Source organism: Nicotiana tomentosiformis, chromosome 6 (assembly GCF_000390325.3).
Source record: "Nicotiana tomentosiformis chromosome 6, ASM39032v3, whole genome shotgun sequence".
Classification (NCBI taxonomy): Eukaryota; Viridiplantae; Streptophyta; class Magnoliopsida; order Solanales; family Solanaceae; genus Nicotiana; species Nicotiana tomentosiformis.
In genome coordinates, this window is record NC_090817.1 from 136,316,343 (window position 1) to 136,388,431 (window position 72,089).

The window sequence follows — 72,089 nt, forward strand, 5'->3', positions numbered from 1 at the left end:
CTACGCAAATCACCTAGAAATCATGCCTATAGGTTTAACCACTTGTAATATGTAATTTCAACAATCAGCTCGCAATACCAGATTCCCTAAAATGTATAGTTGTTTAGAAATCACGTCTATAAAGTGTCACGACCCAAAATTTCTCATCGACGGGACTGTGATGGCGCCTAACATTTCACTTGCTAGGCAAGCCAACGTTAGAGAATCATTAAACCAATTCCTTATTTCCATTCAGTAAATAACAATAATTAACTAAGATGAAATATAATAAGTGCGGGATATTATAAAACTGTATTAATTACTATCACCTGGATCTGGAGTCACAATTCACGAGTATTCTAGAATTTACTACAAGTAATAGTCTGAAAGAAATACAACTGTCTGAATGAAAGAAAGCAGTAGGACATAAAAGATAGACGAGGACTTCAAGGTCTGTGAACGCCGACAGATCTACCTTGAATCTCTGGACAACAAACCAATAGAAAAATCTCGATCAACCTGAGTTGGTACCAAAATATGCACAGAAAGTGCAGAGTGCGGCATCAGTACAACCGACCCCATGTACTGGTAACTGTCGAGCCTAACCTCGGCAAAGTAGTGACGAGGCTAGGACAAGACACTCACATATAACCTGAACAATATAATCATGCTAGTGGCAACAACAGTAAATAAAGAAATAACGCAGAAATAATGGGACGGGGACATACAGTGGGGGAATACAATATAAAGAGTGAGAATAATGAAAAGACAGAATTAAACCGTAAATCCTTAAACGAATTGAGCAAATAAAACAGCAAAGGGAAAACTGCACGGCATCACCATTCGTGCTTTTACTCTCAACCTCACCAAATAAATAAATAGAATGGCATGGCATCACCCTTTGTGCTTTTACTCTCAACCTCACCAAATAAATAAATAGAACGGTACGGCATCACCCTTCATGCTTTTTCTCTCAACCTCACCAAATAAATAAATAGAACGGCACGACATCACCCTTCGTGTATTAAACCTCTCATAATATACACGGCATCACCCTTCATGCTTTACACTTTTTCTCACAATATAAATAATGCGTGCACGGCATCACCCTTCGTGCTTTACACTCCTCCTCACATATCACCGAATCAATAACAACGGATAGATAGGAGTATCACAAAGAAACCAGTATTTTACCCATAATCAATAGCACAATGTAACCTCAACCTTGAATCAATATTCGAAAATTACCAAATCTCAGTGAAACTAGATATAAGTCACCCAACATTTCAAATAACCCGCTAAGCATGGATAGTAGAATTTAAGGCTACAAAATAGACAAGAATAGAATTTCACTCGCATGCTATGACTCGACAACGATGCATAGATGCTCGTTACCTCACCTATACATCGTATTTAACAACCAAACACGTAGCAAATAAACACATAATACCTATTTCCTCAAGCCAAAGTTAGACACGACACTTACCTCGATTCGCAGGCCACTCACTGCTCAAGTACCGCTTTTCCCTTAGAATTCACCTCCAACTCACTCGTATCTAGTCACAAATAGTTTAATACCATCAATTATCGCTAAAGGAATCAACTTTAATGAATAATTACAGATTTCCAAAATTTTCTATAAAAAAATCAAAAATCGACCCCGGGCCTGCTTGGTCCAAACTCGAGGTTCGGACCAAACTCCGTTCACCCATTCACCCCCGAGCCCGAATATGCCATTAGTTCCAGAATCTGACCCCAAATCGAGGTCGAAATTCCCAAATTTACAAAACCCTCAATTCTCCTAAAATCCCTAATTTCTACCCTTAAAGAACAAGATTTAGGCTTAGAAATCTAGTGGGTATTGATGGAAATTGAAAGGAATGAGTTTAAGAATACGAACCTATGATTTGGTGTTAAAGTTCCACATCAAAAATCGCCCAAGGTTGAGTTCAAGTGAAGAAAATGCAAAATTTTGAGCAAATCCCGTCTTTGAAGTCTGTTTTAAAACACTGGACAAGCCTTCATCGCGATCGCGATGCACATCGGCCTAAGGCCTTTGCGTTAGCGAGTCCTTCTACGCGTTTGCATAAGGCAGCTCCCCCCAAGCCTTCACGTTCACGATACACTGGACGCGTTCGCGTAGAAGAACATGACTCCCCTCCCCCAGGTGCCTTAAACTATCGCGTTCGCGAAAGGTACCACCCCCAATGCTTCGCGTTCGTGAAGAAAAAAATTTCGACACTACCTACGCGAACACGAAAAAGGGCACACCAGAACAGCTGCTGCAGCAAAAATCTCGAATTTTCTAAGTGCAAATCACCCCGTAGCCTATCCGAAACTCACCCGAGCCCTCGGGGCTCCAAACCAAACATGCGCACAAGTTTAACAACATTATACGGACTTGCTCGTGAGATCAAATTGCAAAAATAACACCTAAAACTACGGATTTAGCATCAAAATCAACAAAATTCTCAAGAACACTTAAAGTTACTATTTTCTCAACCGAAGGTCCGAATCACGTCATTTAAACTCCGTTTCTCACCAAATTTCACAAACATAGTTCAGATATTTGATGGACTTGTATCGGGCTCCGTAACCAAAATACAGGCCCGATACCATCAAAATCAAGCATTAAGCATATACTTTAAAACCATTAATTTTCTGAAATTAAACTTTAGTCAAAAATTCATTTCTCAAGCTATGGACCTTGAAATTCGATTCCGGGCATATGCCCAAGTTTCATAATTTGATACGGACCCATCGGGACCGTCAAAACAAGGATCCGGGCCCGTTTACCAAAAAATTGACCGAAGTCAAATAAAATTAACTTTTAAGGTATAAATTCTTGTTTTCATCAATTTTCAACATGAAGCTTTCCAAAAACATGCCCGAACTGCGCACACAAATCGAGAAGGATAAATATAAGATTTTAAGGCTTAAGAGAGCAAATTTGAGGTCTAAAACATAAAATGACCTTTTGGGTCATCACATAAAAGTAGCATCTTGCATCTGAAACTGCCTGCATGTTCGAATCCCAAGGTCACATAGAAACCATGTCTATAGGGCCTAATGGCTTTAATTTGCCTTAATCCTAAAATTGTCTAACGTTTAATGTGAAAATTTATTTGCGTACATTTGTTGTCTAAGTGTGGAGGCTAACTTGAGTCTAACTTATTTTGTATATCGCCTAGTTTTATCATTTCTGAGCAGCCTAAGCTAAGTCTAGAAACCATCTAAAATAGAGGTCCAAACGCCTCCTGGGCCATAGGCATGGGACGGGTAGTGCACGCATAGGGCACGGTTTAGAATCAACTAGTATGCTTTAGGTAAAAACTTAAAGATAGTAATCGGGTAGCAGGAGATGATAGTTTGTGTCCGCTGAATAATACGAGTAACACCCCATCTCGAGGGAGTTACGATGTATTATTTATGTTGCACGGGGTGATCCTTTAGGCTAAAAAACTTAGTACCCCCCATCTTGTCTTAAACCAATTATCTGTGTTTACTCAAGGACTTTCTAATAATGATTTTTTTTCAAACTTCTTATTTTTCTCTCTGACTATTTGACTAATTCATATAATTCAAGTTCAGTTGGGACCCATAGTTGTGGACCTCGAAGAGTACCTAACACCTTCTCTTCGAGGTAATTTGAGCCCTTACCCGATCTTTGGTGACGCAAACTGGTTAAACCAGAGTTATTTGCAAATAGGTGGCCTAATGCACCTCAAACCCGTTAGGTGGCAACTCTCATTTTTAACATCTTCATTTAAAAGAGTTGTCACGTGTCGAAATTCAATTTCGCAAGAAAGAGGGGCGCGACAGCATGGCGACTCTGCTGGGGATATTTTTAGGCTCTTACCATAGAGAACTTGGTCTATATGAGTTAGTCTTCTTTGATGAATGTGTTTCCTTGTTCTTTATCATTACATGAACATCCCGCTTCCATTTTCCCTTTTTATGGCTATATGCACACTCTTTCCCCTATTTCCCTCTATTTTGAATTTGTATCAATATGCAAATCCTTGCTTAATTTGGTTATAATGTGCGTTTTCCTTTATTTTCTAGTCATGTTGACTTGCTCCGAATCATTTTTAAATTTGCTACATCATGTCTCTCCCTACCCCCTTGCTTGCTTTATTACAATTCTTTCATATTGAGCGAACTAACTTCTTCCTTGTTTTTGTTTCTTTTTATGTCTTAAAATTTCATTTAATACTGCATTTACCGTCTTCATCATGCAAAATACTTGACAATGTGTTATTTTATCTTTACATAAGGCATGCTCCACATCATATTCCACTCGTGCGTAATTAAAACCTAGCGGCGCTTGATGAGTGTCAGCGCTCTTCCTAAATCACCCTTTTTAAATTTGGAAAGGCTTATTTACGGTAAAACTAGTCGATCCGCGGTGCAATCGACGGTTCTGTGCCTTCCCCTCTCAAGTTGTCCATTTGAGGGTACCGGTCTAGACTCTTCTAGAAACCCCCACTCTAATATTAACTGTGCATGCATCATGTCTAAACCTAGTATGGGTTAGAACGATGTCCCTGTAATAACTCTCTAAGGCAAGCCTTGTCCAAAGCTCGCCAAGATTTCCTTAAATACCAATGGGTACAATCATGATATGTGCATTATTTGGAGAAAATGTGCCGATATGCTAATCAATAATGTGTAAATAGTCGAATCCGGAGGGGGAAAGGGCTAACTTTATTTGTTTTGCAGAAATGAGGCACGAAGTCCCCAGGTTCGACATGGTTCGACGTATCCCACATTTGTTGCTAGATTAGTGGGAAAATCTCTCGCCAAGTGACAAAAACCATGTGAAAAGAGTTCTCGAAAATTTAACTTCTTTGTTAGATATTCAGCCGAACAATGTGTTAATTGAGGCTGCCACCATGTTCTGGGATGAGAAGAGGGTTGTCTTCTGTTTTAGTGATATAGAAATGGCTCCCCTTCTAGAGTAAATAAGAGGCTTCACTGGGATCCCATGGGATAGCCTTGGCTTGTTGGTACCGGAAAACCGTAGTTCTCGAGGTTTCCTAAAAATGATGGGTTTCAGAAAAAATGATGAGTTAGTCTGTCTGAAGAAATCTTACATACCATTTGACTTCCTTTACGAGCGTTATTGTCACGGCAAGTCATATCATCTTTACCATGATGAATTTGCCATAACTTCTTTGGGTTGGACTCAACGCTGGGTTTTTGTATTCATTGTCTGTTTTCTGGGGATGCTTATATTCTCGATAGAAGGAGAAAGGATCCACACTCGCCTAGCTATGGTCACTAAGATCCTAATGGAGGGAATTGAGGGGAAAACTTACACTATTGTCCCAATGATCGTAGCTGAGATGTACCAAGCCTTACACCGTTGCAAAAAGGGATATAGGAATTTCGAGGTTTGCAATTTGTTGCTGCAAATATGGTTGTTGGAACACCTTCAGAGAGGACAATACCGTCAAGAATTTCCGCGATGACCATGGAATTACCACATAACTTATCACCATCCGAAGAGAATAACTTTTATCCCAGACAGATTTGCACAACCGGGAAACGCTATGAGCTGGGTACATTTCTTTAGCAATTTGGCTGATGACAAGGTACATTGGATGTTCGAGTGGTTCCCTAGGAGTGAATTCATCATCAAGTCGAGAGATGTTCCTCATCTAGTGCTAATCGGATTAAGGGGAATCTATCCTTATGCTCCTATCAGAGTCATGAGGCAAGCTGGGAGAAAACATGTTATACCACGAGTTTCCAAAATGGTTCATTACAAAGCAGACTTCCAAGGGAATGCCATTCCATTCAAGTTTGAGGCACAACACATGTGGCATCAGAAGATTATTGTGGAGAAAGATACCATCGAGCCAGACAGGTATCATGCCGGCCATGTGTACTTCTACCCATCATGGTTGGTCGATGACATAGCAGGAGAGGTCAATCCAGGGGTTGATTTGAGAAATAGGGTCATAGACGACGCTGCTAAAGCACAAGTCAAATACAGGAGGTTACGCAAAAGTTTCTTTGAATCTGAGGCCAGACATTTGGAACAACATAAAGTGGACATGGAAGCAATTAATTAATGGAGGGGAATCATTACTAAATCAATAGAAATGTTGGAGTATTTGGAGCAGGGTTTGATGGAACTTGAGGGAAAGATGAGGAAAAGGGTCTCGGATTGTCAGAACACAGAGCGCAATGAGAGAGTACATCTAGCAAGGCCGTATCTACTGTTGGACATGCGCGACCTGGGGAATCTGATTGACGGGGCTAAGAAGGCCAAGCTTGGAGAAGGTCCCTCTGGGACCAAGTAGATTAGGAATGATGTTTTCTAGATTCGTTTTGGAATTTGATTGTAATAAGGCAAATGCCACTAGTGACTCTTTATAATTATTGTCGTTTTAGTAGAGATTTGGTCTATTTATCATATTAATGAAATAACGCAGTTATCGGCATTGAGTTTTCTCCAAAGCTATATGTCGCTAGGCCTACCTCGAGCACGATGAGGTCCCCAAATCAGGACGCGAATTCATAATTCCGCAATACGTGTTTAAATATCGTAAATATCCTTTTAATACTCCTTACTGACTTGTTTACCTTTTGTTTTTCTTCATTTCTTTGTTTATTCCCATCCCCTGGTTGGTTCGTGCATACTGGCATCATCAGCATATCATACCAGATCAAGAGGTCCTCCACCTCCTCCTCCTCCAAGTGATACCAAGAACAAAGGAAAAGCTAAGATGGACGATATGAGTGATATCAGGAAAGACAACGCTGAGCACGCCGAGAATGTCGAAACTTCAGATGGTCGTTGTACTCCGGCGCAAAATGACTTAGTTTTATGGTTAGAGCAAAAGATACTGGAGATACAAGGGGAACTTGAGCAGGTCCGTAACTTGGCAAACCTTTCCCTTACCCTGAATGTTCCCGACATCAACCAACAAAATGCCCAAAACCCAACACCTCCTCAAAACACACAAAACCAGCACCCGCAAAATCCTCCCGCACCTCATCAATATGCCACGCCTCCCCAAAATCCTAATCCTCCACCAGTACCAACTCCTCCACAGCATCATCATCATCTGACCCAGTACCCACAAACTACCTCCTACCACACTCCTCAAAATGCACCACAACCTACTCTTGTTCCCCAAAACTCAACCAATGATCACCACTAAACCCAAATCCCTAGAGTCCACCAAAGTAACCCCATATATGTGGAAACCTTACCCCAAATTTCACAATAAACCCCGTACACACCGAAATCCGCCGAGAAGGACCTACTCATCAAGAACATAGCGGAAGAACTTAAGAAGCTTACAAGTCGAGTCCAAGGTGTTGAAGGTGGTAAAGGCATCGAAGGTTTGAACTATGAGGATTTATGTATTCAACCGGACGTAGAACTGCCAGAGGATTACAAACCTCCTAAGTTCAAAATATTCGACGGGACAGGTGATCCAAAGGTACATCAGTCAAAATCCAAAGAAGTGGATTAATTGGGTAAGCATGGCATCAGATTTTATGGATCGGTTCAGATTCAACACAGAGAATGCACCATATGTCTTCTATATCCATAATCTTAAGAAGAAGCCGACAAAAACTTTCCGCGAGTATGCTACTCGGTGGAGATCAGAGGCTGCAAAAGTAAGGCTAGCATTGGAAGAAGAAAAATTAATGAACAAATTCTTTGTCCGGACCTAGGATCCGCAATATTATTAGAGGTTGATGGTTATTGAAAATCATAAATTCTTCGACATCATCAAATTGGGAGAAAGAATAGAAGAGGGAATCAAAAGCGGGATAGTAACAAATTTTGAGGCACTCCAGGCTACGAACAAAGCCTTGCAGTCGGGGGGTATATCTAAAAAGAAGGAAGTAGGGACTGTGATGGTAGCCCAAGGTCCGAAGTCTCCTCTCACATACCAAACACCTTCACCCACATATCAGCCTTCACCTCCTAGATATCAACAACCCGCTACCGCCTACCACACTTACAACACTCAGCCAGCATATTACCACTCACCACCAGCCCGCCAAAACTACCAAAAACCCAAGCCAAATTTCGACCGTAGGCCGCCCAGACAATACACTCCTATTGCCGAACCTATTGACCAGTTGTATGAGAGATTGAAAGCTGCCGGTTATGTCACTCTCATTCCTTTTGTCGCCATGGAAAATTCCTCTCAATGGGTCAATCCGAATAAGACATGTGCCTACCCTTCGGGCATGAAGGGTCACACTATTGATGAATGCCGTACTCTGAAGGATAAGATCCAGACGCTGATTGATACCAAAGTTATACAGGCAAAGGATACTGCACCTAACATCCGCAACAATCCCCTCCCGGATCACAGGGGCGAAAGGGTAAATGTGATAGAAACTGATGAAGAATAGGACCCAGAGGGGTCAATTGGGCTCATTCGAGAAGAGGATGACCTCAAAATGCCTCGAGTCACTCTCACACCTATTGTGGTACAGATACAGTCACCGATTGAAGTTGAGGTAGCCGCACCGACTCCGTTTGAGGTTGAAGTAACAACGCCCTCAGCCACGCCAACTCTGTTCGAAGTAGAAGTGACCACACCATTCACCGTAATGGTAGCACCCACACCATCCTTTAATTCCAATGTTGTGCCCTGGGACTATACTGCAGAAGCGAGAAGAAAAGGAAAGGGGAAAATGGAAGAAGCTGGTGCAGCACAAGGTATGACCAGAACTGGTAGGGTTTACACGCCCGAGCATTTAGGGGGAACAAGTAAAGAAGCTGCTTCCAGGTAGCTTATCATTGAAATCGGCCCGGATGATCTTTGGAGAAAGGTGCAAGCAAGGGAGTATTTTGTGGTTGATCATTAGAACAAAACCCCTGCTCAGATATCCATTCTATCACTACTGCAGAATTCTGAGGCACATAGGAATGCGTTGATGAAAGTGTTAAATGAGACTTATGTAACCAACAACATTACCAGTGGAGAGATGGCCAACATGGTAGGACAAGTATTGGAAAGCCATAATATCACTTTCCACGAAGATGAATTGCCACCAGAAGGGTTGAGCCATAACAGGGCGTTGCATATCACAGTACAGTGCGAAGACAAATTCATTGCCAGGGTCTTGATAGATGGGGGTTCAAGTCTCAACATCTGCCCGTTGACGACTTTGAAGAGGTTAGGTAAAGGTTTGCATGAGATACGAGCAGGAACTATGAACGTAAAAGCGTTCGATGGGTCTCAAATGGCCACAATCGGAGAAACCAACCTCTGCTTACAAATGGGTCCAACTTGGTTTGATGTTGAATATCAAGTGCTCGACATATCCGCCTCATACAATCTGCTATTAGGATGACCTTGGATACACGCCACTGGCACTTTAGCGTCTACTCTGTATCAGGCTGTGAAGTTTGAATGGAATCATCAGGAGGTGATCATTCATGGAGACGGGAGTAACCCTATTTACACCAACCAGACTGTTCCGGTTGTGGAGAATAGGAGGAAGTTAGGGGGAGATACTTACCATCGCATTGAGCATGTTAACGCGATCGAGAAGGACAAATGGTGGAGTAGCAAAATAGAAAGCATATTGGCATGGATAGGGTATGAACCCGGCAAGGGTCTCGGCAAGAATCTCCAAGGGATCACCAAATTAATACAGTTAAAACATCACGGCACGACCTTTGAACTGGGATATCAATACACCTGGCACGAGTATCAGAATTGGTCACCACCATGGCGTGGTCCTTATTACCCTCTCGAGCAGATGATACCACATTTTAGCCAATCCTTCCATCAGGCTGATATGATGTGGGGATCCGAAGAAGATGAAGAGCTAGATGGTTTAAGGAATCTATTCTTGGAAGATGAAGACATGGATTGCAGTGTAATAGTTGATGAGGGGGAGGAAGAAGGCCTCGTCATCCAGATTGTAGAGAAGGGAGCTGTTCTCAGGAACTGGACTGCCACACCATCAAGGGCCCGCCGAGTTTCGGGGTAGCCTGGCTGCTAGTGTCATTTATTTTGAAAAACAATTCTTATGAGCATTTTAAAAACATTTTCAATATTTTGTTTTGAAATATTTGTTTGAATCATTAAAAATCGCTTTTGTTTGACATCTTGATAATTATCAATGGTTTGCTATTCTATTATTTATTACTATTCTCTACATTTTTCTCTCTACAACATTACTATTTCTTATCGTGATGAACCAACAACTGTGACATGTAATGAGACAACGCAACATTAGGATAATGACTTGAAAGAAATAGAAGAAGAGGATATAATACTTGAGGAAATTGTTAGACAAGTTGAAGATTTTGAAAACAAGCCTAAGTCCAACCTAGACGAAACTGAGATAGTCAACTTGGGAAATTCCAAAACAGTCAAAGAAACTTGCATAAGCATTCACCTGTCACCATCAGAAAAAGAAGAATATACCCGTTTCCTGAAAGAATATGAAGACATTTTTGCATGGTCTTAATATGATATGACTGGTTTGAGCACGTCCATAGTGGATCATAAATTACCCACCAACCCAATGTGTGCTCCAGTAAAGCAGAAGCTCAGAAAGTTCAAGCCAGATATGAGTCTAAAAATCAAAGAAGAAGTCACCAAGCAGATCAAAGCTAAGGTTCTCAAAGTGGTTGAATATCCAACTTGGTTGGCTAACATCGTGCCAGTTCCGAAGAAGGATGGGAAAGTCAGAGTATGCGTTGATTATCGGGACCTAAATAGAGCAAGTCCCAAAGATGATTTCCCGTTACCCAACATACACATACTGGTCGACAACTGCGCCAAGCATGAACTCCAATCCTTTATGGATTGCTTCGCGGGATATCATCAGATCTGGATGGATGAAAAGGATACCGAAAAGACAGCTTTTATTATACCGTGGGGGGTGTACTACTATAAAATGATGTCGTTTGGTCTAAAGAATGCTGGGGCCACTTATATGAGGGCCATGACAACTATTTTCTATGACATAATACACAAGGAGATAGAGGTATATGTGGATGACGTCATCATCAAATCCAAGAAGAGTACACATCACATAGCAGACTTGAGGAAATTCTTTGATCGGCTTCGGAGGTACAATTTGAAATTGAATCCCGCAAAATGTGCCTTCGGGGTCCCCACAGGAAAGTTGTTAGGATTCATCGTCAGCCGCCGAGGAATTGAGCTAGACCCATCAAAGGTCAAGGCTATCCAGGATTTTCCACCTCCAAAGAACAAGAAAGACGTGATAAGCTTCTTGGGACGTCTTAATTACATCAGCCACTTCATAGCACAATCAACCGTGATCTGTGAGCCGATTTTCAAAATAGAAAAGAAGGATGCCGTAACCAGTTGGACTGAAGACTGTTAGAAAGCTTTTGACAGAATCAAAGAATATTTGTCAACACCGCCAGTCCTGGTCCCGCCAGAACATGGTAGACCACTGCTACTCTATCTCTCCGTATTAGATAGGGCTTTCAGTTGTGTCTTGGGACAACACGATGAGACGAAAAGGAAAGAACATGCCATATACTATCTGAGTAAGAAGTTCACACCCTACGAAGCATGGTATTCTTTGCTGGAACGCACCTGCTGTGCTTTGACCTGGATAGCCCAGAAACTAAGGCACTACTTCTGTGCCTATACCACATATCTCATATCAAGAATGGATCCTCTGAAGTACATCTTCCAGAAACCCATGCCTACAGGGAAGCTAGAAAAATGGCAGATATGGTTGAGTGAATTCGACATCATCTATGTGACTCAGAAGGCAGTTAAAGGACACGCATTAGCGGATCATCTTGCGAAAAATCCTGTAGGAGGAGAATACGAACCACTAAAAACGTATTTTCCTGATGAAGAAGTATCATTCATAGGAGAAGATATCGCCGAAGCCTACGACGGATGGAGAATGTTTTTCGATGGAGCCGCAAACTTCAAAGGAATGGGTATTGGAGTCGTTTTGGTGTCAGAAACAGGTCAACATTATCCAGTATCCACGAAACTCAGATTTCCATGCACCAATAATATGGCAGAATATGAGGCTTGCATATTGGGGCTCAATTTGGCCGTTGACATGAATATCCAGGAATTACTGGTAATTGGTGATTCAGATCTTCTGGTACATCAGGTGCAGGGAGAATCGGCTACAAAGAATACCAAGATATTACCATATCTATATCATATGCAAGAGATGATGAAGAGGTTCATGAAGATAGAGTTTAGACATGTCCCGAGAATCCAGAATGAGTTTGCAGATGCATTGGCCATTTTGTCCTCCATGATACAACACCCGGATAAGAATTTCATCGACCCCATTCCGGTAACGATTCATAATCAGCCAGCTTACTGCGCTCATGTTGAAGAAGAAGCAGACGGGAATCCATGGTTCCATGATATCAAGGAGTACTTGGCAAAAGGATAGTACCCGGAGTATGCAAATCATACTAAAAAATGCACGCTCCGAAGATTGTCCAACCATTTCTTCCAAAGTGGGGGAATTCTGTACAGAAGGACTCCACACCTAGGGTTATTACGGTGTGTTGATGCCAAAGAAGCTTCCAAACTGCTCGAAGAGATACACTCTAGAACTTGCGGACCACACATGAATGGTTTCATTTTATCCAAGAAGATACTGAGGGTAGGTTATTTTTGGATGACTATGGAAACAGACTACATCAGGTATGCCCAGAAATGTCATCAGTGCCAAATACAAGCAGATATGATACGGGTGCCGCCAAATGAACTCAATGCAATGAGTGCACCTTGGCATGTTGCTGCTTAGGGAATGAACGTCATTGGACCAATCGAGCCCGTTGCTTCAAACGGGTACATGTTCATTTTAGTGGCCATAGACTACTTCACAAAATGGGTCGAAGTTACATCCTACAAAGCTGTAATCAAGAAAGCCATCGCAGATTTTGTCTGAGATCGTATTGTTTGCCGATTCGGGGTTCCAGAGTCCATCATCACCGATAACGCCGCCAATCTCAACAGTGACCTAATGAAAGCTATGTGCGAGACCTTCAAAATCAAGCACAAGAATTCCACAACATACAGGCCTCAAATGAATGGAGCCGTGGAGGCCGCAAACAAGAATATCAAGAAAATACTGAGGAAGATGGTAGACAACTACAAGCAATGGCATGAGAAGTTACCATTTGCCTTACTGGGGTACCGTACCACAGTCCGCACATCAACCGGGGCAACTCCCTATTTGCTGGTCTACGGTACCGAAGCTGTCATTCCTGTCGAGGTTGAAATTCCTTCTTTAAGAATTATACAAGAAGCTGAACTCAGTGATGCAAAATGGATAAGAAGCCTCTATGAACAATTAGCTCTCATTGATGGGAAAAGAATGAATACAGTGTGTCATGGTCAACTCTATCAGAATAGGATGTCCAGAGCTTTCAACAAAAGGGTCAAACCTAGACAGTTTGCACCGGGGCAGCTGGTACTGAAGCAGATCTTCCCGCATCAAGATGAAGCCAAAGGAAAATTTTTGCCCAATTGGCAAGGGCCCTACATGGTTCACAAAGTACTAATAGGAAGAGCACTCAAACTCGCAGAAATGGACGGAGAGGCTTGGCCAAAGCCTATCAATTCATACGCAGTCAAAAGATATTATGTTTAGAATGTTCGCATTTCTTCATCTGATGTAATTGAACTACTCTCGACCTGATTCCCATTTAAGAGGGGATACGTAGGCAGCCCTGTGGGTTCGGTCACAATTCAATAAAATTTTCATTTTTCCCACAACCAGAAACTGGGGCAAAATTTTGAGGAGGACCTTCAAAATTCCAGAGCAAGTCCAGCCAACGTCATCATATGAAAAACAGTCAAAGAATCGCCTAAGTAAACTAAGGATCCTCAAAATTCTAAGGAGGTTGCAATGTCTCTAAAGTGTCACAGTTATTGGTTCATCTAATTTATCCGATATTGCATACTAATGTATTTTAAATAACTACATTCATCATATGCACGCACATTTTCGAAAACTTTATTTTTATGAAACAGCCAGATGCTACCCGTGTTAACTCAAGCAGGACTTCGATACAGAGCAAAGCAAAGCAGGCAGGTAGAGGCACGAACCAACCTTCCCCCGTAAAACTCACGATTGTCCTTTGGATGCAGGAACAAGAAATATTCTCAAATTCGGGCACACCTCAGAATCACTATCTTCATAACGACAAAGCTGCCAAGCGCAAACACATTTCCAACTAAGAAATACTCTGCTACTACTTATTATCTGTTCATTGCATGAGACTAAGCATTGTCTCCATCTTGCATGAGGCTAAACCTTGCCTCCTTAATTGCATAAGGCTAAGCACTGCCTTCCCCTACATAAGACTAAGCATTGTCTCCACCTTTGCATGAGGTTAAGCCATGTCTCCTCAATTGCATAAGGCTAAGCACTGCCTTCCCCTGCATGAGACTAAGCATTGTCTCTATTTTGCATGAGGCTAAGCCCTGCCTCCTCAATTGCATAAGGCTAAGCATTGCCTTCCCCTTTATGAGACTAAGCATTGTCTCCACCTTTGCATGAGGCTAAGCCCTGCCTCCTCAATTGCATAAGGCTAAGCATTGCCTTCCCCTGCATGAGACTAAGCATTGTCTCCCACTTGCATGAGGCTAAGCCCTGCCTCCTCAATTGCATAAGGCTAAGCATTGCCTTCCCCTGCACGAGACTAAGCATTGTCTCCCACTTGCATGAGGCTAAGCCCTGCTTCCTCTTGCATGAGACTAAACATTGTCTCCCATCTTGCATAAGGCTAAGCCCTGCTTCCTCCTTGCATGAGACTAAGCATTGTCTCCCATTTCGCATGAGGCTAAGCATTGCCTCCCTAATTGCATAAGGCTAAGCTCTGCCTTTCCTTGCATAACACCAAATGCTATGCTACTTGAAATCTAGCATTATTTTCTATTTTTCTCGGGGCTAAGCTCTGCCCTGATCTTACACAAGACTAAGCTCTGTCTTGTTTCGCTTCACATATGACCAAACATCATGTATTTGCATCTCATGGGCTGAAATATCGCCATTCTGTCCAAAGGCGTCATAGTCCGAAGGCATCATCCTCATAGCCGGAAGACACCATGCCATGGCCTGAGGATCTCTCAATATTGCACATAATTATTCAAAGGCGTCATAGTTCAGAGGCACCATTTTTATGGCCCGAGAATATCATTTCATGGCCTGCGAATCCCTTATCACACAATTCATGGCCCAGGACATCATGGTCTAAGGACATCATCCCTATCGTCCAAAGACAGCTTTCATGGTCCAAAGGGAATTTGCATCATATTTAAATTAGCGCAATATACACATGCATACATTGTATTTAAGTTTTGCAGGTAATCCAAGAGGTAACCGTTCTCCCAATGGGAGCAATCTTCGCTCCAGTTTTCGTTCAATATTCACACCCTGTAACTACCTCAAATACAGTCAACCACCATCCGTTACCCATTTCCACTTGATGACCGTTCAAATACCCATAACCGTTCCAAGGTACAAACATTCACAATACCGATATCGTTTTATCTAGAAGAACCTGTCCATTCCTATAACAACTCCATCGCCTTAGTCCACCACTGGATCCAAAACTACACATAGCCTGATTCCCGTAAAACCAGGGATATGTAGGCAACTCAGAAACCAGAGTTCGGTCTATATTTTTCAAATCACCCCATTCGGTCAAAATCGGTCATCATTTCTTTACCCGACAATTCTTTCATCATTCCCGGGTAAAGAGGGGCAGCTGTCGATACCCAATTTTTCCCTCATATTTTTAAATATATATATATATATATATATATATATATAGAAAAATAGTATATATGCATCATCATTTAGCTTATATATATATATATATATATATATATATATATACACACACACTTTCAAAATAGTACATATGCATCATCATTTAGCTTATAGGCATATACAAGCATTTTTTTCATATTTTTTAAAGGCTTTAAATCGATTTATTTCTATATTTTATTATATAAATATCCAGTAATTATCCTTCGAGATATTTTTATGATGATTTAATCATCTAAACTTATCATTTATACCAACATGTATGTTTTAAATATTTTACTGTATTTTTTTAATTATTACATTTGCATTTTAGGGCTAATTGCACATTGTTTGCAATAATAGACCATATTCATGTATAATTACATTATTTATGCAAAAAATGACTTTTTATATTTTATAATGTTAAGTAATTATTTTTAATCATTTTTAGTGTACAAATAATATTTGGTTATTTGTTAATTACTTTTATAAATTATTTTTTTATTAAATATTGGGTATTTAAAAACTAGCCTAAATCCTACCTATTTTTCGGACCAAGCAATGGCCCCAAACCTAATACCCTAGCCCAAATAACCCCCATCCCAAATCAAATTAACCCAATCCCACAACCCGGTCACGACCCGTCCAAACCTAACCCGACCCAACTCTATCGTGGTCATTGATCTCTGAGATCAACGGCCCACATCAACTTCCCCCTTTTTATTACCCCAAACCCCCCAACCCTAATCCCCATTCTCCCCCGTCCGCCACCCTAATATCTCTCACCTCCCTTCTACCTCCTAAGAACCCTAGCCGTAGCTCCTAAATCCTTTCCTAATCCCACCTATTATAGGATTCCATGGCTACTACTTACCATATATGGCCTCCTCCTGGTACTGGCCATCCTCCTATACTGCTTGCCTAAGCATGTCAAGCATATCTCATCAATATCGAACCAAAATCGGTTCAAATCCTTGATCTTCCTGCTATTCTGTCTATGTTCATCCTTTGTTCTATTGTGAGTACGAATATTTGTACATTTTTATTTTTTCCTAAAAAAAAATTAGGGTTTACAGATCTCTTCAAATCGAACCAAAATTGGTTCGATTCTCTGATTTTGAGTATTATTTGTGTCTATATTCGTCGTATGCTACCGTTTCTGTGTATATTCCATTGATATTTATTTTTCCTAAAAAACGTAGGGTTTACCGGCTTATTCTCCTAAATTGATTTATGTGTCCTTCTTTCCTTTTATGGTCTGATTGTTTGTATTTCCTTACTTATGTGCTGATTTTTACCACTATATAAACCCATTCCCTTTCCCCTTTTTTGGACAGACGAAAAGTCACTAAAAAACTCTCACTAAAAATTGAGGTTTCTATTCTGTATTTGTTTACTATTCTGTTCTATTTGTCTCTTGGCCGGCTGAAAGCCAAGGCCACCGGATTTCTACTTTTCTGACCATTTCTTGGGTGTGAGCACTGCCCTGGGTTCTTGAAACCCTTTCGAACTTGACACATTTGAGACTCTGGGTCCTTACTGATGTTCTTTTCTTGTTTATTGAACAATCACTGGTTAGTTTCTAAACCCTCGCAATGTTTATTCTCTTATGTTAGCATGTTCTTTGAAACTGCATGACTTAATGTATTCCCTTGACTCTCTTTATGTGTGATTCTGCCTATAATTGATAGCCTGATAATGTCTTTGCACCTAACTTAGTTAATTTAGACAGAATGAAGCATGTTTAGTTTGGTGTTGTTGATAATTTGAATGTTCTTCCTTAATTATATGGTTTAATCTATGTTCTCTGCCTAATTCTGAACTTCTAGTGATTAATTAATGTTATTAGCATGCCTTAACTTGTTTAAGACCTTTACTCTAAGTGTAGTATGCTCCTATGAGTATGGTTGCCACTTTATGTGTTCTTTCCATGTCCAATTTTGTACCTCTAACAGCTTATTATCCTTTAAACTAATCCTCCTTGACTGATATCCTCTATGATATCTAATCTTGTATGTATTATACTGTGTAATCCTGAGTTTGGTATAATCTGATCCTTTAAGTTCTATACTCGTTGCATTACTTGGTTTTACTAGTCTAATGCCCTTGCATGTTGACTTTGCAATCCCAGGCTCTTTTTTTCTTATCATATGACACCCTGCCCAATGTGTTAGTTTGCTTCTTGAGTTCATTATGTGATTATCTTATAGTGTTTGCAAATGCTATTTTTCATTGATTGTTTCTTGTTATGAGTCTAATTTTGGGCCGGCTAAAAGCCAAGGCCCCCTCCCTAAATCTTCTCTATCAATCTCCCTAGTGTGAGTACTGCTCGGGGTCCATTTTGAGACCCTTGTGAACTCTGATACACTAGGGTCTAAGGTTCTTTGGGCCACTTTGTCCTAATTGTTCAACTCTGCCCCTCCATTTTCACCTATTGAATAAACCAATTGGTTTGTGTAAATGGCTGTTGATCAGCTATGGCTACTGGGTTTTGGCTATTTTGTGTAAATGAAGATTGTTTTTCTGGGTTTGATTGGCTATGACTTCTGGGCTGTGGTGAAGCCGGTTGGATATGTAATTGAAGGCCTGGCTAGGCTAGGTATACATTGGGCCTGCCTTAGGCCCACTATAGCTATTCTGTAATTCTGTAATTTATTTCACTCATTGGGCTTGTAATAATATTATAATAATAATTTCGGTATTAGTAAAATTGGGAAAAGGGGTTTATTTTAATATCTGCTTGAAACGGGTAAAAATCCTGCCTGTAGGTGTTTACTTTGCTCGAGCATGTTCTGCTATTGTGTGTGTTAGATAACCTGCCTATAGGTATTTAATTCATTTAACATATTTTGTTTCTACATGCTAGATGTCATGCCTATAGAAAATAAAATGACAAATGTCTCAATGTGCATTACAGCATATTCATTAGGTGCTACGACCGTAGGGTTCTATTAATTTACGTTCTACCAAATCTGCATTTTAGAAATCATGCCTATAGGGTTTAATTGGTTAATGTGTTGTTGTTATAATTGCTCATTTAGGAAACATGCCTATAGGAGCTAAAATTAGTTTCAATCGCTAATCGTAGAAATCTTGCTTTAAGTGCGAAAATTAAACTTTCAACACTGTTTCATTGCTTAACTCTGCCGCTATTAGAAAGCATGCCTATAGGATCAAACTAGGTAATTTTGAGTATTTTCAATAGTTATCACAGCCAACTACTACGCAAATCACCTAAAAATCATGTCTATAGGTTTAACCACTTGTAATATGTAATTTCAACAATCAGCTCGCAATACCAGATTCCCTAAAATATATAGTTGTTCAGAAATCACGTCTATAAAGGTAGCATCTTGCATCTGAAACTGCCTGCATGTTCGAATCCCAAGGTCATATAGAAACCATGTCTATAGGGCCTAATGGCTTTAATTTGCCTCAATCTTGAAATTATCTAACGTTTAATGTGAAAATTTGTTCGCGTGCATTTGTTGTCTAAGTGTGGAGGCTAACTTGAGCCCTTAATTGCTTTTACATGAAGTTCAACTTATTTTGTATGTCGCCTAGTTTTATCATTTCTGAGCAGCCTAAGCTAAGTCTAGAAACCATCCAAAATAGAGGTCCAAATGCCTCCTGGGTCATAGGCATAGGACGGGTAGTGCATGCATAGGGCACGGTTTAGAATCAACTAGTGCGCTTTAGGTAAAAACTTAAAGATAGTAATTGAGTTGCAGGAGATGATAGTCTGTGCCCGCTGAATAATACGAGTAACACCCCATCTCGAGGGAGTTATGAAGTATTATTTATGTTACACGGGGTGATCCTTTAGGCTAAAAAACTTAGGACCCCCATCTTGTCTTTAAACCAATTATCTGTGTTTACTCAAGGACTTTCTAATAATGATTTTTTTTTCAAACTCCTTATTTTTCTCTCTGACTATTTGACTAATTCATCTAATTCAAGTTCAGCCGGGACCCACAGTTGTGGACCTCGAAGAGTGTCTAACACCTTCTCTTCGAGGTAATTTGAGCCCTTACCCGATCTTTGGTGACGCAAACTGGTTAAACTAGAGTTATTTGCAAATAGGTGCCCTAATGCACCTCAAACCCTTTAGGTGGTGACTCTCTCTTTTAACACCTTCCTTTAAAAGAGTTGTCACGTGTCGAAATACGATTTCGCGAGAAAGAGGGGCGCGACAAACTTGTGTCTTGCTACCTTGATTTTCTAAAGGCAAACATTCTATTTCAACTAACTAAGACCTTGCTCCTAGGTTAACATACTTTTTCAGTATGCCTTGGTTCACTTGCTACTTTCTCCTTTCTGTGATAATCAATATATGTATACCTCCATTATGTTCAAGTATTGATATGACCTTAGGTTAGACTTAACTTAATTTAGGCCCTTAAATGTCAACTAGTGCAATCTAGGTATGTTTGCAAACTTGTTTTCCTTTTCCTATGATGTTTGTCTATGTGATGCTTTGCTACTAAACTTTGCTGAATTTTGCTGGTCTACCTGACCAGTTATGCTGTATGATCACTCTGGGAATTTCTGTCCATTCTCTTTACTTGTTGCTTTGGTATTCTGAATTCCTATTCTTAGCCGGCTGAAAGCCAAGGCTACCCAGGTTCTCTGTTAGCCTCCCTAGTGCGAGCACTGCTCAGGGTCCAATTGAGGCCCTTGTGAACTCTAACGCACTAGGGGCTTGCCCCTAGTCACTCTTCTTAACCTCCAAACTATCCCTAATGCTCTATTTCCCTATCATGTACTGTATTCTATGTTGGTTGCTCCAAGTGATGCAATACTTGGTGTTATAGCTCATTGAAAGGGGTTTGAACTCCCCTATGGACATGTGATCATGTGGTTCTTTGTTAAAGGGCTAAGTCTTCTATACCAGAAGTTTTGAAGGCCCAGTAAGGCTAGGTATTTAGTTATTCTATTTGGGCATGCTATAGGCCTATCTATTGCCATGTAATATTACTACTTTATTATTAATTTGGGCATGTAATAATAATCTTTGTATAAACGATTGGGGTGTTAGTAAAAGAGGATAGGGTAGATTCTAATATTAACATATGATGGGTAGAAAACATGTCTATAAGATTGAATGATACTTTGCCTTATGTTATTCATTTTCTATGTACACTGTAGAAAGCATGCCATTAGGGAAACACACACATTTGCACTACTTATTTATTAGTAAAGCCTGAACTCAAATGTCTCAATATCTTTGTAGCTATATGTTGATTAGAGAACCTGCCCGTAAGAAATATTGTTGAATTTTCTGTTAATTCGCATTACTAGAGATCATGCATATAAGACTCTAATCATATCATTTGTTATGGTATTGCATATTTCACCTAGAGAAATATGCCTATAAGGTCTAACAATAAAATCAGACTCCTCAATTGTTAATCGTTAGAAATCCTGTCTATAGGACGCCACTGCTCTCCTTAATAACTGGTAATGACGCCTTTAAACAATATTCATCACTCACTTAGGCCATTATCAAGTGTACGAGTAATTATGAATTTTCACTCCCTCTGTCACATAACTCACCAAGGCACAACAATTATAGGGCTAGTAATTGAGGAATTTGCCTTCTCAATAACCAGTGTGTAATAACCTATGCAATCCTGTCTATGAATCTCGCTAGTTCCTGAATCTGCTTGCGTGCCTTGATGCCTGTCACCTAGAAATTATGTCTATAGGGAGTTAAGTTCTTAATTCTGAACTGCTTAACATACGATTTGTCTTGCATGCATTTGTTGCTTAAGTGTGGAGGCAAACTTGAGCCTTGACTGCCTATATGTGAAGTCCAATGTGTTTTGTATGTCGCCTAGTTTTGACATTTCCGAGCAGCCTAAGTGAGGTCTAGAACCATCCAAAGTAAAGGTCTAATACCTCCTGGACCATAGGTATGAGACGGGTAGTGCACGCATAGGGTACGACCTATAATTGAATTAGAACGCTTTTAGGTAACAACTTTAACATAGTAATCAGGTAGTAGGAGATGATAGTCTAATATGAGTAACACCCCATCTTGAGGGAGTTACGAAGTATTATTTATGTTGCACGGGGTGATCCTTTAGGCTAAAAAACTTAGGAACCCCCCCTCCCCCTGTCTCTTTATATGTTGTTATTGGATCTAAATAGTTGTATCCCCATGTTCGCACTAAGATATGTATTAATCATGAGGTAATAAAGTTCTGTGACTTCTGAACTCCCTTTGTTTATTTGATCACATAGCTTAATCATTTAATAATCCACATAGTCTTAAGTTCGGCCGGGACCCACAGTTATGGACCTCGAAGAGTACCTAACACCTCCTCTTTGAGGTAATTTGAGCCCTTACCCGATCTTTAGTAGTGTTGACTAGTCAAACAGAGTTATTTGCATAATAGGTGCCCTAACACACCTTAAACCGTTAGGTGACGATTCTCCTCTTTTAATACCTCCTTAAAAGAGTTGTCACATGTCGAAACCCGATTTCGTGAGAAAAAAATATGGCGCGACACTAGGTAGAGATAAGGTTACACACATAATACTCATCATAGATCCTACTTATGAAAATATAATGGGTTGTCAATACACTAGATCGTTGTTGTTGTTGTGTAAAAGGGAAAAAACAAAAGGACCAAAAAGAAGCGCGTATAGATTGCAATAACAGTAGGTATATAATCAGAAACCAAAAGTGGGGGACTAACTACAGCCACTTATGAGATGCTGCTGCTCTTTTCTTCCATCCCGTTGAGTTGGGGGATTTTCTGTCCTTCTCAAGTTTCTCTCAACTGCAGTTTCGGAGCCCCTTTTAATCACTCAAAGTTACAAACTTCTCTGAGATTCTCAGCTTTTAAAACCAGAGCAACCTTTGACGAAAAGGACCAAAATTCTCAAGCTTCCATTCTTATTCAAGAAGAGGAAAACAAACAACCCAACCAGGTACCTTTCTCATTTTCTTTTATACTTTTAATTTAAGATTTTAAGCCAGTGGGTGCCGAGTATTCCTTTACTAAAAGGATTTGAACTCAGTAATATATGTTTGTTCTGAAAAAATTACTCCCTCTGTAACAATTATTTGAAACTAAAGGTTGCTACATTCAGAAACAATTTACTATAAAACTTTTTTTTTCCTGATAAGTTTTATAGTGACACAAATGTTATGATATATATAAGACCGTTTAAGACCATTTCAAAACGAGTATACAGTATCTGTTACTTTTTTTTAGCTTAATTAATATGCTAAAGCTCCTTTTTTAAGAACAACCTTTTGCTGATTAGTATATTCTAATTTATTAACTGAGTTTCTATGGGCAATTTGGATAATAAATCTTACTGGGCACTTACTTTTGGTTTTCCTACTGGTTGTATGAATTAAAATTTTATTTAGGAAGTTGAAGAGAGCGTAAGAGTACTGAAAAAAGCAGCCAAAACAAGAAAGGTTGCAGCAAAGGAGATAATGGCTGCTTTCTCTGTGATTGAGAAAGCAAAAATCGATTCTTCAAAGTTTCTTGAAACTCTTGGTGGAACCAAATCTCCTGGGAGGACGTGGATGCTCATTTTTACTGCTGAGGTTTGTAAATGCATTTTGTTTCCTTTTCTTTTTGTGTTTCTTTATGTTACCTATATATATTGTCCAAAATATTTCATTGTAATGTCGAAGCCTTATTATTATTGCAGAAAGGTTTAGAACGAGGTAGATATTTCCCAATTACAGCCGTTCAGAGATTTGATGCAGCTGTAAGCTTTACTTCTTCTCTTCTGTTATCTGTCTTTTAATGTTTTCTTAATGTTGAAGGTAAAACAAGAGAATATTACATCTGAAAATGTTCAAATGACGATTTAGTGTAAGGATTCATATGACCTTTTGAAGAAGAGCTAAATTCTACTCTTAAGGGGGTGATATAACGTTGTTGCTTTTTCTTTTTCTTCCTGTTCTTGTGTCATGTAATGGTCGGTATAGATCAGAATTACACTTTCATTTATGAAAGCTTCCAAATAAAGAGATTCTTATCTTTGTATAACTTAAGCATTTACTATGGAAGAGATGATTAGATCAAATGACTTATCACATGGTTGAGAGCGGGGGTGCTACAGCGATCAACTTCAATAATAGATACTTTTGTTTCTTATCATGTAAACTGTTAGATGAGATAAAATCAAATAATTTAATCTCATAAACCTATTTTGTTAACCAATTTTCCCATTTCTGATTTGTATATCCGGTGTACAATTTGTTATACTAGGGATTTTCTACAAAAGAAAATGATAGAGAACACTTCCATGCTCAATAACTGAGACTACAAAGAGAAGGAAAAAAGAAGAAGATAAAGGAGAACAATTGCATACCCAATGCTATTCATAATATTTAATGGTGCTGTATAAGCAACCTTAATTCTCTCTTTAAAATGTCTGTTTTCTTTAGTTGTTTAGATGAAGAACTCCAATTTCAATAGAGTATATATGCTTTCTTCTTTCAATCACAAGAGGAATAACATGTTTGAACAAAATTTTAGGCAAAGAGGATCGAAAATGGTGTTTTCTTGGGGCCTCTTGGATTCTTGGCATTTGAAGGGAGGTTTTCATGGAAGAATAGGATACTTGCTTTCGTATTTGAGCAGCTTCGGATAAAAGTTGGACCATTGAATCCCTTTGATATCAGTATTAAGGGAAAGGATGAAAGAGAGCCGAGCAATAAGGATAAGGATCCATTTTTCATCTGGTTTTACATTGACGAGGAAATAGCTGTTGCTCGAGGACGGAGTGGAGGGACAGCTTTCTGGGTTCGTTGTCGACGTGTTGGCTATTCCTAAAAGCTTTTGTATGTATGTATGTATGTATAGTTTGACTTTCTCAATGCACATGACATTGGATCGAAATACTATGCTGATGAAATTGTGAAGTATAAGCTATATGTAAAGGAATTAGGAGAGAAATTTGTCAATGTTTATAGAAAGCCTTCTTCTCCTTCACCGTTTCAGTTTTTTCCACTTATGTTTAGTAGATCTTATTCTGAGAATGAAGAAGTCTCTGGAAACTAGATTACAAGGGTATAGAATTAGCTTTTTATTTGCAGATATTCTTGGCTTGTAGATATAATACTGTAACTGTAGCAGAATCAAATGATTCAGAGGTGTTATTGATGATGTTTTTACTATCGAGATTGTTGGTGGCCTCGATTTCATCTTGGTTCACATATCATCTGCTCTTGATATGGCAAATAGGAGAGACTCTTTACATAAATGTCAGTGTAACATCAATATAAAACCATCAGAATAAAGCTCAATTTACCTTAAAACATGAGAGAGAAAAGTGGTAACAATAGCTTCATCTCTCCTACTTCCTCCATTTCACTGAGCCAAAGAGATTTCCAACCCATCACTAAATCCAGGTAGCCTATCTGCTCCCCGTCAAAAAATTTCGTCCCTCGAATCTGCTCCTCGATAAATGCAAACAATTCCTGTACTGACTCTATAGTTTTTTATTTTGCCTCTCCTTCAGCTTGCGTTGCTTGCCATGATCCTATGACGACTTGAACGTGAAAAATAACAATCAGATTGTCTATGATATTTTATCAGATGCATTAACTTGAATAGAATCATTTATTAACCATTTTGCTGTAGTTCAATTGCATTTTTTTGTTTCCTATATACCCGGTGTCCGGTACACGCATTGTGGCCCCGATTAATCCATATTTTCGCCACGTAAGGTCCATTAAAGGGGAAGCGCTACCTGCTAGAATTCTTTCCATTTACTGGACTCGAACCCGAGACTTCTGGTTAAGGGTGGAGGAATTCTATCCATCCCTCCACAACCCTGTGGTTCAACTGCATCCTTCAGAACAAATTGCCCGAAATGGTTCCATCTACATGATGCAGTTGGCTGAGGAGCTTGTTTACTTTGCTAATTTATGAATAGGTTTTAACTTTGTCCTCTGTTAGAAATTTGGTTCATCCATGCTCGCGCCTTTACAATTCATCTGATAAAATAATCTGTCCGGACGATGTTCATGTCTGGAACAAGACTGCCAGCATAACAACATGTCAATGTTTAGTTATTTATCCTGAACATTCTTCTATTATATTGTTTCTTTTTTTATTTTTAAAATAAAAGTCAACGTATCTTGGCTTGAACCTGCAATGCAAGTGCAGTGAAACAAATCCAATTTCAATGAAGTATAGACCGATGATGTCTGATACTGTGTTTTGGGAGTTTATGGCATTTAACTAACAAAATTCCTAATAGCTTATTAGACAAAAAAGTTAATAATAAACTCAAAGGATGGAAACTGAATTCCTAAAAATTGCTGGTAGGACCACACTTGTAAAATCTAGTTTAGCTTCCATTTCCAATCATGTTATGCAAAACCTAGTACTTTATTCGAGATATTTTTTTCTCACCGAATGTAGTATGATTGGCCGCAAAAAAAATATTTCTATGAATAAGCAAAAACTATGCTCTAATATCAGTTGTTGGAAAAAATAGCACACATAAATAATATTTATGGTATGTAGTAAAAGTAATAACGAGCACCAGGACACGGTAATCAACAAAAATTGAAAAAGTAATAATAACACTAAGATATAAACTTGGAAACTCTTCTAAATAAGAAAAAAACATACGGGTCGTGAGGAGCAAAATAATCCATTATAGTAAGGAATTTTATACATGATAGTCCGGAGTAAAATACTTAAGAGACCACTACACACTCAAGAAAAAGAACCTCTTTTGATTTTTTCACCCCACGGTACTGCCGCTCTCACCCTCTATTTTTGCTCATAAACTATTTTTTTAACACTGTCTGTGATACTTCTCACTTCTCACTGCTTCTGCTGTCTGTTTCAATGTGTTTTCAACAAGAAGAAACTCGTGTGCTTATAGAAAATGATCAGGTACCATTGAGAAAATAGCAAAAATTTCTCCTCCACTCGTCCACTCAGAGTGCATATTGTCTTTTTCCAGAAAATGACATCTTTCAATATTGTGTACAGTGTATATGAATACAGAGTAAGCTACTTATCCCGTATTTGAAGATATAAAGCTAGAGGAAGTAATTACAAGAACCAAAGATATGGAATTTACACCTGGAAAACTGAAGCTTGTTGCAGCGTTGTTTGTCATGGTTTTCTGCTCTGCAGGATTTCATATTGTCTCAAGAATTGCTCTCAATATTGGTGTCAGCAAACTTGTTTTTATACTTTACAGAAACATCACTGCTTTACTTCTTTTAGGACCTTTTGCTTATTTTTTAGAAAAGTGAGTAATGATACTTAATTTCCAGCTACAACTATGAACGTGTTGTTATTTTCCTTTCTTGATTTGGTTGAGATGTATAACTTTAAGTTCTTGTGTTCTCGTTTATACAGGAAGGATAGACCACCCCTCACATTTTCCCTGTTGGTTCAGTTTTTCCTCCTCGGTTTAATAGGGTAAGCAAGTAGAGTATAATTTCTCTTTTACTGACAAATTTTCTTAAGGAAATTTTAAATATTAGTACTAGCTTTTATTACTTTCCATTCGCTCTAATGACAAAGTTTTGTTTCCTGGTTCACAGAGTCACAGCAAACCAATCACTTTATATCTTAGGGTTGTATTATACATCACCTACCTATGCATCAGCTATACAAAACTCAGTTCCTGCAATTACTTTTGTCATGGCTTCTGTTTTAAGGTATAAGATCATAGCTGTTTATGAAATAGCACGTACACTGTACTATCTAATTAGATGGTTGTATTGGTTCATTTTTTACTATTTCATACTAATTAATTCATCAGTATACGTAAAGTATATGCCTGTATATGTACCTCAGGTTAGAAGAAGTGCATATTAAGAGGAGGGATGGCATGGCAAAAATTATGGGAACCATAGCAAGTGTTGGAGGTGCCACAATAATCGCTCTATACAAAGGCCCTCCCCTTCTAAGAGGAAGCGGCTTTTCTTCGGATGTAACTTTTACTTCTCCAGAGAAAATGCTGAATAGGACATGGGGTTGTGTTTACATTATTGCTCAGTGCTTATCATATGCTAGTTGGATGGTGCTTCAGGTAGCTCTCAAGATCTTGCATTGTTGTAAAAGAAATAGGAATTAGCAGTTAACACATAGTTTTTGTAGACATAACTCTACTTGAATGGTGCGACCAACTCATCTAAAAACTTGAACTGTCAGAGAAGGTCCACTTTCGTTTACTACTTAATTATATCAGAGTTAATACCTCTATGTATATACACACACCATCAATTAGCGTCTCATGAGACGTGGTAAAATATGCAGGTTCCTATGATGAAAAGTTACCCCGCGAAACTGTCACTTATCTCATTTACATGCTTCTTTGGAGTAATCCAGCTCCTAGTTGTAACTGCTTTTACAGAAAGGGATCCAAGAAACTGGCGAATTCAGTCTGGTGAGGAGGTTTTGACGATTCTTTATGTTGTAAGACCCCTAAAACTAAAATCATCCTCTATCCTTTTAGTTTTTGCACCAATGACCTAATTAGTATGTTGAGTCAAACATTGCATTACAGGGTATCATAAATTCTGGAGTTGTATATTCTCTCGTGACTTGGTGCATTCAGAAAGGAGGGCCAGTGTTGACCGCCACGTTCCAGCCTCTGCAAACAGTAGTAGTTGCTGTCATGGCCTTTGTATTTCTTGGTGATCAGTTGTATTCAGGCGGGTAAGTCCATAAATGGGAAAAGAATAATCGCCATATGTTATGATTCTTGATAAATTTCAGCAGGCATTCGTGTTTTGGATTAAAAGTGAATTATTGACAATTAATCGTATGCAGGCTATTTGGGGGGATTCTGGTTGCGGCAGGGCTTTACCTAGTCTTATGGGGTAAAACTGAAGAGGAGAAAATTGTGAACCAAGATAAAGAAGGAGCAACATTGAGAAAACATCTTGTTGATCAAGAAAACACAGAGGAATGCCCTATTACAGTTCAGGTCTAATAACAATTCATCTACTAAATTAATATGTTAGGACAGTTCGTCTGTACGGCTGGTTTGGGACAAGGCTGCCAGCTTAACAACATGTATATTCAGATACATTCTTCATTTCATTTCTTTTCTTTTTTAGTTTGAAAACAAAAGTCAATGTATTTTGGCATGAACCTTGCAAGTGTAGTACTTAGTATGAAAATTTGTAAGACAAGACTAATTCCTACAACTATATGCTTAACTAGTACTCAGTATACTAGTAATATATTTCCTTTTCATAAAATAAAGTAGGGAGTAGCTACTGGAAGTGCAGCTTTTGATTTCAACCTATGCCTCTGAATTCTGATCAGAAGGTATCCGTAATTGCTATATATGAGTCAACAATCCTTCTCAGTCTATCGGAAACAACCTCTCTACTTTCACAAGACAGGAATAAGGTCTGCGTACACTACCCTCCCCAGACCCCACTTGTGAGACTACACTGAATTTGTTATTGTTGTTGTTGTTTGACTTAGGAATCCTTCTCGGTGTTCCTCCTTATTTTGTAACTTCTGATTGACATGTCAACCTTAGTCCTTATGGCAGAGTGTCGACTGAAAATTAAACTATATCCTCAACTTTTTTGTGTGCAGAAAAGATAGTCTATATCTCTAAATTGGGTATGTTTAACATTCAGAAGCTTTCTTAGTCTCATTGTTTATGTTGCTTACAATAAAGGTGATCAAAGTCCCTTGCAATTTTTTCCCCTTCTGTTTTACCCCATAAGACTAGGTAAAGCCCTGCCGCAATCAGAATCCCCCCAAATACCCTGCATACAATTAATCATGAGTGCCCCTTGAAATTGATCAAGAATCATAACATATGTTGATTATTCTTTTCCCATTTATATCTGACTTACACGCCTGAGTACAACTGATCACCAAGAAACACAAAGGCCATGACAGCAACTAAAATTGTTTGCACAGGCAGGTAAGTGGCAGCAAAAACTGGCCCTCCTTTCTGAATGCACCAAGTCATGAGAAAATATACAATTCCGGAATTGGCAATACCCTAATACAATATCACGGTTTGAGTACTCAAAAGATTAGCTCATTGGTTCCATCTTAAGTCAAGTACAAATATAGTGGATGATTTCAGTTTTAGGGAACTTTCAGCATATAGAATCATAAAAACCACCTCAGCAAACTGAATCGTGTCCCTTTCTGTAAAAACTGCTATAACTAGGAGCTGGTGCATATTTTACCAAGTCTCATGAGACACAAATACAACAACAAAAACAACTATACCATAATTCCAAGTTGTCACTCCATTTAGGCTCATCTTTGTCCAATATTATCTCGGCAAGACAAAAAATTCTACATTGTACCCAAAGTAAATGTTGTGACATGACTAAAACTCATAAATGGTCATTTACTCTAGTAAAGTTATGTCGGGCAGCTATGTGGTAATAACAACAAGTACAGTGTAGTCTCACAATCAGGAATTGAGTTATGTATAGCTGATCCAAAGGTAGGTGATGTACAATACATCCCTAAGATATAAAGTCCTTGGTTTGCTGTGATTCTGTGTGAAGCAAGAAATGTAACATTGTCATTAGAGCGAATTGAAGGGCATAATTACAGAAATATGTGGTCCCTCAAGACAAGCAGTAAATAAAATTAGAACGAGACAGAGAAGATTAGTATGAGTTCTAGACAAGGATGACACTCGCAAATCAACAAATAGTCAAAACTTTTCTTCGGAACAAAAACAAAGATAGATTATGCGCGTGGTTAAATTTTGATGCTCTACTTGCTTACCCCAAAAATCCGAGGAAAAACTTAAACAATAGGGAGCATGTGAGGGGTGGTCTTTCCTTCCTGTATAAACAAGAATGCAAAAGCAGAAAGTTAAATACCAAACAAAAAGGAAAACACATTCGTAGGTGTGGAATGGAAATTAGTACTCACTTTTCCAGAAAATAAGCAAAAGGTCCTAAAAAAAGTAAAGCAGTGATATTTCTATAAACTAAGTACACAATTTTGCTGACACCAATATTTAGAGCAATTCTTGAGGAAATGTGAAAGCCTGCAGCGAGAAACACCACAACAAACAATACTGCAAGAAGCTTCAGTTTCTCAGTTTTTGGTTCCATATCTTTTATTCTCGTAAATTCCTCTAGCTTTATATCCTAATAACGTAATGCAGGTATTAGTTGCTTACTTGCTTTACATATATAGATAATAGTACAGTGAAAGATACCATCGAAAGAAGAAAATGTATGTCGTGGGAATAGCTTCGATCACCGGGATTTGCAAAGTAGGGTATCCGCTAACTCCTAGCAACACAAATATCAATGTTTGTCTTATTTTTTTATCTGTTAAATAAAATAAAAAAATGTAAAATTTGTAAATTTCCATTGAACAAGGCTCTTAAAAATGTGATACATACTTGAAATAGGCTACATTAATTTTACATTGAATATTTTGTAATATGGAAACTTAGATAGATCAGTCTACCTTTAACTATCTAGGCTTGATTGATTTTGGTGCACCTAATAACGTGCTAAAGAACATATGGAACTTAGTCGTTGGAACAAATAATTATAGCCCCTGATCATGTCTTGGCTACTAACCTTAGTCCTTGCAATAGTTTGTCATAGAAAATAGTACTACTTTGTTATGCAGAATAATGCACCAATCGATTTGACAAATCTAAAGTAAGCTAGCAACAATTAAAATAAAATTGTTTGGAATGGCAAGGACATTGGATTTGATAGAACTTTTCCTAGTCAAGCAAAAGAAAAGTTCAGTTTTGTCGGTTGAAATTCAAAAATAGTCAGATTTACAAGTGGTAATTGTAAAATAGCCACAGTTTTTAAAAGTAATCGAGATTTAGTCACTTTTCATGTAAAGATAAATCTGAACGAAAATATTGTTCAAAATCCAAAAAATATTCCAGTATAATATACTGGAGTTCAATTTTTTTTTACATGTGAACTTCTAGCATAATATACTGGTCCAGCATAATATGTTGGAAGTTCATACACATGTGCTCTAATCTTAAGTATATTATGCTGGAACTCTCCGTGTGTTGTAGTTCCAGCATAATATGCTGGAAGTTCATACACATGTGCACCAATCTCCAGTATATTATGCTGGAACTTTCCGTGTTGCAGCAAAATGGTGGCTATTTTTTAATGATTTTACAAACGTTGGCTATTTTTCAATTACCAGTCCGAAAACTGACTAGTCCGTGCTATTTTCACGTTTTATCACATATTCGAACACAGTCCATGTTATCCGAATTATTCAATTTGGAATTAAATAATAATAATAAAAAAGACTAGTTTATCAGTTTTCATATTGTCGAAAATTTCGATATTAGTAACCAAGACTAGTCGTTACTGTAACTCTCTATATATCATGTAATTTCCTCTTCGTTACCCCATCTATCAATAGATAATAATAAGTATTCGATAAATAGATGTTCATTAGCAAGATCAACACCATTAATCAGGGACGGTGCTACGAATTTAACTGAATCCATAACATGAAATATGAATTTATATATAAAAACCTACTAAAATTTTAAAAAATATTAGATTTGAACTCATAAGTTTAACAGATGCAATGTTAAAAATCTTAAAATCTAAACGCATTAAATTTAAATCCTGAATCAACCTCTATCACTAATAAAGAAGCAGAAGCAAGAAAACAAATACAGAAATAATTTCAGCTACACAAGAACATTTCAGTTGAACGCCGTTTGGTCCATAAGTAGTAGATGTGTAAAATAATGGATTATGAAAAATAAGATTTAGCTTGAGGCGTGTCAAGTACACTATTCTTAAGGATATTGCGCATACCGTGTTAAATAAAATTAGACGTATCCCCCGAATTCAACAAGGTCTTCTAGTATAAATTAGGAGTAGAAATAACAAAAATTAACAAAGACACCTCAACACAATAGAAGAAAAGTATTTACTTTTTCACCTTCTTCCAAGACGAAAACAAAGAGGTATATATATAGTCTAAAAAGAAAATAGACAATCTGATCAGAAACGTCCAAGCCATAAAGGCTTTTCCAAGATACAATACGTTAAATTTTAAGCCATTAGGATTGGTCTATTGACTTTTCAATACTAACGTTCAAATCCATACTAATGAGCATTTAATTGTCAGATTTATTTTGTCCCAACTGAATTCAAAATTAAACTAATTTTCTGTTACAAGAATATTTAAAATAATTACTATAATAAAGATTCATTAATATAATAGTACGAAAATGAATCTAGACATAGTTTTGTAATATTTCTTTTTAAGATATCAAAACTATTTTCCTATCAATCCCCCACATATCTCAAAAATAATATTTAAAAAATAGTGAAAAACAATTTGCTGGGTTTTTACAAATGAGCATAATGCGTCGAAGTTGGTGTCTCTTGGATTATGAACGAAGACCTAGATAAAATAAGATTAAACTTACAGAACAATTAGTAAAGTTTAGAACTTCTATGAACCAAGAATTCTTTTTTAAGTTTAGTGTCTTATCTATCACATTATACCCGCACACACTTTGTTGTTTGTCGCGGTTTTGCGCTAATAGGCCATGCGCGTGCTTAGTGTTCATGAATGCTCTAGAAAACTTTTGCCATAAATTTCATAGGAGCGGCCCCACTCCACACTCATATAGGTTCATCCATCAAGTGTATTCTGCAGTGCAATACACTACCTATAAAAGGTTATGGATTATTGGATTAAGAGTTTAATAACTCAGCCTCTCATTCCTTGCAATCTAGCACTATATACACACACCATTGGAAGGGACATAATTTAATAGTGCATATTTAATCAACTAATGACTAGTTATTACCCATATGAACCTACTTCATGGGATCTCCAATCACATAGGTTGGGTTACCATCATTATTGATATAACTCAAATTGACAACAGTCTCATACCCCTCGATATTTCAGATATTATTTTTCTTCCCAAAGGTTTAGTCAGAGGATCTACCAAATTCATTTCTGACTTCACATAATTTATGGAAATAATTCTATCTCTCAGCAGATGCTTTATCATATTATGTCTCAATCGAATGTGTCTAATCTTCCCATTGAAGGATTTATTTTTAGCAATGGCTATACCTGCCAAAAGGTTCTTTAACCACTCGGCCTCATTACCAGCCAATTCCAATGCCACAAACTCAGATTCCTTGTTAGATCTAGCGATTATTATTCGTTTAGCTGATTTCCATGCCACAACACCCCACCAAGGGTGAACACATAACCACAAGTGGATTTTATCTCATATGAATCAGAGATCCAGTTAGCATCATTGTATCCTTCTAATACAGTGGAAAATTCACTATATTTGATACCATAGTTCATGGTACCTCTCAAACATTTCATTACTCTTACTAATGCATTCCAATGATCATGACTCGAATTTTGAGTATATCTACTCAATCTACACACAACATATGCAATATCTGGTCTAGTAAAATTCATCAAATGCATTAGGCTACCAATAATTTGAGCATATTTATTTTGATTTACAACATCTCTCTTTTACTTTTTTAATTGACTACTAGTATCATAAGGAGTGATTACAGGTACCACATCAAAATTATCAAATTAAGAATTCTTTCAACATAATGTTCTTGAGTTAACATCAAGCTATTACTCTCTTATAATTTCATGCCTAAAATAACACTATCTTCTCCCACGTCTTTCATCTCAAAATTAGAAGACAAGAAAATTTTGGTTTTATGTACCAAATCAAGACTAGAACTAAAAATAAGTATGTCATCCCTATAAAGGCAAATAATAACACATGTACCATCTACAGATTTTACGTCGGAGATGGCAGACCTACTTCCATAGTCTCTTGAACGAGAAGGGGGGCATGAGCATTGTACTGGGTGATTTGGAACTCTCCGAGAGCCGTTGTGACTTTGGGTATTATAAGCGGATTAGAGTGGATGAAGTTGAGAGGACTATGCGTAAGATGAGCAGGAGCAAAGCGACCGGGCCGGATAAAATCCTAGTGAAGTTTTGGAAGAGTGCGGGCAAAGCAGGCTTGGAGTTGCTCACTCGGTTACTTAATGTTATTTTTAGAACAAAAAAGATGCCCGAAGAGTGGAGGTGGAGCACGGTGGTTCCTGTATACAAGAACAAGGGTGATATCCAAAATTGCAATAACTATCGGGGTATCAAGCTACTTAGCCATACTATGAAAGTCTGGGAGAGAGTGGTAGAGCTAAGGGTGAGGAGGAGTGTGTATATTTTCGAGAACCAGTTTAGTTTTATGCCGGGGCGTTCGACTATAGAAGCTATCTACCTTGTTAGGAGATTGATAGAGCAGTATAGGGAGAGAAAGGACTTGCATTTGGTGTTCATCGACTTAGAAAATGCGTACGATAAAGTTCTGAGGGAGGTTTTGTGGAGATATTTGGAGGCTAGAGGTGTACATGTTACCTACATTAGGTTGATTAAGGACATGTATGATGGGGGTAAAGACCCGAGTTAGGACGGTGGGTGGGGACTCAGACCATTTTCTGGTTATGATGGGGTTGCATCAGGGGTTGACACTCAGCCATTTTTTATTTTCTATGGTGATGGATGTACTGACGCACCGCATCCAAGGGGAGGTGTCGTGGTATATACTATTTGCAGATAATATTGTATTTATTGACGAGACGCGAGACGGTGTGAATGCGCAATTAGAGGTATGGAGGCAGACCCTGGAATCTAAAGGTTTCAAGTTGAGCAGGACCAAGACAAAATACTTGAAGTGTAAGTTCAGTGGCAAGACTCAAGGAGGGGAATGGGAGGCGTGGCTGAAATCGCAGGTCATCCTAGGAGAGGGAGTTTTAAGTACCTTGAGTCTATTATTCAGGGGGATGGGGAGATTGATGAAGATGTCACACATCGTATTGGGGCGGGATGGATGAAATGGAGACTCGCTTTCTGTATTTTGTATGACAAGAAGGTACCGCCGAAACTTAAGGGTAAGTTCTACAGAGTGGTGGTCAGACCTACGATATTGTATGGGGCTGAGTGTTGACCAGTCAAGATTGCGCGTGTCCAGAAGATGAAGGTAGCAGAGATAAGGATGTTGAGATGGATGTGCGGGCACACCAGGTTAGATATGATCGAAAATGCGGTTATTCGCAACAAGGTGGGTATGGCCCTTATTGAGGACAAGATGCTGGAAACGCGACTTAGGTGGTTTGGTCATGTGAAGAGGAGGAGCACAGACGCCCCGGTGAGGAGGTATGATAGGTTGACATTAGAGGGCCTACGTAGAGGTAGAGATAGAGGTAGGCCAAAGAAGGTGGGGAGAGGTGATTAGGCAAGACATGGCGCAACTTCAACTGACCATGGACATGACCCTTGATAGGAAGGTATGAAGGTCGAGGATTAGAGTAGTAGAGTAGGTAGTCTAGAGTGTTCATAACAGTAGTATTGGCATGCAATCTCGCTTTCTACTGGTTGTAGATTTTTATAACTAGCCATTATTTTCTTTCATCGTTGATCACCTTACTGTCTTGTTGTTTCTATTCTGCTTGGCCCTTCTTGTGTATTTTTTCATTAATGGGGTGCTATGCTTTTCTGAGTCGAGAATCTATTGGAAACAACCTCTCTATCCTCACAAGGTAGGGTAAGGTCTGCGTACACACTACCCTCCCCAGACTCCACGGTGTGAGATAATACTAGGTATGTTGTAGTTGTTATTGTTGTTGTTGTTGTAACATCTACACATTTTGTATAAACACATTTATCTACTTCAATTGATGAAAAATCCCCATTAATCAATACTTGATCAAATTTTTCATGCCACTGTTTAAGTGCTAGCTTTAGACCATACAAAGATTTTAGCAATTTACATACTTTATTTTCTTGGCCAGACACTATACAACCCTCATATTGCTCCATGTAAATTTTCTCTTCTAAATCACCATTTAAAAATGCAGTTTTAACATCTATTTGGTGAGTATAAATTTAATAAATAGAAGTCAAGGCAAGTAAAACACGATTAAGAAAAATTCTAGTTACAAGAGCATAATAACCAAAATAATCAATATTTTGCTTTTGAGTAAAACCTTTTGCAACAAATCTAGCTTTGTGTTTATCAATCGAAGCATCCGGATTGAGTTTCTTCTTAAAAATCTATTTACAACCAATGAGTTTAGCTCCTGTAGGTAAATCAACTAAAATTCAAGTTTTATTTTGTAAAATTGAATTTATTTTTACATCAATAGCTTCTTTCCAAAATGAGGCATCCGACAAAAATATAGCTTCAGAATATGTTAAAGGATTATTATCCACAAGATAAGTATAAAAATCATTACCAAAAGATTTTTCTTTTCTTGGTCTTTTGCTGCTTCTTAAGTCCTCACTTTCAAAATCATTTTGAATAATTGGAACATGTGAAATATTATCACTTGGAATAATAGGAGCATCGGAAATATTCTCAATATTTAAAGGAAAAATATTTTAAAATTTTTTAGCATTTTTTATTTCAACAATAGTATTGTGTTCAAGCACATCACTTTTGACTACTATAAATCTATATGCTACACTACTTTCTGCATACTCAATAAACATACAATCAGATATTTTAGATCATATTTTTCTTTTCTTAGGATCGGGTAACATAACTTTGGTAAGGCACCCCCGCACTTTTAGATATTCAAATTAGAGGGATAGCCTTTCCACAACTCATAAGGAGTTTGACCCGTTTTCTTATATGGAATCCTATTTTGTAAATGACAGGAAGATAAAATGGCGTCACCCCAAAGATTATCCGGGGCACCAGAACTAATAAGCATGTTATTCATCATTTCCTTTAAGGTCCTATTTTTCTTTTGCTACACCATTTGATTGTGGAGAATATGGCGGTGTTATCTCATGAATTATTCTATTTTTTCCACAATAATCATTTAACAAAATAAATTCACCACCTCTATCGGATCTAACTCTTTTGATTTTCTTATCCAATTGATTTTCTACTTTAGATTTATAAATTAAAAATTTATCAAAACTTCATCTTTATTTCTTAATAGGTAAATTTTTGTATATCTAGAAAAATCATCTATAATGTCACATAATATTTTTCCCTCCTCCAGTCATAGTTTGTTTCAAGTCTTCTAAATCAGTATGGATTAAACTTAACAATTCAGATTCTCTAAATACAGATGCACATGATTTCTTAGTTTGTTTAGCTTCAGCACAAATTTCACACTTATCAATATTTGAATAATTAATATTTGAAATGAGACCTTCAGAATCCATTTTCTTAATATAAGATAAACTAACATGTCCTAATCTAGCATGCCATAAATTAAAAGAATCAATTAAATAAGCAAAAGAACTAGCTTTTTCATTCATAACATTGAGTACAAACAAGCCATGGTTATAATAACCCTTGCCAATAAAATTATTATTCTTGGTCAACACGACCTTATCAGATTCAAAAAAAACTTTCACCCCCACTTTTCTAATAATCCCACAGAGACCAATTTGGTTCGGGTACTAGGAATATGCAACACATCATTCAATGCCAAAGTTTTGCCAGATGTGAGTTTGAGAAGAACTTTGCCTTTTCCAAGAACTGGAGTAGTCCTTGAGTCACCAAGATATACAACTTCTTCTCCTTCCTCAACTTGAGTGTAAGACACAAAGTCTTTTTTAGCACATATGTACCTAGTGGAACCAGAGTCTAACACACAATCTTTCACATTGGCCACAAGATTCACTTGGGAAAAAACCGCAACAATTATGTCATCCTCTTTGACTTCAGTTAAATTTACTTTAGACTTAGCGGGATTATCATTTCCAGCCTTTATCCGACATTGAGCAGCATGATGGCCAGGTTTGCCACACACAAAGCAGTTACTTTTTTTCTTGAAGGTTTGATTTTTGGTTTTGGGCTTATAATCATTTCTTTTATCATACATGTTGTTTGATTTGTTCTGGCACTTGTTGTTCTCCACAAGGTTGGATCTTATAGCAATTTTCTTTCCTTTATCAGCAACATCTTGCTTGCAATTGGTATTTTTAACTATAATATGCTTGACCAAGTCCTTCAATAATAATTGCTTGTGTTTGTGCTTCAATTGTTGTTTGTAGTCACTCCAAGATTTAGGAAGTTTTTCAATAAGCACACCAGCAACAAACTGTTCGGGTGGAGAGATATCTTCAGATTTGAGATCTTCAATGAGCTAGATATTCGTTGATTTGTGCAGTTATGTCCTTGTCCTCTGTCATCTCCCACTTGTAGTAGTTTCCAATTACAATTTTTTGTTTGGTAGCGTCTTCAGTAGTGTACTTTGTTATCAAAGAATGCACACGTTCCTGCCAGCGCTTAAAATTATCTTCACCAAAAAGCTCAATTTTCGAAACATCAAGAAAAGGTTTGGTATAGGTAATTGGTGGTGGAACAACAATAGAAACACTAGGTACACCAGGTGTAGTAGCAACAACAACAACATTAGCAGCGTTATTCTCCATAATAACAACGTGGGATATCCTTAAGATTGTTGTAAAAATATTGGATTATAGAGAATACGATTTAGTTTGAGGCGTGTCAAGGACACTGTCCTTAAGGATATTGCGCCCACACCGTGATGAATAAAATTAGGCTTATCCCCTAGGATTCAACAAACTCTTCTAGTATAAATTAGGAGCGAAAACAGCAAAGATTAATAAAGACAACCCAATACAAAAGAAGAGCAATTTTTAGTTTTTCACCTTCTTCCAAGATGAAAATAAAGAGGTATATATAGTCTAAAAAGAAAATAGAGAGACTATTGTCACACCTCCTTTTTACAGGGAAATGAGTTTTTACAATTTAAGTGACATTATTGAAATGCGATTAACTTATTTTATTTTTTGAAGAATCGCCACTTGGAATAATTGTTAAGGTATCCCAAGTCACCGTTTATTTTAAAATGTCAAATCAAGAAAAAATATTTCTGTTTAAAATCTGCGAAACGCAGAAGACCGAGTAAGAAATTCTAATAATCCGGGAGAAGGTGTTAGGCACTTCCGGATTTCGTGATTTTAGCACGGTTGCTTTACAATCATACATGGCTTAATTAACAAGTTATTACGTGTTTTAGAACCTATGTGTATTATATTCTTTTACCACTTTTTATTACTTAGTTATGGAATTAATCTTAGAAAATGATCACGTGTGTGCGGAGCCATTTTATTCGGTGTGCTAAAATAATGTTACGCGTACGTGTACACAATTAATAACACTTAATTATTTATTAAGATTGTTCGGCGAAAATCGCGCGAACGCATACCTTGATTTATTTTGAAATCATAATTATATCACACGAACGTATACATAATTATGATAATATTTTTAAAACGCGCCTAAAGCATTCTAAGCGAATTGGTAAGTTGTTTATTTTTCTAGATTTTAAGATGACTGCGAAAGTCTCAGATTATGGATATATGTGTGGAGAACCTCACTCGTAAGATTGAATGCATTATGTCTGCATTAGTTGCTAATACCTTTGTCCTTTCTGATTATCTAAAAGTGATAAATTGATGTGTCAGAACTATTGGGTTACTACCAAGCTTAAAGAGCCACATTAGTATTGTTTGTATGAGATTCAAACCAATTCATATCTACTAGGCCGAATGGCTAAATGATTCAGGCCTATTGGGCCCTACAATCCCATAGCCATGGACTCTGTGTGACCTGTCATCAGATCAGGCCCAATGGGCTTGTGGCGACAGGGCCCATTAATTATCTCTAAATACTATAGAAAACCAACTCATAGGCGAGGTTGTGTATGTGTCCAGTTAATCAAATCCAGAATAATTTCTAATCAAATTACTAATTCAATAGTTAAACTACAAAATCAGTAGTTGAATAACCTGAATTTATTACAATAATAACCAAAAATATCTAACCTTCCCCTACTGTTTATTTGTTGTTTACTCCCTAAAGCCTTTCACCTAGAAGCTTCCCAACAGTTACACCCAAGATTCCCTAAGTTTTCATATTTCCCTTAGCCCCTTTAATTCCCAGTTAATACCTCTTTTGTTTTACGGCAAAGAATCAAATATACCCTTGTATTTTCAAAAAATGATCGAAAAATATCCCTCGTTATACTATTGGGCTATATATACTCTCCTCGTCATACTTTGGAATAAATATACCCTTATTTTGGATGGAGTGCCACGTGTCAGCACTAGATGAAAACGACCAATTTCTTCTTTTTTTTTACCCGATCCGTTGTAAAAAAACCCACCACCCGACCCGTTTTAAAATTCAGTTTTTTTAAAGCATATATTTTGTAAAAACTAAAATTTATTTTTATAAAAACTGAAAAAAAAAAAAAAGAATTTGCAAAATACATATCTTTTTTTCAGTTTTTACAAAAAAAATACATTGCAAAAAAATAAAAATATTTTGCAAAATCTTTTGAAGGGAGGAGGGGATGAGTTCTCAGCCGTGGGATCTGGGATGATCAGTGGTGGGGATCACTTAGGTCCAAAACGGGGTCGTTTAGTTTAGTAGCGGGGCTGGACCGGGTAATGGGAGTGGGTTGGGGCGGATCTGATAGCAACTGGGTCAATATTTTAGTCCATTTAGCCCAATTCCAATAAAAGACCAAACAGCCTCTCTCTTACCTTTTTTGTTTTAATTTCGGAAATAGCCACTTGACCAAACTCTAATTTCAAGCCTAAATTGCTAAAATAACCTACTTAAACTTTTGGTCTAACAATTAAGTTAATGATTAGTGAACTAAACTTAGATAATTAGTTTAAGCTAAAATATAGAAAACAAGAATGATTACGTGTATTTTTTTTATGATTTTTATATTTTAAAAATGCAATTAACATGCAACTAGATGCTAAAAAAAATACAATTAAAGTCTAAAAATGTAAAACATGAAAGATAAAATATTTTTTACTTTTTTCATGATTTAAAGACATTTCTAATTATGTAAATTGCAACTAAATGCCAAACAAACAAAAATAAAATAGGGAAGAGACTCCTAAAATTCCATAAAATCAATTAAAATTATTTTGGACTATATTTAGGAGTATTTTAAGCGTAGGGCAAAAATTACGTGTTTACAACTAACTATCTGATCAGAAACGTCCAAGGCATAAAGGCTTTTCCAAGTTACAATACGTTAAATTTTAAGCCATTAAGATTGGTCTATTGACTTTTCAATACTAAAGTTCAAATCCATACGAATGAGCATTTAATTGTCAGATTTATTTTGTCCCAATTGAATTCAAAATTAAACCAATTTTCTGTTACAAATATATTTAAAATAATTACTATAATAAAGACTCATTAATATAATTGAAAGAAAATAAATCTAGACATAATTTTGGAATATTTCTTTTTGAGATATCAAAATTATTTTCCTATCAGTAGAATTGATAATGAAAAGGAATGACAAATGGACTGACTTAATTAGCCATGAAATATTCCCACCTGCGTAGAGTTTTTTTTGTCTTTCCCCGTTTGCTTCAAAGGTTATACTATATATTTCCCATTAAATAAAGCTTCTTTTTGTCACACCATCAGCAACTTGATTTTCTTCCCAGAACAAGGTACAGGTTGATATAACTACTGCTCCTTATTATATTTTTCATTAGATATTTTCTGGACGTGAAATAATTTATTTGTAAAATACCAAAATTTGGGAGATGAAGACACGATAGTTCCTCAGATTTGTTCATCAAATTGATTTAGGATAGCACTTGGGGAGAAGTTTCACTAGAAATTTCAATGTATATCCCCGAAAGTCATGAATAAAAAGCTTAGGAACAGGGACTGAGCTAGAAGTTGAAATACAGTTTGGCCGTAATTTTTCATTAAATAATATTTGTATTAAAAAATTTATTAATATATATATATATTAAATTTAAAATTCACTTATTAGCTCTTGTAATAATCAAAAACTTGGCCCCACTTCCGCGCATGAAGAAATATTAGTAGAAATTTCAACGCAAGGCCTTTATGCATGGGTCCTACTTAACATGGCCCCACCTCTACTATCACCTTTCACAGTTCCATAAATTTGGGTTGTTCACAAAGAATTTTATAGTTTGCTCTTTGATTGCTTCTGGTGGGCCACGTTGTTGTTTTTCCTCTTGTGTATGATAGGCGTTGTTAATGTTATGTAAGTTAAAACACGTAGTTCTTGAACCAAATATTGTTTGAAGTAACAAAAATTACTCCAAACAAAATCTCCATCTGATTCTTATTTTCTACATGCATGCTAAGAGTTAGGTTCGTCTGGCTCTCACTAGGATTAGTAATGTCATTCTCGACTTTATACTTGTTGAAGTAGTTATTATTAGTAAAACTAGCCAAAAAAGACACACTGTCCGATGATATATTAGCTATATATATAAAACATTTCCATTTGGTTGTGACTTGTGCAAAACATTGTCCTACCTCCGATGTTTCCTTGCGTACCGAGTTATGATACGTTTAGCTGTCCGCTTGACATTCATAGGATTAATAGAGACGTTTATGGGAAAAAGAAGAAAGAAAACTGGAAATAGGATGCATTTGTGATTTGCCCCTTGTTCAGATTTATAGCCCGTTAGGGCCAAGTTTTTTCAAGTTCAAAAATACTATTTTTTCAAAAGAAAGTATTTTTTTCCAAATTTTAAGTATTTGGCCAAGCTTTTAGGAGAAAAAAAGTGCTTCTGAGGAGATGCAGAAGCACTTTTGGAGAAACAGAAATAATTAATTTCTTCAAAAAATAATTTTTTGAGAAGCACTTTTGAAAAAAATACACTTAGAAATACTTTTTTAAAAATTGGTCAAACACTAATTGCTACTTAAAATACTTTTTAAATTAATTAGTCAAATACAAAATACTTTTCACAAAAAATACTTAAAAAAAAAACACTTGAAAAAAAAATACTTTTAAAAAAAATCAATTCCCAAAATAAGGTAATTTTTTCTGGTGCCTTGCCAGACCGGCTATTAATACCTATGAATGGTGGTTAAGGAGACAAACATATAGTTGCTTCCAGATAGAGATAATGGAAATTTATACCCCACCCCACAACTGATTTTGACTATTGGTCGCCCCTAATATCTGACAATATGAGAGACAGAGAGAGAAAATAGGTTATAGGACCACCTCCGTATATCTTGTTCGCTTCAATATTTATGTGGCAAAATTTAGAGCATCTTTGGCCAAGCTTCTTGGAAAATATGTTTGGCTCGGATGAAAAAGTATTTTTGAGCCATAACAGAAATAGTTTTTTAAATTTTAGCGTCTTTCAAAAAGTTGAAGCAGAAATATGAAATTAATTTATTCATAACAAAAATATCATTGTAATAAATTTATATTTTTTAAATTATCCTTTATTAATATAAATTTGTTCTTCTCCTTTTCTTTCTACCATACCTTTCTTCTCTTTTTTATTTCCATCATTCTTTTATCCTCTTTCTCCTATTCCTCTTCAAAATATTCTCTCCATTATAAATAAATCTTTTCTTTTATATAGTAATTTATAGGAATAAATTTTTAATTTATATTGAATGATATATTTTGATATATTTAAATTATCATGTAAGTAATAAGTAATACTAGGTATCCAATATTGTTTCTTTGGAATAACTATATTTTATATTAATTAAAATCTTTAATTTATATTGTTACTTTATGTTTTATATTTTAGTTGATTTTTTTAATAATAAATATTTAAATTCATATCTCATTTTAAATAGTACCAATTACAAATTAAATCTTTACTGTCATTTTTCGTAATTTGATACTCAAAAGTACTATTTGAAAGATTGGCCTAATACAATTTGCTTACAAAAGGTACTATCCAAATGAATTGGCCAAACACAAACTTCGACTATGTAAAAGTACTTTTTCGAAAAATACTTTTGAAGAAAAAAAAAGTATATATTAAACCTTCTAATATATATCATAATAAAACTTCTAAATTTATGATTATAAATATATTATAATATTTACATAACTATAAAATTTTTGAAACATATTGTTAAACCTTTTAGAACATTTGTACGATCGAAAGATCTTTTCATTAAACATAACATGTAAACGTTAAGTTGAATTATTTCAAATTTTAAAAGTTATTATTCTTGAAACAAACTAAAACAACATTGCCCACATAGAATGGAGGGAGTATTTTTACATGCTTTGCTTGAGCCGAAAATTCATCATATATAATTTCTTTATCCGCATGAAATACAGATAAAGTCTATGTATTCATAACCTTTCTCATACCTTATTTATGAGACCATATTGAGTATAATGTTGTTATAAATGAAGGGAGTATTTATTTAACTAGAACTGGAATTTTGTATACGAATTATATTCATCAAAGACGCTTGCCCTTTTAGACATTTACCTTAATTATAGCCTGTTCGGTCAAGTTTTATTTTGGGCCAAAAGTACTTTTGTTCAAAAATTGAGATGTTTGGCCAATCTTGTAGAAGGAAAAAAAAAGTTCTTTTGAGGAGAACCAGAAACAGATTTTGAGAAGTAGAAAAATGTAGCTTCTCTTTGAAAGCAGTTTTCTCAAAAGCACGTTTTTAGAAAAATACACTTAGAATCAGTTTTTAAAAGTTTGTCCAAATATTAATTATTGCTAAAAAATATTTTTTAAATTAATTAATCAAACATAAATCGATTTTTATAAATATTAGTACTTTTTAAAAAATATTACTCAAAATAAGGAGATTTTAGAAGTTTGGCCAATGAAGCTATTAATCACCTCTCCATCCACCATTTACACCATCTTTTTTATAGTTTGCTGAAAATCTTTGGTCATAGAACTCAAGCTGACTGTATGGAGGCCTACATATAGCATGTATTGGACCGTGGAATATAGCCAATAGCAGACTCTGCAACTGTTTGGATAAGCTTCCTGTATTATGACTTTTGACAACTCGACATCCTCCTTTTTGCCTTTTTTTTTTCTTTCCCTTTCGCACAAATCTCCATGATCTCTCTTCCCTAACATGCTCAAATGTTTAATACTACTACTAATTCTGAATTTCTTGTATTAATGTACTACTTATTAGGTTAAGTTTGGATGCATTTGGATTATTTTGTTAAGTATAATATATATCATTTTGTTATAGGTATAAATAATGAATAATTTTGCTGAAAAGAAATCACTATATTAATTTTCTTTATTTCTGCTGAAATTTGAATTAATCTTATAACTTTTATCACTTCATTAATTACTAGTTCAAGATTGAAAGTAAGACGGCCACTACACAAATTCCTGTCCACACAAATGGACCGGCTAACATTCCGCCAATTTTTTTGTTTCTCAGATTGTGACATTTCAATTAAGTTTTTCACACTTCCACTTGGCTTTTGCTTTTTCCGTCTTCACCGGCCTGCTCTAGCCTGAAATAGCATCAAGAATATGTTCATCAGCTGCAGGGGCCAGACCCTAAAGCACCCAAAAATTTAAGGTCCTCTAAATTACTATTTCTCTCTCTATAACTGTATATTATTTATATAATTATTTCTTTTTATTATTAATAATTTTTTTTTTGTCATATTAATTTTTTATAACTCAATTTTTTCTTCTAATTAACATAACCAAAATAGTTTTCTGTCAATCTTATTTTACGTTTTTACTAAATTATATTTCTCTATTTATTAGTTAATCACGTAACTATATCTAATAATTTAACTTATTATTTATTTTCCTTACATAAATTATACTCTCTCCGTCTCAATTTATATGAAAGTGTTTGACTTAACATGAAGTTTATCAAATAAAGGAAGACTTTTAAAACTTATAATCTAAAATTAATCATAGAAATTTGTGGGATAGAAATCATCTCATTAAGGGTATAAAGAAAAATCTAAAGTTAAATTTTTACCAAATATAGAAAGGGACTGAATAAAAAAAAGGAGTCACATAAGTTGGGATAAACGAAGTATGTTTTATAAGTTTTCTCATTTCAGTTGTAATGCAATAACATTAAATTCATTCAATTTTTTTTAGTTCTCATTTTTTTCATTTCACATCCTCACTTGTCTAATTTTTTAAAAAATGATGCTCATTAAATTTATATATATATATATATATATATATATATATATATATATATTAAGACCGCTTTGCTTTAAGACTGTTGAGCCGCCCTATCAGCTGTCATTGCGGAGATGAAAAAGAGCAAAAAAGATGAATGGGTAAATGTTGACTGAAAAGAAGTAAACCAAGCTTCTTCACTTCTGAAGGTTAATTTCACCACTCTTCTTCAGGTAAGCAACTCTCCCTTCCTTGAAATAATTATTCCTCCGTTTTTTTTTTCTTTATGTGTGTGTGTGTGTTTATTTGTTTCCTTGAAATGGGTACAGCTTTTTTCTCGAATTCTTATAATATATCAAAGAGTCGATGCTAAAGTTTGAGTTAGCTACAAGATTATATACACGGTCACATCACAGCCGTTAAAAGGATATTAGTAAAACTTCTCTGGCATTGAAAAGGTTTGATTCTCTGTTAATTAACGATTCTGAACTTTGTTCAACGTATACGGAAGTGAAGCTTTTTGATAATCATGATTATAACTACGGCTACACTTAACATATGCATGCATCCCGTTTAGGAAGATGTAATGAGATACTAAAGTAAGATAGAGGCAGATGAATCTTGAAGCACAATATATTCATTAATGGCCACAAAACAAGACATGGTTAAGAGAGACAGATGCACCATCTTTCTTTTACCGGAAATTTTCAAGCTATTTGAGTAGGCACGAAGCTTAAGAATAATTTTTTTTTGAAACTTGTAATGTTAAGCATGTCATAACATAGGTAGCTATAAGAATTTTGAAGCTTGTAGCTTTTAAATATGCCATAGCATCTATCTGATTATAAAAGCTTATCACTGACGGAGGTTTTCTTAACATTCCTAGTAAAGTTTGGACTATATCAAGAATAAAATAAAAAGTTTAAGTTACATTATTGTCAAATTTAATTTTTTTTTAAACAATATTTAAAAAAAAATAAGTTCACATAAATCAAAACTAATCGAAACTAATATATGATATTCATCCTCAAATAAGATCATTCATAAGTAGGCGGATGTATGTTATCTAGACACAATTACGAATGAAGGTTAGTGATAATGTTAGCCGATGAGATGTCGTAATTCATGGTTACAGCTTTCAACTACAGATTGGCTAACCACATGACATGAACATGAAATTCTCCTCTTGTACTAGTTTGATTTGCCGTGTCGGCGCATCTTGTCTCAACTCGTGTCTTTTCAAATATATGGAGAACAATATATTTAGTAAATTTAAATTTTTTTTTACTAAATCTAGACAACGATATTCCCAAATCTAATACTACTATCAAAACAAGGAAATATTACTCCAAAAAAAAGGAATTTAAAGAACCTCGTGCTGTTAGAATTCAACAACAACAACATACTCAATATTATCCACACCTCGAGGTCTGAGGAGAGTAATGTGCACGCAGACCTTACCTCTACCTTGTGAGGATAGAGATGCTATTTTCAATAGACCCTCCTACTATTAGAATGTGATGAATAAATCCTAATCAATTGGCAGCACAAAACCATCCGACTGTCCATATAGCACAAAGGATCTGAATTTAGACAGGACACCACTAGATATGTGAATGGGGAAGTCATGCAGGGTTGACAGGAATACGACTTTTTTTTGGGGGGGTTTTTTGGGGGGGAGGGGGGATTGGGGTTAAGGGATGCGTGCATAAATTAATTAAACTGTTTGAATAGGTACAACAGAGGGAATGCTAGAATCCCCCATCAAATCCGGGTGTATTTAGGCCGTTAATATTACAATTCAAAACATGTCTAGTAAATGTAGTTCCTACTATGTTTGCCCAAAATGCTTGATTTGCAAACACCCGAGAAACTATAAACATGGTCAATGTTCTAAAAACCTCCGGCTTGGTTCCTTCTTTTGCCGAAAGATCAACTACCCTATTTTGCTCAATGTGGCTGTGCTGGATCGTTATCTTGCCCATTCTTTGAATCAACAACTTGCACTCAGAGATAATAGGTTCGTAAATGTCATTGCCCATTTTTAGCATTCTTATAACCTCAGTTGAGTCGGCTATTCTAGTGGAGTGAGATTCCTGTCCTCAGCAATTTCCAAACCCTGGAGAAGAGCTGCTAGTTCGACATTAGTTTTATAGGTGTGTGTTTATTATGTCACCACTGGAGTTCCCGAAGATATCACAAGTGCCTTCTTTCCCTGGGTTGCCTAGTGCTGCACCATCAATGTTAAACTTGTAGTGCCCCAACCTGGGGACAGTGGCGGAGCCGCTCATCGGCAAGGGGAGTCAATTGACACCCCTTTGTCCGAAATTATATCGCGTGGATATGTTAAATATTTTATTTTTATATATATATATTATGTGTTGACTCCCCTTAATTTTTTTCATATGCTTACTTATAGGGACGGAGGGAGTGTATAACTTACGGGTTCGGCCGAACCCAATAGCTTTAGTTCAAATCATGTATTTGTCTTAAGAAATTCATTAAACATGTATAAATTATTAATTTAGAACCAGTAACTAAAAAGAATTAAAATCCCGAACCCATAAAATTTTAAATCCTGACTCTGTTTCTGCTTACTTATTTATATTTTGACACCGGTTAGGAAAAATTCTGACTGCACTGCCTCGGGGTCTCATTTTCATTCATTATAGATAAAGTGACACAATATATTCAATCATAAGCTATGTTTGTTGGAGGTAACTACTTTAGGAATACTTCAAATTTAGTCTTCTTAATCTTGGAAAGACCATTTTGTCTAGTTGCTCCCAAAAGATTAGCTAATAGCCGATAGGAATTCTTTATTCTTTTTTTTTTTTTAATACACACATGCATTTTATTTACGTTTCTTCTTCCATTGACAAGTCACATGGTAATAAAAAATCATCCACTCAATGATGATGTGGGCTGAATTCAGGGATTTAATTTATATATACTAATAGTGTAATGAAATTTTTTCCTATCAGTGTATTTTTAAAAATTTTACACTGTTAGAGCACATGAAGCTAAACTATGCTCAGACTCACCATTGTGTAAAAACAAACATTTATCCAATTCTGGTCTTCTCATCTGCTGCCACATTTTCTCTTCTTCAATGCTGATGTATATTTCCCATCTCTTCTTTCTTCAGTGGTTTTATTCTTTGGCTTTAGTTTGATTTCATACTTTTGCAAGAACCCACAGAAAGTTCACTATTAAAAAAGAAAGGAAAAAAAAAAGAATACGTAGGGTGTATAGAAAACATTAGTTTACATATAGTGGGAAGTACTTCACAGTGAATACATATAGCAGGGTAAGCTGATCAAAGCTTTAATACCTCAATATCATCCCAGGGTGGAACCTGGCAAGTTTAATTATCAAAAAGACAAGCTCAAATTTGGGATTTTTAAAAAATGGCGTGAAGGTGGGACTTAATAATTAATGACGGGCGGATTTATAGTCCCAACCATGGGACACGTGAACCCATGGTCTCACTGTCAAATTAAGTATTTTATGTGGGTATTTTCTAGAATTAGTCTAATATTATCTGTTGGCACCCCTGCTCCAAAACAAATTGAATGATACACTTGGTTGAATATTAGATTATTTACCTTGAGGAAACAAGAATTTTTCCACTTAATACTTTTTTTTAGTGGTGCACCCATATTCAAGAAATCCTATATCGCCTATGATTAACGAACCCTAAAAACACTGAACACTGGATTTCTGGATCACAAACCAGATTCAGCAAGAGCTGAATTGTTTAATGATAATATGAAGTGAGGGTTCTTCATTTGTCAAAAATTGGATTATCAATTGAAATGCCCCATCCAAGTATTCTTTCAGAAATAATATTCACTTCATCATAAGTCCCTTACTCTATATAGCTCCAATAATGTACAGCTCCCCTATGTATATTATGTGGGTTTGTTGGAAAGATGAACAAGGGTACATAATCTCACATCTTTAGGGGTCGTTTGGTATAATGCTGAATAGGGTGTATTAGTAATGCTGGTATTAGTTATGTTTGCATTAGTTATGCTGGTATTAGTTATGCTGACATATTTCTTATCCATTGTTTGGTTTGATGTACTAAAGCATTGCACAATTTCTAAAAGAATTATTTGTTTACAAAAATACCCTCATAACCAGTCCACACCACATCTTTTTTAAAGAAACATATGTTGAGGAATGTTAGTGTATGAAAAGGGTATAAACAAATTATTTGATTTGTCTAGCTATATTGTAGTATAGAACTTAATATTTATTTATAAAATAGAAAATATGCTAAGTATTTATTTATTTACTAGGGATATAATTTTATTTCTCACTTTCTTGGATTATTTCAAAATTGCATTATATAATAGCATATTTTAATCAAGTATAAATTTTGAAGGACATTTTTGTCTTTAACTAAGTTAATGCATGCATTAAAACCCATTGCATTGTTAATACCATAGTTTCTTATGCATTAGTTATGCATAGGATAATACCAAATAAGGTGTATAACTAATGCTTGCATAACTAATGCATAAGTTCAAAAAGTTTACCAAACAAAGCATTATTAATACACAAAGTTAATGCATGCATTATTTTACCTAATGTATCCTACCAAACGACCCCTTAGTGTTGATTAGAATGATGAGAAATAAAACAACTAACCTATCTTTTATCCCAATAAAATGAAAAAAGAGACTTGGAGAGGTGTAGAGTGCACACAAACCTTACCCTATCTTGCACAGATAAAGAGATTGTTTCCAATAGACTCTCGGCTCAAGAAAATGAAAAGCAACAATAGTAACTAAAGTAAAACACAGGTTTAAGGATGGAATTTGTATATAAACTTTGCCCAAGAGTATAACTAGTTAAGCTTCACGGGACACCTTCGTGTGTGGTAAAGAACTAGAACCAGCTTCTATTTTGCCCAAGAATTAAACATTTATTATATAAGCTTTCTGTCAAACTAGCTTCTGTTTCAGCTCTAATTATATTAGTAAAAGAACTCCAACCAGCTTCTATTTTAGCTCCCAATTATATTAGTAAAGAACTCAAACCAGCTTCTGTGTTAGCTCCAATTATATGAGTGGTAAGGAAGTTCAAACAGTTAGCTTTTTCCCATCTATTTTGCTAAATAAACCACTCTATAAGTCACAGCTTTGTTTGAAATTTGTCACGTCCGAAACTACCCCCAGACGTGACTGGCACCCAGCTAACACCACCCGTCAAGCGAAGCATACTTTTATATCTTAGCCATTAATTTGTAGCATTTGATTAATTAAATGAGTATCCAAATAATCTGATAATTAATTATGAACAATTAATATCTCAAAATATTACACTGAAACTCTAGTCCAAATCGCACACTAAACCATGGAGCATCTAAGAGAATTACAAAAGATATCATATGAATAAATAATAAAGACTCTTTTGGCAGCCTCCACGAATAATGCGGCGGCTAACCTCAATAACTAAATTAACTCTAGCGAACTCGTTAGCTACTAGCTCTGTCTTCACCAATAGTATTTGCATAGACATGCAGGTAAGGAGTGAGTTATACGTAAATATAACCAGTAAGATCCTTAACCCGCCACTCTGAATACCTCTGGAACAAGTGTTAGAAAATACAAACACACAATGAGCATAGAAATCGTTCACCATATAATTACTCTATAAGGTCCAAACAATTATTCAACAACAATATATATATATATATATATATATATATATATATATATACACACACACTCTAAGGACTTGTCATTAACGGCAGTGCAGGAAATTAATCAAACACCCCAACGTGTCCACGACACCATACACAATATCCCAAATCTACTACGGCGGCATACACAATGTCCCAAATCTACCATGGCGGCATACACAATGCCCCAAATCTACCACGGCGGCATACACAATGCCCCAAATCTACCACGGCGCATACACAATGCCCCAAATATATTACGGCAGCGAAGAAATAATTTCTAACGCCCCAACGCCATAGCACGAGGCTACGCCACATCACACCATATCACAAATCACTTATTGAATAATTTTAGCTTTTTACAAAATAATATATATTTGCGGTTGGTCAACAACCACCGATTCTACCGAGCGCATGCTCGTGCCCAGTCAAACAGGTTCACATAAATTGGAACGGAGAAAGTATTAAATAATTGGTTCAAAAATCTGATGCAACTTTAATAATTGAGTTCTCATAAAAAGTTTCAAATCCTATATATTATTTAATTCTACTAAATATTGCATAGTCACTGATTTCTATTGTTTCATTACTAGTTGACAAAAATTCAATTGAAAAGACATAACCAAAATTTAGTAGTACCTGAACTTAACACCAAAGTGTAGCTAAAGTGATTCCTTTTCGTTGCTTCTTGGACAACGATGTTTTGCTCCAGAATAAGTGTTAAAACTTAATGTTAGTGGAATCAACCCAATTGGCTTCTCTGCCTGCTAGCTATTCACGTTGCCGTCAAGTTTATATCCCAAAGCCTCCTTTTTGTTTATAAATTGTTTATAAATAAAACCTAACAAGGTGGGGATAGACCCACCAGCTTCTTCTCCTTTTTTTTTTTTAAATCAATTGAGTTAACTAATTTACTACCGATCATATATGTATATATTATAAAAATTGGCCTACTAACAAATTAACCAGTACACTATCTTATATGTTATAATAATTTTTCTTTTTTTACTAGCTTAGTATTTAACCCAATAACTACAAATAATGTTAATTCTATAATTTCACAATTAATAAGTATATAAAAATTATTTTAGGTTATTACAACATTACTATCTCAATAGACAGAAAGGGAAATTTTGTCATGGTTTTTAACTTCTGGATGCGAAATATGTTGAGGTCTTCTGCTCTTTAACCTTATTAATTTCTTCAGTTTATTTTTCTTTAGGAATAATTTTTGTTTAGATAACACACAAGTAACTTGCTGTAAAATATGAAGAAAATAGTTTACATGTGATGATAATTACGCATAAAATTATCATGCGTACCTTCCTTATTTTAGTTCTACTGTATTTACTAATTGTCCAGAGATTAAGCCTTCTTGTTTTCCATTTTAATTTTGTTACTTTCATGTTTTTCTAGAGACTATATATTTAACATATCCTCTGATTGATCGGCTTTTCATTTGTCTCACCAGATTTTAATTAGTTTGGTTAAACCTTAAAAGTGTGGAGGCCTATAACAAACATGTGAATACATTAAATCCTTAACATCACATGATGTTTTAGCCTTACAAAGTCCATTATCATATGCCATAGGACCAGTAGTGCCTATTACTTTAGGAAGCATATCTATCAAAGACATAAAAGAGTAGTACTTTCAGCTAAAATTAGAGTCCGTAGTTAGGGGATAGTTAGTCTATTTCTAATTAAACTCTAAATGCAAATAAGTAAAAAGCTTAATTTTAATAGACAATCTTTTGTTAAGTCTATTTGATGAACTTCATGGCTTATCATCCCCCCTCCCCCTCAACCCTCCCCCCCCCCACACACACATATATATATATATATATATATATATATATATATATATATATATATATATTAGATTTTGATTATAACTTGAATTATTACAAAATTGAGAGAAAGAGTAGAGGGTTTACATGTAAAGGTAGCTTAATTAACATCTCATTCCTCAGAAATGTCCTTTGAGTGCTTGTCAAAGCGAGGAGCTTTGGATCTAGCAATAGCTGCAAAAGCATAGGTGAACTCACAAGATAGAGTAAGTATAGAACTCAAGAATTAATCAAACAGTTAGAAAGTCAATAATCTGGTGAAACATAAAGAGAAAAATATATAAACAATCGAATTATGGTAAATCATGAGAAATAAATAACTTTCACTTTCAGATTTTGCTTCTAACAAGTTTGCAAAGCAAGAGACAGCCGCAAAAGGAATCTCCAATTATGTAAATTAATCATCCAAATAGATTTCAAAATCTTTCATTTTATAGAATTTTTGCTTTCATCTTAGAGAAATCACCGGAAAATGAGAACCTATATACTAGCAGATAAAAGAAATATGTCATGGGATGAGAAACATCTAGAATTTGACTATATACATAAAATACATATATAATAACAACCCACTATAATTTCACAAGAGAAGTCTGAGGAGGGGCAGACTTTGCCTCTGCCGAGGGTAAGAGAAGCTGTTTCTTGAAGAACCAACATTAACTACATATACGAAATGTGAAATAAATTTCAAGAAAACAGACGAATGAAAAGAGGAAAATTAGATGAAGTTAAGAGAAGAGAGGGATAGTTGGCTGAAGGTGATGACAGAAGCATAGAGAGCACAAATGAATTGAGATGCTTTTGCTGCACAAATTTAATTAGCATATCATCATCAGTGCTCTCTATCTTCTGTCAACAATTATCACCCTTTTTTGCCCACTTCCTCTATACTCATTACCCTAAATTTACATTTTGCAGTACCATATAATTTTCTCAGGACAAAAAAAAGGGGGATTTTTTAGGGTTTTGTGGGTGGGTGGGTGGGTGGGGGGTGACGTTGAAGGAAGAAAAGGGTGCTAGGGCTATGTTAGAAATAGATATTTGGAGGAGTTAACCTATTGAAGAGTAGCAGTGTAGAAGGCTTCTTTTATAGGAAAATAGGAAGCGAGAGAAGATTGAGGGAAAGGTATTCTTGGTAAAAAGGGTTACCCCAGTACACCTGTCCCTACTATATGTGTACTCTCTACTTTAATTTGTTATAACAGTTTTTCACGAGTTGAGTTTAGGTAAAAGGACAGCCAAAGATACACTGTAACTCTTAATAGTTGAGTTTAGCTCATTTGGTACGACAGATAAAAAATTAATTACATGAAATAAAATCACAGTATAACTAATCTCACAATTAGTTATTTCGAGATTGTCTTATCCTTTACATATTTATCATGCACGATTGATATTTACTTATTAACCGTGGTGTTTGAATCAGCTTGACAATAGTCAGATTGACAATGATCTTCTATAAGTTTCATTAATCGTTAGGCCATATTCTTAAAAGCAAAAAATGGGAAAAATATCTCTTTACTAAATAGAGAAACAAAGAGGGTTCCCCTGCTTTTCAACCATAAGATAAAATCAACTAATTGTCTTCTATGGATACTCTTTACTTTCATGTTACGAGATATAGTATTTGATATTTGGATATGCACTAAAAATGTAAATATTTTTTACCATTTTTAGAAGATCATTTCCTTTTTTTTCTAAAAGATTATCATTTAATGTTTTTATAAATAATTACCCACAATTATCTTTTCATGAAATCTTTTTTGTATGTATATGGAACTAATGCTTATATAGAACTTATAATCGTAAAATCAATTATATTTAAAGTTTTTTAACCAATCAAGAGTGGAGTTAGAAAAGATGTACGGCGCAGTAATTTATTGACTACTACAGTAAATGGGAGTTAACTTTTAAACTGACATGAATGGAGGATATGATTTTTCCAATCATTCAAGATCTTGGTGGTTATAAGTATCTTCTGCGCGTGATTTTAATTGGTAACTACTATCTGGCCTGGATCCTACAAGTTGAACCATTCATCTGCAGATCATTTCTCCTTCTAAAAAGATCCTACTGCAGCTTTATTTGATTTGTACTCTTGACCATCAGCTCGTGGGCAAAATTCTCCATATCTTTCAAGATTTATCACACTTCTCTTCTTTTTTTTTTATTAATCGTTTTTCCTTTTTTCCTTTATAGGTAAAGTTCACAACAATAATGTTATTCTTCCTACCTTGATAGCACTTGTTTTATGAGTTCTAAATTATTCGATAATAAAATAGTATTTGGTTTTGAAATTACTAATATAGAGTCTCGACTAATGCTACTGGGATTGACTAGTCGAACCCGTAACTAATGAACCTTCTAGCTCAATCCCTGACATGATATATAATCTAAAAATTATTAGAATAATAACCTACTATAACTAGTAAAATTGGAATGATATTATACAAAAAATTTAATATTGTATGTGTATATATATAACTTAAATCCTTTAAAAATAAGGAGTGCTAACATTACGAAGGACATGACACTCTATTGAGCTATATTTAGGGATGGTAATGGGGCGGTGCGGGTGCGGGACGATGCGGGTTTGAGCGTTAGCGGGTTTGAGAGTTTGCGGTTGGTGGACGGGGGTTCAAATTTTAAATTAAAAAAATCACGCGGGGCGGGACGGAAATTTAATTTTTTGAACTAAATGATCTCAACCCAAGATACACCGTCATCAATTCATGTGTCTAGATACAATGAATGATCTGGCTATTGAAATTGTTAGAAGTTTTGAACATAAACAAAACTATAAAGAACTGTTATAGAGTTTTAAAAATCTTTACTACTTTTTTCATCTTTTTGTATTAATCTTTCTCATTTTTGTTTGCCGGTAAATTCATATGAAAAAATTTCGTCTTTTATTTTTTGAATCACTTATAACTATTAGTACCATATATAATATCACTATTCCGTGCTATTTATTTGTTAGAAAAAATTTGAAAGACAAATAAACAGCGACCCTTCCACGTTTGAAATATATGAATGAAAAATTTAGCTTGTAAAAGGCGATCTATTTTTCTTGTCACAATCATCTTCTAAAAGGAAATGAGAGAATTTTTATTGGAAAAATTTGCGGGGCGGGGCAGGTGAACGCGGGTGGAGTGTGGGGCGGGTGAATGCGGGTTTAAATCCTATGCGAGGCGGGTGGGGCGGGTTGAAATTGTGCGGGTTCAGACAGAATCCCGCCCGCACCGCCTGCCATTCCTAGCTATATCTGCCAGCATACGGGTATTGTGATCAAATCTGGTAAACCAAGTGGTCCATAGCTAGTTCAATACTGCTGGCTTCCTCTCTCAGTCCAAAACCTCTATGACTCAAAATAGAGAAATGATGGAGCCTGAATTCTCTTTAGAAAGATGGAGATTATACGGTGCAGTTGGTAGGTAGTTGTAGGGGTGACAAACGGGCGGGTCAGATTAAATATGAGTGGGTAAAAAACGGATAATGCAGAAATGGATAAAATATCCGATCCGTTCTTATTTAATACAGTTAGAAAATAGTCTAACCGTACCGATGAATAATATGAGTATCCATACTATCCATTACTTCTTGAATATATTCACTTTTGAGCTAATTTTTAATATTCCAAATTTGAGGAACTTTTTATTTGAATCGTTACAAATATAAAAATTAAATCTATTGGAGGATCCGTTTTTTTTAAGCGGATAAGACTAGGCAGTAGTATCAAGTTAAGATCTTGAAAGCAAGCAACTTGGCAGGTGGGAGCTATATAGCCTGCAACAAAGCATGTGCTTTCTATGCCATCGACCTACATGATGTTATGACTTCAATAACAATTCTGACATGCCTTTCTACCTTTAGGCGATAAATATTTACTCCATATGCGTTGCACTTCATGTGCTTTTTTCTTTATCAAGCAGTAGCGGGAGGCAGAGCCAAGATTTGAACCTTATGAGTTCGAAATTGTAATCTTTTTAAGTTATTGAGTTCTAAATTAATAAGCTGTGCATATTCAATGAATTTTTTAAAATAAATACATGATTTGAACAAAAACTACCGGGTTCGGTCGAACCCGCATCGAGCATTGTACCTCCGCCCCGGGAGTAGCAGTTAACTTTGGAAAACTGGGGTTGCAAGGTAATGGCAATTTCACAATTACCCAATTTAGGTGTTTGCATATAATTTTCAAAGAAAGAGGCAGGAAATCATAGTGTATAATTTTCTATCCACGTTACAATTTAGGCTTCTTTTTGTTAGGGTATCTGCTAGTTGATTTTCCTCCATGTGGCTTAACCTGCAATTTGAATCTAATGACAGTTACTTGTAAAAACCGTGGATTTCTGAAGTTAAGGGTGATAAGGAGGTCACTTGGCACGTTTGTCACAATTTAACATAATGAGTTCTTAGTAATACGAATTTATGTACTCGAAGTGGAAAAGAATGTTTATATTACCGGGTCACTAAAAATAATTATATATAACTATCTATATTAATTAAGTGGAATTAATAACCTGAAAATGAAACATTGTTAGCATATATAGGATAATCCAAAATTTTAGAGTGGTCTAGAAACTAAAGGACAAGGCAACAGTTCTAACTTTAAGTTGGAGATATGACTTAAGTTTAGATTGTGCGTCGCTTATATAATACTCCTAATATATACCTGTTATTCGGGCCGGGCTGACCCGTTTACAGCCCGGTCCAGCCCGATACTATAGCGTGGGGGGCGGGCTGGGACGGGTTGGGCAGGGAGCGGGTTTCAAACGAACAATTTTTGATATTGGTGCACCGGAACCCGCTAAGCCCGTTAACCCGTTAACGGGTTGTTAATGGGCTACAACCCGGTTCAGCCCGTTAACCCGTTAACGGGTTGTTAATGGGCTACAGCCCGGTTCAGCCCGTTTATTAACGTTTTTTTTTATGGACCAACTTAAACTCCTGATATTGACACTTGTATTTCTTATCTACACAAACATTTAGAAACATTATATAATTATTATGCTAATATTGTTGATGTTTCTTCTGCTGTAGATGCAAATATTCCTTCAAGTTCAGTTTCAACATTTGGGATCAGTGCTTTGGATGATAATGATGGTGTTGAAGATTATTTGATTTGGTCTACAATAGGAGAGCATCAAGCCATCAACATACCAGTAGCAGGAATAACAATGAACTTCAATTCTACTTGCAAAAGTCATCAGAGCCCCGCACAAAGGAATTTCTACCAATGGGTTGGTGGAGGAGCAACTCAAATCTATTTCCTGTTCTTTCGGCCATGGCTCGAGACGTGCTAAATGTGCCGATTTTAACAGTCGCATCAGAGAGTGCATTTAGCCAAGCAAGGCAGCAACTAGGAGATACCCGTCATTCATTGGGTAGCAACGCTTTGAAAATTCTAGTGTGCTTTAGAGATTGGATAAGATCAGAACGACGAAATCAAGGGCGTGACGAGGTAGATGAAGCGGAGGACCAAGAAATTGGAGATATAATGGTTTATGGTTCCGATTCAACCAATGCCGGAAACCAAAAACCTCATGTTGACATGGATGAATTTACAAAAATGATGCAAAGCATGTGATGTACTATTTATTTTTTTTATAATTGTTGTAAAATTTTAATTTGTAAGTTCAAAAATAATAAAATCAAAAAAGAACTTGCAACTTAATTTGAAGTATTATATATTATTCTTTAAAAATATCAAATGAAAGTCTTCGGAGCTTGATCCTTACATATAGGTCTTATTAAATAATTTTTTGTAGCCACTTACTTTCAAATTTTAATTTTAACATTATAAAATTCAAATTTTAAAGTTTAATTCTAAGCCTTAAAAGTTTACAAACACTTAAGTATCAATAACATTGAATAAGAAAAATAAAATTTACTTAAAAAATAAAAAATAAAAATTCATGGCCCGCTAACAACCCGCTAACAGCCCGCGAACAACCCTCTAAGCCCGAACCCGGACGGACAAAAAAAACCCGAAAAAGTACAGCCCGCTAACAGCCCGCAACGTTAAACGGACGAGCTGATTTTTTTTTGTCCAGCCCGTCCCAAACCGCCCGTTAAACACCCCTATCCTAATATTTGTTTCATATCATAACCTTGTCTTCACATGAATATTGTGTCACAATTGTTTAGGTTCAAGTTCAATACTCTGTTTACAGTCAATGGTTTACATTTGGATATGACATTTAATGTCCCAAATAGAGGAAGCACTTGAAAATATGAGCTTGGTGTTTTTTAATAAGTCAATATAAAGAGAATTAAGGGTCTCCCACCTTGTTCCAAGATTGATGTTTAGGGGTTTCGACTTAGTTTCCTGCGATTTCATATTATTTTCTTTTAGTTTAATAAATTGCAGCTACCTTAGGTGGTTTTTATTAATTAAACAAATTATTAAAAGTACCATGGCCTCCAATGAAAAATCAACAAGTATCAATATATGGAATTTAGATAACCTAATTACACCATTGCTCCAGAGGAATTCGAACTAGAAACAAATACATCAACAACAAATCAAGTATAACATCATAAATGGGGTTTGAAAAGGATAGTGTATGTAAATAAAGAAAACAAAATGCAACTTGCCAAGAAACATGGAGAAGCTAAGCCGGAAGTGCCAAAGCAATCCTCAACACACAAGTCTTATCCATCCAACTAAAGCCGTTTTTCTGCTTTCACAAAAAGTAGTGATCAGTAGGGGAAGGAACATACATGTAAATGGGGTGGTGGACCGTTGATAAATGCTATACTTCATCCCTTTAAATTCCACAGAACGTGTCAAAACCCCACAGCTTAATTCGCTTATCTTTATTCCATACATAGACGGAGCTAGACTATTAGTTACAGGTTCGGACAAACCTAATAGTTTTTGTATTTGTACTAAAATATTTATTATATGTATACAAAATTAATTGCAAATCCAGTAGTTGAGACAAGTTGCAGTGATTAATTCGGAATTTATAAATTCCAAATCTGGGTTCCGCATCTAACTTTGTATAGTGGGGTTCATTGATGCTGATGAATTGATACTTATGCTTATTTCCAATTTAGTCAAGTTTGACCTTTGATGGGACTATAGCTCTGTGGTAAGTGGTACATAGAACAATTTACAAGAAGAGGGTGGATGTCAAAAATGGAATATGACGAAATATGGTAGTAATCAATGTATGTATATATATATATGGATTAATTTTTCTTGATTCTGAACATACATGATAGAGTAGTACTGATTGTTCATATCAGGATAAAAGTTGTTCGAGTTGTCGATTGGTTTGTGGACTGATATGGGATAATGCAATTGGATGCTTTCTTTGTCCGGGTCAAAAGATTCAGTATATATACTAGCTAATGTTTTTGGAATGGCATCTGGTTCAGAAAAAATAAGAGGATGGGAATTAAAATGCCACTATTTACTGTTAGAAGTGTGCTTTTATGACATATCTTCTTTCTTTAAAAAATAAAAATAAAAAATCACTCTCAGGATGGGGTTAGACGTACGGACCACTACTGTTTATTAAAATCAGAAAAAGTAATACATGTTGGAGGGGACATGATCTTCTACATTGCAAAAGACTCACGCTAGTAATTTACAGAACTCTTTATATCCAATATTTTATTGGATATCTGTCATTTTCACCGGTTAAAATACCGTGTAATTATGTTCATCATAATTTAAGTAGATAAAAAGAAATAACTTGATCTTCTACATTGCAAAAGACTCACGCTAGTAATTTACAGAACTCTTTATATCCAATATTTTATTGGATATCTGTCATTTTCACCGGTTAAAATACCGTGTAATTATGTTCATCATAATTTAAGTAAATAAAAAGAAATAACTACTGGTTCGGTTCTTTTTCGAATCCCGCGTATAACAAAAATTTAGTGTATCTAGTTTCTTTTTTTTCAAAAAAGAAATACATAGTAATTTTTCATCTCTATCGTCTTTTCAACCTAATCTTCAAGGCTACCACTACTTTATAGATTTATGAATTTTCTCCCCTTCCCCCCCCCCCAAGAGTTTATCTTGCTCTTGCGATGACTCCAACTCGCACCTTATTGGTTGGAAGTGGAGGGTGTTCACCACTTAAGCAACCTACTCTTGTCTTATAAATTTATTAAATTAAAATTAAAATTTTTGATAGAAAAGTTGATTGGCCTCTCTAAAACATTATTATAAACTTGATCTTATCAAACAACAACAACAACAACAATCCAGTATAGTCTCACTAGTAGGGTCCGGGGAGAGTAGTGTGTACGCAGACCTTACCCCTACCCTGGGGTAGAGAGACTGTTTCCGATAGACCCTCGGTTCCTTCCCTCCAAGAACTCCCCACCTTGCTCTTGGGGTGACTCGAACTCACAATCTCTTGGTGGAAGTGGAGGGTGCTTACCACTAGAGCAACCCACTCTTGTCACACTTGATCTTATCAAAGTAGTTAAAAATTTGTGATAATATTTTATACATTTTGTGAACTGATATGGGCCAACAGACTGCCCTTTTTTGGAAGAGATATGTTTTACTTTGATGCCATTTTGCCTTTTTTGGGCTAAACAATTCAAATGCAATTCAATGCACTGCTTTTCTTTCTTGTTCTACTTTTTATTTCCCCTCTCTCTCTTTCAGGGTAGCTGTCCATATATCATTCTCGTTCTGTTGGCTAGTTAAAATATATTTCATACTATTATAAATAAGGGTATTAGTAGCTTATTTTATTGTGTGGAGATATGTGGATGAAATAAAGAAATGGATGGATCATTCATAAATATATAAATAAAATATTTTCCTTCATATTGATATCAGAGCTTCTACGATCTTGGGAGAGAATCAAGTAGCTTCTGTCGCTGGCGGGCGGCGTAAGACAATGTGTGCCGCCCGTCTGGCCAGAGGTTATATTGGAAAAAGCCATGAATTATGTTGGCAAAATCATAGAAAGACAAGTGCTTCAACAAAATTGGTTGTTGGTGCCAAAGTACATCAACGAGAATGAAGACATGTGCTTCACCAAAGGTAGAAGTTGGAGAGAAGTGCTCCAACACACACCATACAACTTTGAATTACGGAAGAATGTTAGAAAACTAATTAAAATTGTAGTAGGATACCTAAATTATTTAGGATTTGGTATTTGCAATGTTTTTAAATTCATGTCTAACAACAACAACAATAACAACATACCCTGTATTATCCCACACCGTGGAGTCTGGGGAGGATAGTGTGTGCGCAAACCTTACCCCTACCTTGTGAGGATAGATAGGCTATTTCCAATAGACCCTCGGCTCAGGAAAGCATAAGCACCACATTAAAAAAATATAGACAAGAAGGGACAGTACCAAAAAGTCATATAAAATAAAAATAACAAGATAGTAAGGTAATCAACACTGAAAGAAAATAACGGTTTGTCATAAAAAACTACTACCCACAGAAAGTGAGATTGCGTTCCAATACTATTGTTATGGATACTCAAGACTTCTTACTCTACTACCCTAATCCTCGACCTACATACCTTCCTATCAAGGTTCATATCCTCGGTCAGCTGAAGTTGCGCCATGTCTTGCCTAATCACCTCTCCCCACCTCTTATTTGGCCTACATCTACCTCTCCGTAGGCCATCCAATGTCAAACTCTCACACCTCCTCACATGACCAAACCACCTAAGTTGCGCTTCCAGCATCTTGTCCTCAATAGGGGCCACACCCACCTTATTGTGAATAACTTTATTTTTGATCATATCTAACCTGGTATGCCCGCACATCCATTTCAACATCCTCATCTCTGCTATCTTCATCTTCTGGACATGTTCGATCTTGACTGGCCAACACTCGGCCTCATACAACATCGTTGGTCTTACCACCACTCTGTAGAATATACCCTTATGTTTCGGTGGCACCTTCCTGTCACACAAAACACCAGAAACGAGTCTCCATTTCATCCATCCTGACCCAATACGATGTGTGACATCGTCATCAATCTCCCCATCTCCCAGAATAATAGACCCACGGTACTTAAAGCTCCCTCTCCTAGGGATGACTTATGAGTCCAGCCTCACATTCCCTTCCCCCTTGAGTCTCGACACTGAACTTACACTCCAAGTATTCTTTCTTGGTCCTGCTCAACTTGAAACCTTTAGATTTAAGGGTCTGTCTCCATACATCTAATTGCGCGTTCACACAATCTCGCGTTTTGTCAATCAATACAATATCATCTTCAAATAGCATGTACCATGGCACCTCTTCTTGGATGTGGCGCGTCAGCACGTCCATCACCAGAGCAAACAAAAAAGGGCTAAGTGCCGAACCCTGATGCAACCCCATCATAACAGGAAAATGGTCCGAGTCCCCACCCACCGTCCTCACTCGGGTCTTTACTCCATCATACATATCCTTAATCAATCTAACGTAGGCAACAAGTACACCTCTAGCCTCCAAACATCCCCACAAAACGTCCCTCAGAACTTTATCGTACGTCTTTTCTAAGTCAAACGCCCCGGCATAAACCCAAACTAGTTCTCGAAAATAGACACCCTTCTCCTCACCCTTAGCTCTACCACTCTCTCCCAAGCTTTCATAGTATGGTTAAGCAGCTTGATACCCCGATAGTTATTACAATTTTGGATATTACTCTTGTTCCTGTATACAGGAACTATCGTGCTCCACCTTCACTCTTCGGGCATCTTATTTGTTCTAAAAATGACATTAAATAACCTAGTAAGCCACTCTAAGCCTGCCTTTCCCGCACACTTCCAAAACTCCACCGAGATTTCATTCGGCCCGGTCACGTTGCCCCTGCACATCTTACGTATAGCCCCCCAACTCCATCAAATCTAATCCGCCTACAATACCCAAAGTGACAATGACTCCCTGAGAGTTCCAAATCACCCAGTACAATGCTCATGTCCCCCTCCTCGTTCAAGAGACTATGGAAGCAGGTCTGCCATCTCTAATGGATAAGCCCCTCATTTAACAAAATTCTACATTGGTCCAAGTCACGCGCCTTAGCTAACCTGAATAATCTCTTATCCCCACGTAAAATCTGTAGTCTTGGCCGCCGTAACTGCTAGCTTTGCCTCTTTCTTAGCCAACTTATAATATTAATTCATATCTAAATAGGATTAATATAGGGATATTCTTTCCTGTTTCTAGTTATAATGGGTTTCATACTATTATAAATACAGGTATTAGTAACTTATTTTATTGTGTGGAAATCTGTGGAGGAAATAAAGAATTATAGGGAACATTCATAAATTTATAAATAAATTATTTTCCTTCATATTGATATCATAGCTTCTACGATCTTGGGAGAGAACCAAGTTGCTTCCGCTGCCGACGGGGGGCGTTAGCTAATGCATGTTGCCCGTCTGGCCAAAATATATGTTGGAAAAATCATAGATAGTTGTCAACAGAATTCGAATATTCGATGAAAAGTTTCAAGACAGTTTCAAGAAAAAAAAACAAGTTTAAAGAGGTGCAAATAAATATGGCACAAGAGGAACAAACTCTTCTCTAAAAGTTGGAGAGAGGTTTAAAAGAGTTGGAAGTTGATTACGTGCTTCAACAAAATTAGGTGTTGGTGACAAATTGCATCAACGAGAGTTGAAGACAGGTGCTTCAACAAAATCGAATGTTGGTGACAAAGTGCATCAACGAGAGTAGAAGATATGTGCTTCAACAAACATAGGGTGTTAGTGACAAATTGCATCAACGAGAGTTGAGGACAGATGCTTCAACAAAATTGAGTGTTGGCGACAAAGTACATCAATGGGAGTTGAAGACATGTGCTTCAACAAAATTGGTAGTTGGTGGCAAAGTACATCAACGAGGGATGAAGACACGTGCTTTAGAAAAGGTAGAAGTTGGAGAGAAGTGCTCCAGCATGAAGAGCTCAAAACACGCACTGAAAATTGTGCTCGCTAGTCAAAGATAGTATAGATTAATTATCATCTCCACAGGGATTGAAATTAAACAGTATTTTAATAATCTCCAGTTGATTACTATCCAGAAAATTTAACACTTGATTGGATATCTATTACTATGATTAACTATTAAAGTTTAAGCAAATAACAATTGATTACTAAGGATAGCAAGTGAGCACGAAGAAATATTAATGAGGAAAATAAGGGTAATTAACTAGATAGGTGCACAATAACTCACTCGGGATCCAATTCTTGAGTTAATTCATTCTATAATACGATTGATTCTTACGAATTCAACCGATTATCATATTACACTTGACACTAATATTCCTCTTTCGAAACGTTAGTTTCAGTAATTAACCCAATTGAATCATGGTAAACAATTGCAACAATAAAAATGATGTTTATGATCTAAAGGATAATTTCTCACGAATATTCCCTATTTTCTAGTTCAAAATTCAAATAACTATTCACGAGGCTTCTTCAATTACCTTTTTGAATCATGAAATTAAACTAGAGCATAAGATGTGAAGAAATTCAATATCAAACTCCTATTTCAATTAAATAAAATACTAAATAACTCCACAATACATATCAAGCACCATCAATTAATTCTTCAATTATCAAGAATCGAATTCCTAATCAAGTTATTGAAACATCATATTTATCAACACCCAAATGGAAATTAATCCATAGCAATGTAGTAACATAACTCAAATAAGTTGAAAAATAAAGAAAACATCAATTCTAAAGATTTGATACAAACTCTCGTCTTGCACCGATTGCAAATTGGAATCTCGATGAATTCTTGAGCTTTCTTCCTTGGGTGGCTCTCCAATCTTCCCTAGGTCAAAAGATGCTATAAAATGATATTTTTGGGGCATTTAAGCAATTCTCCAAAATAACCCTCGGACGAAACTACCCTTTTTAGCCGAAATAGGGAAGTGCTCTAAGTAATTCATACTACAACGTCGCACGCTGCGCCGCGACATGCAGCACGCTTGTGGCATTTTTTAGAACATATCAGAAACTAAAATCTGGGCATATTCTGCACTGCCGCGCCGCGGCTGTGATGTTTTCTTATAGTGAAGTCGCTAATTCAGTTTCTAACATCTGAACTTGGTCCTTGATCCCCGAACGTGATCCAGGCTAAATTGCTTGGGCTTCATCTCAGACTTCAAAGCTCCAGTATGTTCGAAATAGCTCCATATTAACTTAATAGCTCAAGATCATTTCCTACAAGGATTTAAAATGGATAATAAGTGAAAATCTCTATCGTTTAAGCTCAAACACACGTAAAATGCATTAATTAGAGTACAATACTATGACTAAAATACGGGTTTCTATCCTACCATCATCACCCCACACTTAATTCATTGTTGGTCCTCGAGCAATCAAACTGCACTTCTCATAGAGACGACTTTCTTATCAGAATATTTAAAATAAACTAAGCACTCTAACGTAACTGTAACGACCCAACCTGTCGTTTTGAATGTTATACTCCCGTTCCCCCATATACTGCTCATTGTGTGCTTTAGAGTGGTTATGTGACTTGCCGGGGTAATTGGTTCAGGTTCGGTGAGGTTTCAGAATGAATTGAGACACTTAGTCTCAAGAATGAAAGCTTAAGTTGAAAATGTTGACAGGATGTTGACTTATGTGTAAACGACCCCAGAATAGACTTTTGATGATTCCAATAGCCCCGTATGGTAATTTTGGACTTAGGAGTGTCCGAAATTATTTGGAAGTCCATAGTTAAATTAGGCTTGAAATGGCAAAAATAGAAAATTTAAGTTTGGAAGTTTGACCGGGGAGTTGACTTTTTGATATCGGGGCCGGAATCCGATTTTGGAAATTAGAATAGGTCTGTTATGTCACTTATTACTTGTGTGCAAAATTTGAGGTCAATCGGACTTGATTTGATAGGTTTCGGCATCGAATGTAGAAGTTGGAATTTCTTAGTTTCATTATGCTTGAATTGGGGTATGATTCGTATTATTAGCGTTGTTTGATGTAATTTGAGGCTTCGACTAAGTTCGTATTATGTTTTAGGAATTGTTGGTGTATTTTGTTGAGGTCCCAGGGGCCTCGGGTGGGTTTCAGATGGATAACAGATCAAATTTGGACTTAGAGGAAATCTGAAATATTTACCTTCTGGTACACTCACACCTGTGGATATTTTCTAACAGGTGCGAGCTCGCAGAAGCGAGCTTGGCATCACAGAAGTGCGAGGTCTACAGAAGCGGACGAGACCTCGTAGAAGCGGGACCGCAAAAGCGACACATCCATCGCAGAAGCGGAAAAGGGGAAGGGACAACCTCGTCGCAGAAGCAGACAACTTCTTCGCAGAAGCAAGTCCGCAGAAGCACCCTGAGCCATAGAAGGGACGAAGACCTCGCATCTGCGAGACCGCTGATGCGGCCAAGCGAGCCGTATATGCGAAAAATCTGTAGACAGAATAAAATTAGAGGGGTTGCGGGATTTTAGCATTTTTGGACATTTCCAACACCGGTTGAGGCAATTTCTTCAGAGGGAATTCATAGGAAATCTTGAGGTTAGTTACTTGTGATAATTGTTAGTCAATAATATTGAATTATCATAGAGTATTTCGGCTAGATTACGTATTTTTGTGGTGAAATTCGAAGATTTGGGCTTAGGGATTTGATAATAAGATGTGAGGAATTGAAAGTCAAGTTGTTGTTGGAATTTGGTAAATTTTATATGGTTTGACTCATGGTTGAATAAGCGTTCATATTTTGTAACTTTTGTCATGTTCCACTACATGGGCCCCACTGACGATTTTTGAGTTGAATTTCGGATTTTGGTGGAAAAATTAGTATTTTCATATGGAATTGATTCCTATAATTTGTGTTGACTGTATCAAATTAATTGTGACTAGATTCGAGTCGTTCAGAGGCCGATTCGCGAGGCAAAGGCATATTGGAATAAAGAATTACACAATTTAAGGTAAGTAACACTTCTAAACTTGGTTACGAGGGTATAAATCCCTGAATTAATAAATTACGTGGAGTTGTATAATTAAAGAATCATGTCATTATCCACATATCCTCTACATGTTAGAGGAAATTGAGCCGAGTCTCATGTTAAAGATCATGTTTAGGCTATGTGTCGATATTTTGGGACCCACGTGGTCGTGTTGCAGTTGAATTATTTGATTGAATTGTAATTTTGTACTTAGTCACATTCATCATTTGCATATCATATCTCAGTCTCCGTTGTCATTCATTGGTACATCTTATCATCATGTCGGGTTGATTTTTCATGTCATTGAGAGCCCGAGAGACTAGAGATTTGAGTGATATTTATGGAATCAGGTTGCATGCCACAACACATATTTTTATTTATGCATGGATCTGGCTATTATAGCGCTTAGGTTGAAAGAACCCCTCCAGAGTCTGCACCCCCCACAGTGAGTGCGGTTCATTTATATTGAGGGATAGATCTTCCCTGGACATGGATCTTGTCCGAGTCATTTATATCTGGGGGTGAATATTCCCCTAGGCTGGATTGGCCTTATAAAGTATTGATTGACTGATTTTCAGTTGATGTGTAGATATACGAGATGGATCTTCCCTGGGTTGGATTGGACATATACAGTTCCGAGTGATTGGGTATTTTGAGATTGTGAGTGCACGAGGTTTTCCGCTGAGGTGCATCACATACAGCATGTCCCTTGGCATGTAGATATGAAGATGTCATATTCCTCATATCATTCAGAACTGATCTATTTTATTTGTATTGAGTTTAACTATTGAACTTGAAAGCATGCCTACATTTCTGTAATGTTATTAATATATTGGACTGTACCTGTGGAGCTCGTCACTACTTTCAGCCCTTGTTACTTATTGAGTACATGGGTTCTATTGTACTCATACTACACTCTGCACTTCGTGTGCAGATCCAAGTACTTCCGGACACAGCAATTACTAGTTTGTGGAAGATTATCTGTTGGAGACTATCGAGGTAGTTGTTTGACGTCCGCAGACCTTGACTCTCTTTCCTTTCAGTTATTTATATTGTCCTACATTTTCAGATAGTATTTGTATTAGTCAGACTTTATTATCATTTAGATGCTCATGTACTTAGTGACATCGGGTTTTGGTAGTGTACTCATATAAGTATTTGTGAATTTTTATTAAATTTAAATATTATGTTTTCAAGCTTAAAAGAAATTGTAGTTTTTTGAGGTTGTCAGCTTGCCTAGTATTGAGATAGGCGCCATCACGACATGCGAATTTTGGGTCGTGACAGTAACATCCTTGCCTCAAAATTTGACTCAAAAGCACCACACATTTTTCACAACCTACTCACTTACTCTAACATAGAGGTCAAAGACTTTACCCTACCTCCGTAAATTATGTGCCCTCACATAAAAAATAGAGAGTAGTTCCACGCATAATATAATTCAAGAACAAATAGGAACTCAAGATAGAAAGAATCAACTCACTCTCAGAAATGAAATTCATGCGCCACAGAGAATGTACCATAAGCTTGCCCGTAGTATACTACTCTACTAATTGAGCTTATTCAGTCAAGGATCGAGTATGACTTTATTTGGTTGTAATGTAGGCTGCGGGACGGGTAGGATACATTTGGATATAGTGACTATACCTCCCTAAGCACTTTAATACATACAATTGACCGTTCAAAACCCGACACTTATGTCAAACAATAACTCCACCTTTACATCAATATACGTCAACTCCCAACTTCTTTAAGCACAAATACATCAAGAGTTACCACCATCAATGAATATATATATATATATATATATATATATATATATATATATATATATATATATATATATATATATATATATATCATTTTCTTTTTTAATTCAAGTGGCTCTTACTTTTGTTTTTCAAAATAGTGCACATTTCTCCTTATTTTAATAGTTCCACTCAAAATTCAAACCAACACCCCATACTTTATCTTTTATAAAGTTCATAACAAATTCCAGTGCTCACGAGAGGTAGAAGGTTCAAACAAATGGTCAATTCAAAAAAATGGATCATACTTGTAGTATGGTTGCCAAAGAAATAGGATTACAGGCTCAAAGGGGTTAACTAAGATACATAACAATTAGGTGGGTAAAAGTATATAACTGGCTCAACGAAGAAATGCCTATATCACTTCCAAGACTGAATAAAATTACTATTTCGCTTTGCATACACATGGGGCAAGTTCTAGACATAAAATGCAATGCACAGAATAAGACAAAACCTTACATACACACGACACATAACTCACTCGGGATCGGACTCATCAAGACACTCTAGTTAAAGCAGTTAGGCAAAGTTAAAATCATACAATTTAAGATATTTATACAAGAGTCAAAAACTAAGCCTAAGCGTCGCAACTGAAGCACTTACTATTCTCAAGGTATAATAAAGTCAAGAGATATTGCTTTTATCTAAAATTACAGCACAAGGTTTCCTACTCCTAAAAAATAAAAACTAACTACACCCGGTTCAAACAAGACTCTTAGAAATGAACCGCGACACAAAGAAAAACCAAAGGGTAATTGCTACACTACCTCAGAAGGATTTTTTTATATCGACTATAATTCCCTCAAGAAACCAGTTGACGAAATCCATCGTTGGAAAAAGTCAAAGCTAAACAATTTCTATATTGTCTACAAAGAAAGAAAACAAATAGAAACAAGTACAAATACGACTACATAGGAGCAACTCAACCCACACTTAAAAAAACATTCATTGTCCTCAATAAAAAATACTAAACATAAAGTGAAAAGCTAACTCCCTCAGGCTCTTGGCCTAGTCCTCATCACCACCTTCAAAGGTGTGCATGTACTCTTCATCATCAGAGGGAATGGAGTTGACATCTCCGTCTAGTGGTATCTGTGCTCTATTGGATAAGCC

At 36.3% G+C, this 72,089-nt stretch overlaps 3 protein-coding genes, 1 long non-coding RNA gene and 1 other non-coding gene across 5 annotated transcripts; 4 read left to right on the forward strand and 1 right to left on the reverse strand.

Annotated features, from left to right (window-relative positions):
- Window positions 1-12,963: 12,963 nt before the first annotated feature.
- Window positions 12,964-13,593, forward strand: LOC138894828 (uncharacterized). The gene has a single exon (XM_070179557.1). It carries the CDS (start codon window positions 12,964-12,966, stop codon window positions 13,591-13,593), a length of 630 nt encoding a protein of 209 aa, XP_070035658.1.
- An 8,833-nt stretch (window positions 13,594-22,426) lies between these two features.
- Window positions 22,427-24,725, forward strand: LOC104087101 (uncharacterized). Its single transcript, XM_009591502.4, has 4 exons — window positions 22,427-22,695; window positions 23,144-23,326; window positions 23,434-23,493; window positions 24,270-24,725. The coding sequence occupies exons 1-4, from the start codon at window positions 22,477-22,479 to the stop codon at window positions 24,564-24,566; spliced, it is 759 nt and encodes a 252-aa protein (XP_009589797.1). The 5' UTR covers window positions 22,427-22,476; the 3' UTR covers window positions 24,567-24,725.
- Window positions 24,726-26,739: 2,014 nt separating this feature from the next.
- Window positions 26,740-28,921, forward strand: LOC104087103 (WAT1-related protein At3g18200-like). The gene is made up of 7 exons (XM_009591503.4): window positions 26,740-27,009; window positions 27,120-27,182; window positions 27,308-27,424; window positions 27,564-27,798; window positions 28,026-28,184; window positions 28,276-28,427; window positions 28,542-28,921. The coding sequence occupies exons 1-7, from the start codon at window positions 26,825-26,827 to the stop codon at window positions 28,702-28,704; spliced, it is 1,074 nt and encodes a 357-aa protein (XP_009589798.1). The 5' UTR covers window positions 26,740-26,824; the 3' UTR covers window positions 28,705-28,921.
- Window positions 28,922-30,321: 1,400 nt separating this feature from the next.
- LOC117274371 (U6 spliceosomal RNA) lies at window positions 30,322-30,428 on the forward strand. The gene has a single exon (XR_004504480.1). It is a non-coding gene; the product is annotated as a U6 spliceosomal RNA (small nuclear RNA).
- A 21,568-nt stretch (window positions 30,429-51,996) lies between these two features.
- On the reverse strand, window positions 51,997-56,603 carry LOC138893418 (uncharacterized). The gene is made up of 2 exons (XR_011408881.1): window positions 54,347-56,603; window positions 51,997-52,314 (listed from the first exon to the last, which is right to left on the reverse strand). It is a non-coding gene; the product is annotated as an uncharacterized lncRNA (long non-coding RNA).
- Window positions 56,604-72,089: the final 15,486 nt, after the last annotated feature.

Excerpts from the sequence above, each read along its gene's own strand:
- LOC138894828 (XM_070179557.1), top strand. The coding sequence starts at position 12,964 with ATGAAAGCTATGTGCGAGACCTTCAAAATCAAGCACAAGAATTCCACA.
- LOC104087103 (XM_009591503.4), top strand. The coding sequence starts at position 26,825 with ATGGAATTTACACCTGGAAAACTGAAGCTTGTTGCAGCGTTGTTTGTC. Across the intron at positions 27,183-27,307 it reads TTCCTCCTCGGTTTAATAGG|AGTCACAGCAAACCAATCAC; the intron begins GTAAGCAAGTAG and ends CCTGGTTCACAG. Across the intron at positions 28,185-28,275 it reads TTTTGACGATTCTTTATGTT|GGTATCATAAATTCTGGAGT; the intron begins GTAAGACCCCTA and ends ATTGCATTACAG.
- LOC104087101 (XM_009591502.4), top strand. The coding sequence starts at position 22,477 with ATGCTGCTGCTCTTTTCTTCCATCCCGTTGAGTTGGGGGATTTTCTGT. Across the intron at positions 23,327-23,433 it reads TGCTCATTTTTACTGCTGAG|AAAGGTTTAGAACGAGGTAG; the intron begins GTTTGTAAATGC and ends TTATTATTGCAG. Across the intron at positions 23,494-24,269 it reads TTCAGAGATTTGATGCAGCT|GCAAAGAGGATCGAAAATGG; the intron begins GTAAGCTTTACT and ends ACAAAATTTTAG.